The sequence below is a fragment of the Delphinapterus leucas genome, chromosome 7 (genome assembly GCF_059928025.1).
Source record: "Delphinapterus leucas isolate spDelLeu-1000000601 "Yukka" chromosome 7, BTC_Dleu_Yukka2, whole genome shotgun sequence".
NCBI classification, from domain to species: domain Eukaryota; kingdom Metazoa; phylum Chordata; class Mammalia; order Artiodactyla; family Monodontidae; genus Delphinapterus; species Delphinapterus leucas.
This window is the reverse complement of record NC_143135.1, coordinates 30,159,068-30,231,156: the sequence shown is the minus strand read 5'-3', so window position 1 is coordinate 30,231,156 and position 72,089 is coordinate 30,159,068. Positions and strand designations below refer to the sequence as shown.

Here is a 72,089-nt window from a genome sequence, read left to right as displayed (position 1 = left end):
GAGTGACTACAAGGCTGAATTAACTCTCGAGGTTCTATGGCTGTTTGTGAAAGGAAAAAAAAAAAAAAAAAAAAAGACAACCAAAACCCTTAAAAAGCCCACACTAGAACACACAGCTCAAGCACTGGTGACATCAGCAGAAGCTCTCTGTTGAATTAGAGCCCCGAGTTTGGCTGCAGAGCCATCTGTTAGCCTCCAGGGAGAATAATCTTCTATGAAATTATACTGCACCATTTCACTAATGAACCTTTCCAATTTTTAGGGCCTCGGCCTCACAGCTATCTCACCTCCTGCCATGGCTCCCTGAGCCCCTAAGATACACAGAGGGATCCTCCCTGCTAAAGTCTACCATGGAGCTGTCCTTTAGAAAGATGTCTCCGGTCCTAGATCGAGCTCTATGGAAACAGGATGAGATGGGAAGTTGCATGGAGAAGGTTTATTAGGACATGCTCTTGTAAGGAAATGAGGAGGGTAGGATGGGGCAGAGGGGAAAGCTGATCTACAAGGTGGTTCCAGCTCAAGCCTCAGTCATCCTATGGGGAGGTCTGCTGCCAGGAAGGCCCCTCAGATTATCCCAAATGGAATCAAGGAAGCCAGTCATTGTATCCTCACATCAGCTGTCATTGGACACAGGCTGCTCCCTATGAGAGAGCATCACCTTGGCTGATAAAGTACCCTGTGGCTGAGACAATTTCCAGTCAGAGACTCAGCCGGTATTCCCAGTAGCTGAAGGATGAGCACCTTGACCCTGATAGGGGGTCTGAATAAAGCACTCCAGTCTTTATTCCACCCCCATTCACCCAGACCCTTCAGTGACAGTGGCACCCATATCCTTGAAAGTCTTCAACTCCTGTCTTCCCTCTCAGCCTTGACCAAATTCATTTCCAGCATCATAGTATCCTAAGGACAAACCTCAGTTACCCAGAATATTAAGGTACTGATTCAATCGTTTATTCTTTGAACACTACCAACTGAGGACGAGTCCCCTCTTTCAGGGAATTGCGGGGAGTAAGGAGTGTTAGAGGAAAAAGGAACAGCATGTGTGGGGGCCTGTAGGCAAGAGGGAGCATTGAGGAGTTCAGAGAACTGAAAATGGATCAGAACCCAAGAAGGAATATGGTGGGAGCAGCGCAGAAGGAGATTGTGAAGGGCATCGTCTCCCACATGACCGAGCTTGGGATTTGTCTTGATGTCATTCCATCATCCTTCCATTGCTTTGGCAAAACACTTAGGTGTCGTTCTTGACTCATCTCTTGCACTCAGACCACACATTTAATCTGTCGTCAAAACCTATGAGTTCCAAAAAAAGGACAACAATATTTATTTATTTACTTACTTACTTACTTACTTGAGTATTTTTCCAACCCCTTCTCACCACTCCCATTACCCCCACTCTGGTCCAAGCCTCATCATTTCTTGCCTGGATTATTGAAATAGCTTTCTCATTGGTCTCTTTGCCCTTGCCCTTGCCCCTTGGTAGTCTATTCTCAAGAAGCAGCCAGACAGATCTTGCAAATATATCAATTCAGATTTTCTAATGCAGAGTAAAAGCTGAAGTTCTTAGTATGACCTACAAGGCCCGACCTACCCAATCTCCCCTGCCCCATTACGACTCTAATGTATTCCCCTCTCTCGCTCTGCTCCTGGGCTTGCTGGAGTTCAACAAGCCAGACATGCTCCCTCGAGACATTCCTTTTTCCTTCTTCCTTGGATGATGCTACCCAAACATGGAAAGAACTAGCTCCCTCACATCTTCCATGTCTTCACTTAAATTCACTCTCCTAGTAAATCTTTCCCCGGCCACCCTATCTACAGTTTTAATCTTCAACCTCAGTACTTCATAGCATCTTTTCTTATTTGATTTTTGTAATCAGCACTCTCTATTCATTGCCTCTTTCCCCTCCACCCCCCCCCCAACAAGACTGTGAGCTTCCTAAAAGCCGGACTTTTTGTGTAATTTGTTCACTATCACATTCCTAGCACCAACATCAGTCTCTGGCAGATGGTAGGTGCCTCAATAATCATTGGATAAATGGATAGGGAGGCTTTGAAGATTTTTCTGGATGGTTGAGTAGCCAGATAGCAGGTGTAGCTTATGAGGCAGTAAATCCTTTTATTTTAAAATGTGAACATGTTTAGTGGATAGCTTTCTAAAACATATTACACGATTATCTGCATTTTTGAATAAACATAATTAGTTCTGTGTGCTAAGTGGGGATGCTTTCAGAAGCTCTTGAGGTATTTGCCCCAGTGCTACATGGCCTCTGCTTATTGCGTCTTGTGCCTGTGTTTTATACAATAGTTCTCCTCCTGTTTCTTCACTTAAGAGTAGGCTTCAGCTGTCAATGTGCCTAAGACTTCTCCAACATACCAAACTAGACAAGAGCCAAAGACATTAGCCCAGCCTTACTAACAATAACCAGAGAGTCGAAAGGTTCCCCAGTCAAGAAGAAAGCATAGAGGACTGGGAGACAGAAGATCTATATAGATTCTAGCACAGTTACTAATAAGCTAAGTGATATGGGGAAGGGAGAGAGTGGATCATTATGGAACTGTCATTTTATTTGATTCACACAATAACTGGATGATGGTTGTATCATTACCAGCTTACTGACAAAAACAAAAACAAAAAAACCCCACAAAAATCCAGACTATGGGAAATTAATCTGTTCAAGATTAGATGGCTTGCCAATAATAGACGCAGGAATGATTCCAGGTCCCCCGATTCCAAATACTATGCTCTCTTTACCATACTGAGGTAGATCACTACTTATTTCTTCATAAGAGATGGCCTAAATCACAGCGATAGCAATCAAAAAGCATCTCATACACCACGAGTTGATTGCCTACAAGAATACTGGTTAAGAGAAGGGGTAAGTGTCAAGCAGACTCAGATTAATTTCTTGTTCCAACAAGCCATTTAAACGTTCTGAGCCTCAGTTTCCTTATTTGTAAAATGAGGATAATAATACTAATAGTAATAATAATAATACCCACAGCAAAGGGCTGTTGTGATCTCTTCTAGAATAATGCATGTAAAGCATTTTCCTTAGTACTTGGCCTATAATAAGCACTCAGTAAATGATTGCTTTATTATTATTATTGCCAAAGTAAATCCTTCCCCTTGACACCAGGTATAATCCAGTGAGCTTTTGGACCATTTGTACAGGTGATTTCAAAGGCTTAAGGGTAGAGAGTGAAACATAAGTCAGCTGTGCAACACTAGAGTTAACAGAAAGGTGATGTCATCCTGGCATGACTTTAAACATGTACAGAGTATCAGAATGTGGGAAGAAGCGAGCCATCTTACTCAGGAGGGATGAAGCCCTAGAGTCCACTGACCTGGGCATCTTGCTTTCACCGGAAAGCTTCCAGCCTGGGCTTCCATCAGGGTGGGTCGGAGCTGTCTCTTTTTCAGGCAGGACATTATGTGGATTGTATTACATGGCTGTAAACTGATCAGTGCCTATTCCTCTGCCATCAAGCATCTGAGTTCAAACAATTGGACTATTTTAATAAGATTAGCAGCTTGTCCCCCTCTTACATTTTTCTCTCTGCAGGATACCTCTCAGTGTCCTTCAGAGAAATCCTTAGGAAAGTAGTAGGATTTCAGGATGCTTCACATCTTCCATCCTGAGGCAGACGCAGCTAAAAAAACCCTCCACGTCTGCTGCCCAGAACCACCTATGCCCTCAAAAAATATGCCAGAGAAAGCCCAAGTCAAGGGAGTGGTAATGCGGACAAGAGGCTTATTAGAATGAGTCTGTATTCTTGAATAGTAAACCTCACAACAGGTGTGTATGCAACTCACCCATGGACTGAGAGACAAGCTCTGCCTCCAAAGGCGAGAGTGTAACAGATGGCCACATGCCCAACTACGTGAGGCAGCGTTTCATGCTTATGTAAGTGTTAAGGGGTTGCTATGAGGGTTGTGGAATCACACAGACCTGCCTCTCAAATCTCAGTTCCCTTACTTACTAATTCTGAGAACTTGGTGAAGTGAGTTAACATCTCAAATCTTATTAGTTTCCTCCTCTTTAAAATGGGATAATGATACCTACCTGTGGCAAATGGAACTAAGCCTACTTGCTTACTCACAAATATTGGATCCTCCAAGGATTATTATTATTATTAGGTTCTTTCTGGTAGAGAGTAGGAGCCTGTAATAGTCACAGGTAGATGAGGGCTGTGGGTTTCCTCCTCCAAAATCTCTCTAACAGGGGCTACTTTCCAATGAAAGCAAATCTCAGGCCGAATTCTGCCACAGATGAGTAGGCATGAAACAGTCATAGAACCCATTCTGTAGGTGTTACAAAGTTTCAGCTGTCTGTGATTTTCTTTAGGTGACTCTGACACTATTTAGAGGTAGAATTCTGCTTAAATTTCTAGTAGGAGCCAGGTAACATTATCTTCAGAATCCTAAACCCAGGGGTTCCTTTTTGAAGCACTTGGGCTACTGGGTGACTAGATTTTTATATTCTATTTTAGTAATGGAGAGTGTCTGTATCATACTTTTAGCCAGTGCAGCACCTGCAACACTCCTCGGTTCACCTATTTCAATGAAAAATGATTTCTAACATCTGTTATGCTAATTAATAAACTTTTGGTGTTGACTACAGATCATGATAGTTAAAGGACTAAAGTAGTTTAGTAGTAGCTGCCTCTGGAATGTGGGGTTCTAATAGGGTCTTTCAAAGGCTAACAAGCCATTCTTGAAGTGTGTTTTCCTGATTAGAGACCTTCGAATATTAATCACCGTAAAGTGGTTTTAATTAGGGTAATTAATTAGGATAATTAGCTACCCTAAGGTATAGACTGAAATTAATTACCCCCCCCCCACAGACACACATACACACTACTATCTACACTGATACATTTCAAAGTTAAAGACTACATAGACTATCTTATAGAATTAAACGGCGTATGTTAGGGACTTAGTGCCCACCACGCACTAAATGATAGCTATTAACGTTATATTAATTTATATTTCTAATAATAACATTACCAGAACCTGGACCAATTAAGGCCTTCCAACTTGGTGGTTGACTTAGTTGTAGAGCAAAGGCCAGTGGTGAGTGACTCTGAATTATGGAATGAATCACGCCCTCTTGGTAGTCGCCAGAAATGCATTGATGGTGGGGGGAAGGGAGAGCTTTACAAGGGATTGAAATTCTTGGGTGAGTGAGAGTGGGTATAGAGAACTTTAGATATTAATGTTCATGTGATATTACTAGATATCACTAGGCACTAAACTCCATAAGGACAGGGAATTCTTCCATTCCCTGCCCCGTCCCCATCCCCCCTCCCCCCGCTATATCTCAGTGCTTAGAACAGTGCCTGGTATATTGTAGTTGCTCGAGAGATAGGTGTTGAATGAATGAATAAATTAATTTTTAAAATCCAGTCTGGTTCTCTTGAGAGTGTTCAGGGCTTAGTGCTGTGCTAGGTATAAAGTAGATGCTTAATAGACGTTTACTAATTAAAATGAATGACAAAATGAATGAATGAGCAGTCGAATGAACAAATGGAAGAACTCCCTAAAGGATGCTGGCAAAGAAGATCAGAACAATGTTTCATGGAAATCCAGATATTCTGTATTTATAGCAACTTAAATGACCATATTTTAGATAAGATGGTGTGAGTATAGTGGTATTATAACCAAATGAATGCCCCTACTTGAAAAACACAGGTGAACAGGTCCATATTAACCTGAAGAAAGAGCGCTGGTGTAGTCGATGGAAGGCCCCCTTCCAAGCTCATCATCATTTTTGTTTAGGGATTGTCATTTTCCTTTCTTTATGGTATTTTTTGATGAACAGAAGTTCTTAATTTTAATGATCAAATTTATCAATCCCTTTTTGGTTTGCACATTTTGTATCTTGTTTAAGAAGTCCTTCCCAACTTCAAGTTTAAAAATACGTTCTTTTTATATTGTTTACTAAACGTTTTTAAATTTTGCTTTTCTCATGTTACCAACCCATCAGGAGGACATTTTGTGTATAGTGTATAATTTTATTTTCCTCTTATACCATCATTATTCTCTCACTCATTATCTAGACACAACTTTACGAAGTAGTCCAATAACTGCATTTTATTATTTTGAGCTAAATTTTCAACTAGAGTTTTTTGGGGGGGGGATTGCATAAGAACATTACAGGCATAACTTGTTTTATTGCGCTTTACTTCATTACATGCGCTTGGCAGATACTGCATGTTTTACAAAGTGAAGGTGTGTGGAAACTCCGTCAAGCAAGTCTATCGGCGCCATCTTTCCAACAGCATTTGCTCACTTTGTGTCTGTGTCAAATTTCTGTAATCCTTGCAACAACTCAAATGTTTTCATTATTATTATATTTGTTTGGTGATCTGTGATCAGTGATCTTTGATGTTACTATTGCAAAAAGATTATGACTCGTTGAAGGCTCAGATGATAGCGTTTTTTAGCAATAAAGTATTTTTAAATTACAGTAGGTACATTTTTAGACATAATGCTATTGCACATTTAACAGACTACTGTATAACGTAAACGTAACTTTTATATGCACTAGGAAACTAAAAAATTCGTGTGACTCTCTTTATTGTAATATTTGCTTTATTGTGGTGGTCTGGAACTGAACCCACAATATCTCCAAGGTATGTCTGTAATTTCATCCCCCAAACTAATGTAAGTGGGAGCCTGTGGTTAGGAATTTGGGGTGAAGTGTCCTCCCCTCCCCCAGCTCCATTTAGAGTCAAGTCTGAGACAGGCCAACAGTTTCTTCTTGTTTCAAGTTTACTTATTATCTAATGAGGATGTCAACCTTTGGGGTATAGGGTGCCTTCTTTATTTGAGAATTTCTGCTTTACTTTCTCATTCTGCTTTGTCCCCTTCTAACTTTTCACCTCATATGGGGCCAAATAAAACTAAGGCTTTGAGCTACCAGGAATAAGCAGTTTCTGTACTAGATCATTTCTTTTTACTGTCAATTCTAGACTCAAGGATTTTGAAAATTCCCTTTAATTTCCTGACAGCTCATCCATGCATTAAAATATATTTTAACAATTTAATTCAAAGTTTTAGGTGTTCTATGCCATGAAAGAGTTTCCAAGGACCTAGTCTCTCAGGAGTCTCTATGATTTTTTGTGTTTGAATCTTTGATCCAGGCGGAATTAATTAATTTTTTAAATATTTAAGAGTGTGGTAGGGATATGTTTTATTTTTTCTAAAGTCAACCAGTTAACCCAATTATTTATTTAATAATTCACAAGATGGCAGTTTTAGAATGCAAAGAGTCAACATGCTACAGGGAAAAGAGCACCAGTACAAACATGAATAAGACATAGCCCCTGTCTTGGAAGATCTTACAGCCCAATGAACAAACGACCACTATTATTACCATTTGCCAATCTGCATTGGATATGATCAGCTTCTTGTATCACCAAGGCAATATGTGCTAGAGATACCTCCATCTCTTTCTAGCTCAAAATATCTACAGACATACATACACTGCTGAGAGTATAATGGAGGATATATTAACAATGTTTTTCATGTTCATTGTTGTGTTATATACATAGTAGATGAGTTTCTGAAAAGTTGTATTTAAATTCTGTTTTGAATTTCCTTGACAAGTTTTCTATTTAAGGGAATTTTACTTTGAATTATTTTCAAAAATCATTTTGAAGAGTAAATGACGATTCCCTAATTTTTATATGATGCAAATAGAATTTTCATTTACTAGGTTTCTTAATGCAAGATATACTTGCATAATTCAGGTCTTTTCTAAAAGAGGAAGAAAAATATAAGGAGACTAGAATTTCAAAAGCAAATCTATGTGTATTTTAAAAAATGCTGTTGTTGGAATAGACTTAAAGATATTTCTTAAGGATCATTTACATGAATTCAATTTGCTTGCCTCTACACGCAAGGCAACATTTTGGGTGATTTTTTTTTTCAAAAGCTAATTTTTAAGCTTTGTAGGGAGGATGCCAAATGGTATTTTAAAAACACACATTTAAAAAAAGAAGAACGTGCAGTTTTGCCTGGAGTGCAGATGGAGCCTGTGTCAATTGAAGGCATTCTGCCTAAGGACACAGAGAAAATCACTTTTTCATAAAGACCATAAACCCCACTCTTATGTTTCTGTTCATCTTAATTTGTGGAAGGTGGGAAGGAATTAAATAGGGGCCTTAAGGGTTCAGCTGTCTTAACAATCTCATTGCTCAAGTTTTATATCAGTTATGCTGTAAAAATTATTTGACCTTCAAATTAGTAATGAAGGAATATGATAATTTGGGGGTATTTCTTTTCACTTCTCTTATTGACTTGTTTCTCTTGTGTACAGATAGGGCCTAATTCAATTTTATATTTATATATGATATATATCTTCTATATCGCCTCACCTTGGCCCCTACAGCACACAGTACATTAATAATATTAAAAATGATGATAGTAACTCTCATTGTCAAGTGTTACCTTGTGCCAGGCATCGTACTAAGGAATGCAGAGTCATCATTTCATTTAAACTGCAAAAGAGAAGTGAGGAACCAGGGAGTATTTGCGAGGTAAGGGGCAGAGGCAGGATCTGAGCAGGCGCATTGGCTTTAAATCCTTTCCCTTTACTACTCTGAGGATATTCTTTTTAAAAACGTGTATGTGAAACTGCTAGTGAGAAGGTGAGGTAAATCTTCATTTTATTGGACAGAAATATGTCTATTACATATTGTTATGTGCAAAACTCAGGGTATAATACAGTGCATGCATTAGGACCCCAGTTTTATAAAAATAAATTTGTGTATGTGCAAAAATGTCTGGAAAGATAGACCCCTATATGTTAATAACAGTTACCGGTACTTTTGGATATTCTTTACATTTTTGAATTTCATTTTTTAGTCACAGTTCTTTATTGCAAGCAACAAGTCTGGAAAAAATAAGCAGCAGCACATGGCTGTAAGTGGGATCTTTGGTTTTAATTCCATGTGCTACTGCATCACGACATACAGATTATAATCCATCCTTTTGATTATAAAGTCAATTCTCCTATTATCATATAGTTGTAAAATTAACTCTCCCTGGTGATAATTTCTCATCAACTTTCTGTTTTTAAAAATGAACTCATTTTTGTCTGCCTTTTGTATCATTTTCTTTACTGTGGTGTTATCAAGCTACAGAAATCTCTGCACAAACAGGCCCATTCCAAAAAAAGGGAATTTACTGGCTCACATGCCTGGAGTGTAGATGTTCTCAGTGTCTTCAGGTACTGGACCTGCATCTCTGTGATTCAATGGCCCCTGCTCTCCTCCCAGTGACAGGCCTGTTATTCTCACCCTGGTTCCTCACCCTTGTATAAAAAGCCTGCAGCTATTCCAAGCTTCACATCCTTATCCCACTCTCTTAAGAAGGAAAAAGACCATCACCTGTGATAGCTCCTAAGGAACCAGCTTCTTTCCCAGGGAAGCCCCAGCACACGTCTCTCTGTTTCTTACTGGCTCAAATAGGGTCACCTGTATATTCCTGAGACAGTTATTAAAACCAGGAGCTGGAGATAACTTGAAGCTGAGGTGTGGGCAGCTCTCCAAAGGAAAATGTAGATGCTTTGGTGGAAGAAGAGGAAAATAGAGGCTGGGGAGGCCACCAGCAATGCGCTATCCAATTCTTGTTGGCTTCCAGACGCTGGCCCTTCATAGCCACAGCCCCTCAACTTCTTGTTCCTCCAGTACACACGTTCAACCCTTCCTTACTTCATTGTTGCAACAGCTTTATTTCACTTACCTACTCAATAATTTTGCTCATTAAAGTTTTCATCTTCACATCAAGAATGTAACGTAACTTGCCTTTGGCTGCTACATCCAATTCAAACTCTGATATCCATTTACATTTTCTCTCCCTAACCATTCCCTAACACTTGATAAATCCTCCTAAATAAAGTTCCCCTTTGAACTCATCAATGGTTCCTGGCTGCATAACAGGTAAGGTTCATTGACTTCATCCTGTCATTTAAAAATTTCAACAATCTGGCCTCATCAACAATTTAACTTTTTCTTTTGCTCTTCCCCTTAACTATTTCCAGAAAATGATTTCCAGTATTCCTTCTTTCCTCTACACCTTTGAAAACACTGTTGCCTTCCATCTGGAAATCCTTCTTTTCATAGAGCTGGGTGATTAAGTAGCGTTCCATTCTATGTACTTCTGCATACTTATGTCTTTTACTGTGTATTATAACTCTTCACTAAAATGCAAACAATAACAATACTTACATAAATGCATATTTAGTTGATTAATCTATTCATTGATCATGGCAATAGAAGGTCTTGCATGAGTAGGTGCCCACCTATTTCTCAGCCTCACATTACCCTCCTATTTCTTGCTTGCTACACCCTTCCGCACAACAAATGCCTAATGCTGTTTCATTTTACAAAGTCTACACACATATCCTCCTCCCCAATATGTTCTTTCCCCACCTCTTGAGCTGGATAAATACTACTCATCTTTGGCTGTTTCCTTGAATGTCACATCTTTAGGAAATCCTTCTCTGACTCCCCAGAGTAGGTTTGGTCCCCCTGTTACATGGTTTTATAGGACCCCTTACGCTTCTTTAAGATACTTGTTTCAGTTGCAATTATTCATTTGATTATCTCTTTAATGCCTATTTCTCCTCACATACTCCCAGTGCCTAGGACAGTGACTAATACTTAGTGGATGCTTTATTCTTTGTTGAATAAATAATGGTAGGTACTTTTCCCCCATAGTAGTGCTTTTTTTTAAAAAAACTAAACATCACTGGCTAACAGGCACTGCTTAATCTAACATTCATTTTATCTATGGAAAAAACAATGCACCCAAATCATTTCATTAGATTTAGAAGTCTTCCAGGAAATAGACGTAAACTACCAACCATAGAGCCTTGAAAGTAACTTTACTTCCAGCCTCTGGATCCCTTTCTCCTGTCCTTGATAATCTCATTCACCTAACAGGTGAGTAATTCCTTTCATACCACATTTAAGAAGAAACTCTCATTTGCTACTTTGTGTCCTGTTCTGACTTTTTCTCAAGGACAACACATAAGATAATAGATTATAAATTTTACATGAGCACATCTTCATCATGGCGATGCTTTTCCAATCAGTAGGATATAGATATAGATAAACTGGGCCATTCTCTTAGCTTCACATGGGATCTAATAAAATGCTATTTTTTAATCAAATATCAAAAATCCAATTAACCACTTAAGTACACTCCAAAACTCTTTCAGTTTAGTCATTCTTTTTGAATATTTCAAACCCTACTTAGTCAAAGTCTTATACTATTTAAACTGAGTCTTCAGAGTTTCAGAATGAATTTTGGAGAAACTAATTTCAGGTATTTTCTTATTGATCCTACAATATCTTTCTATGAAGGCTATAGAGACATTTGCTCCTCTTCTAACTTGAAAAAAATGAGGGGGTGGGAATGATATCAGTGACCCCATTCTTTTCGCAACAATGGAAATATTCTAAACCTTCACCGTCCAAAATGGTAGCACTAGCCACGTGTGGCTATTGAGTACTCAAAATATGGCTAGCTCAACTAAGAAACTGAATTTTTAATTAAATTTAAATTTAAATAGTTACATGTGGCTAGTGGCTAGTGTATTTCACAGCAGAGCTTTATTTGCTGTGATGGATGAATGGGATTCTGGATTTGTAAAAGAGGAGTCAAGAAGTGACTGTTGCCCACTCTCACCACTTCTAGTCAACACAGTATTGGAAGTCCTAGCCACAGCAATCAGGCAAGAAAAAGAAATAAAATGTAACCAAATTGGAAGGGAAGAGGTAAAATTGTCATTATATGCAGATGACATGATACTATATACAGAAACCCCTAAAGACTTATACAAAAACTACTGGAACTGATAAACGAATTCAGCAAGGTAGCAGGATACAAGACTAACATAGAGCAATCTCTTGCATTTCTTTACACTAACAATGAAATATCAGAAAGGGAAAGTAAAAAAAGATTCCTTTTAAAATCACCTTAAAACAATAAAATACCTAGGAATAAACATGACCAAGGGGGTGAAAGTCTTATATGCTGAGAACTATAAAACATTAATAAAGGAAATTGAAAAGATTCAAAGAAATAGAAAGATATACCATGTTCTTGTGTTGGAAGAATTAAAATAATGTTAAAATGGCCACACTACCCAAAGCAATCTACAGATCTAATGCAATCCCTATCAAATTACCTATGACACTTTACGCAGAACTAGAACAAATAATCCTAAAATTTATAGACCCAGAATTGCCAGAGCAATCCTGAGGAAAAAGAACAAAGCTGGAGGCATAACTCTCCTCATACATAAGACAAAAGATTATAAGTTTTACATGAGCACATCTTCATATGTGCTACAGTAATCAAAACAGCACAGTATTGGCACAAAGCTAAAGTAATCAAAACAGCATGGTATTGGCACAGAAACAGACATATGGATCAATGGAACAGAATAAAAAGCTCAGAAATAAACTCACACACCTACGGTCAATTAATTTTTGACAAAAGAGGCAAGAATATACAATAGAGAAAGGATAGTCTCTTCAGCAAGTGGTGTTGGAAAAGTTAGACAGTCTCATGTAAATCACTAAAGTTAGAACTTACCCTCACACCATACCAAAAAAACTCAAAATGGCTTAAAGACTTAAATATAAGACATGACACTATAAAACTCCTAGAAGAAAATGTAAGCAAAACATTCTCTGCCATACATTGTACCAATGTTTTCTTAGGTTAGTCTCCCAAAGCAATAGAAATAAAAGCAAAAATAAACAAATGAAACCTCATCAAACTTATAAGCTTTTGCACAGCAAAAGAAACCATAAACAAAACAAAAAGACAACTTATGGACTGGGAGAAAATATTTGCAAATGATGAGACCAACAAGGGCTTAATTTCCAAGGTATACAAACAGCTCACGCAACAACCAAAAAACAAACAACCCAGGACTTCCCTGGTGGCACAGTGGTTAAGAATCCACCTGCCAATGCAGGGGACACGGGTTTGAGCCCTGGTCTGGGAAGATCTCACATGCCGCAGAGCAATTAAGCCTGTGCGCTACAAGTACTGAGCCTGCACTCTAGAGCCCAGGAACCAAAACAACTGAGCCCATGTGCCACAACTACTGAAGCCTGCATGCCTAGAGCCCATGCTCCGCAACAAGAGAAACCACCGCAATGAGAAGCCTGCACACCGCAACCAAGAGCGGCCCTGCTTGCCGCAACTAGAGAAAGCCCGTGTGCAGCAACAAAGACCCAATGCAGCCAAAAATTAAAACAAAACAGAACAAAACAAAAAAACAAACAACCCAATCAAAAAATGGGCAGAAGACTTAAATAGACATTTCTCCAAAGAAGACATACAGATGGCCAATAAGCACATGGAAAATTGCTCAACAGCTCTAATTATCAGAGAAATGCAAATCAAAACTACAATGAGGTATCACCTCACAGCAGTCAGAATGGCCTTCATTAAACAGTCTACAAATAACAAATGCTGGAGAGGGTGTGGAGAAAAGAGAACCCTCCTACACTGTTGGTGGGAATGTAAGTTGATGCAGCCACTATGGAAACAGTATGGAGGTTCCTCAGAAGACTAAAAATAGAACTACCATATGACCCAGCAATCCTACTCCTGGGCATACATCCAGACAAAACTCTAATTTGAAAAGACACATGCACCCCAACGTTCATAGCAGCACTATTTACAATAGCCAAGACATGGAAGCAACCTAAATGTCTATCAACAGGTGACTGGATAAAGAAGATGTGGTGTATAAACACACACACACACACACACACACACACACACACTAGAATACTACTCAGCCATAAAAAAGAATGAAATTATGCCATTTGCAGCAACACAGATGGACCTAGAGATTATCATACTAAGTGAAGTAAGTCAGAAAGAGAAAGACAAATACCATATGATATCACTTATATGTGGAACCTAAAATATGACACAAATGAACTTATCTATGAAATACAAACAGACTCACAGACTTAGAGAACAGACTTGTGGTTGCCAAGGAGGAGGGGGTTGGAGGAGGGTTGGATTGGGAGTTTGGGATTAGCAGATGCAAACTATTACATAGAGAATGGATAAACAACAAGGTCCTACTGTATAGCACAGGGAACTACATTCAACATCCTGTAATAAACCATAATGGAAAAGAATATGAAAAAGAATGCATATATATGTATAACTGAATCACTTTGCTGTACCCCAGAAACTAACACAACATTGTAAATCAACTCTACTTCAATAAAATAAATTTTTAAAAAAAGAAGTGACTGATAATTCTGGTCCTCTTTCCCTTTTATTTCTTATGTAGGTGAAGGAACTATTCTAAAGCAGAAACTTGTTTCTAATAGGATGCCCTGGCTACATGGGACATTCCATGCTGTAAAAATTACACACTTCATCTGAAACACTGAAAGATAGGCCTCCACAAAAACAATTCGTTAAGCATGTTTAAACAGATATGTTCAGTTTCTTCTCTCTTGTAAGGCTCAGATGCAGGATCATACCACCACATACCAATAATATGAGCATGTATTGTGGCTGAGTGTTTGCAGAAATATTGCACATCCACCTAACTCATCACCTGTTAAGTCACATCTTTTTTTAAGTTTCAAGAATGAAGTGATTCATAGTCATTTCATTCATGGGAATTGGTGCCAGTTCATTTCTGGGAGTTCAATCACCAGCTTCTGGAATTGAGACACAAGCATCTTATTATAAACATATTATATACAGAGACTACTGTCTTGTTTCCCCCTAGGCAAAGCATCAGTAATATCATATTTCATCTAATAAATCAATATCCAGAAGAATATTTGTTGACGTCATTTCTGTTATTCCCTGCAGATTTGATATGGAAAAAGAGTCTGGTCATGTTCAAAGCAGTAGATTAGCATGGGCAGGGTCTTTCTGTCTGTTGTATCCCCCAATCCTCCACAGCCCCGTTTGAGGTGTAGTTTCACCCTAGCATAAGGGAAATGCCCTTGGGAAAGGCAGAGGAAACTGGAAATTGATTCACTTAAATCACTGATTTCATCATGTCCATGTTTAAGTTGTGGCTGCTGTTTGCTATCCTCAAAGACAAGGCTGAAGCCTCAGCCGGCATTCAAAGCTCTCTGTAATCAAGCAGGCCAGACTTACAAGGTGAACCGCACTGTAAAGGCCCATCTCTCTCACATTTAAAAATATTACCTGTATGAATTTTGATCCAAATTAACATCCAGGGCAACCTTGAAGGCAAACAGAGAAAGAGAATATTTCATTAAAAAGCAACAGGCAGCATTCTGAAAGAGAAGAGAGGTTTCCTGTCTGCAGCCCCTACTGCTGTGATTGTTTGTTAGGAGCACAAAGCCTTTTCCATTCACGCTGCAGCTGTTTTCCAGGCTCCAGTTCCAATAACTCATCATGTACTTACTGATCACCTACTCTGGCCACAAAATTGGGCTCAGTGGTATAGGAGGATTCATTTTCAACCTTGTTAATTATTTAAGCTATGCATTTCTAAAAATAAATTTTTATGAAAAAAAATTTCAAACACACAGAAAAGCTGAGAGACTAATACAATCATCCTCCAAATATCCATCACCCAGAGTCAACAATTAGCAAACATTTGCTATGCTTGCAACATTTACCCTTTCCTGTTATAGCTATTGTTGCTAAATATTTTTAAGCAAACCCCACATTTCATGTCATTTTCTAACTCACTTGTACATATCTTCAAAAAATATTAGCATTTCCTTCCATAATCTCAGTGCCATGATCACACCCAAGAAAATTAAGAATATCTCCTTTGCATCTTCCAATAACCAGTCCACATTCAGATTTCCTCACTTATTCAAAAAAGTTTTTAAAAAAATTTGTTTGCTCAAATTAGGAAACAAACAACACCCAAACATTAAGTTAACTCAATCCAAACCAAGTTCTACTTCCTATCTCTCTACATATCTATTTATTATTATATTATATTATATTAAAAAATATATATTAATGACATATTCAAGAAATCAGGTCAGCTGGCCAACAGTCCCTACACTCCCAAATTCTAAATTTCTCTATCTACTTCTTCATGGTATCATTTATTTTGATTCTTTATCCCTCTATTTTCAATAAACCAAAAGGTAGATCTAAAGACCTAACTAGATTTATGTTCAATGTTTTCTGGCAAGCATGCTTCAGAAGTTGTTCCGTGTGCTACACATTCTACCACATCAGGCAGTGCACAAGTGTTGGTTATCCCACTCTCTGAGCATCTTCCCTCTCCCCGCAAAAATCAAGGTGACCTTGGGTAAATCATTTGACCCTGCAGAGCCTCGGTTTTCTCATAGATGATGGAGATAATCGTATTGCATAGTTTTAAAGTTTGTTGTAAGGATTAAATTATGAAATCTGTAAATATCACATGGTGTCTGGTACATGGAAACACTTAGATGTTAACTATTATTGTGAATAAGGCATGTAAAGTGTTTAGTGCAGTACCCTGGTCTGCGAGGTGCTTGATAACATTAGCTACTATTATTGTCATTATACATTGTTTTGGCTGAACAGATCAGAGAGATTTCCTTCGGTGGACCCTATTTGAAGGATGTAGTGAAAGGAGCATAGACACTGACACACTGAGGCTCTGAGAAATCTAAGTATCTTTTTAGGACTAGATTAGAAGATTCAAGATGGCAGGAATTTACTAATTCTTATAATCATAGTATGTAGCCCAGTGCATGGCCCTCAATAATGGGTGAGTTAGAGATCCTGCACAAGACTCAACCTCAGACCCTTATTCTGGTCCCTTATTGCACAATCCCCTCCCCATGCCCCCTGTAATACCCATAGTACAACAAAAACTTTCCCCTCATTGCCAGCTGTAGACATTTGCCCCTGCTACCCCCACTGCATAGATACCCTGAGCCCTTTGCTTTTACCATTGTCAAATGGACCAGTTCTTCCATGTCTATTTCACACTTGTCTCCTCTTGGAAGACCTCTCTGAGATGATTTCACCCTATATCATTCTTTTCCTTTTCTCTTCACGCATGTCACTTACTGTTTGCCCACACAACATGCTGCTTATATTTTACAAATATGTAGATTGTCTTGATTCCCTCCACTTCCATCTTATTTCCTGCAATTAAATTCTGAACTCTGATGGCCAGCATGATGTTTTCTTGCTTTCCAACTTCTTCTCTTCTCCAACACACATCCCCAACCCAAACACCTGGCCCAGGAATAGAAACATAGTGGAACTTTACATAAATACTCTCTACTAACTATGCACTTCCTCATACCTTTCCAATGCACTTAGAAACTCAAAGTCATCAATACACTGCCAGGATGAGGTTGGTTGCGGCTCTGTGCTCAAAAGCGCCCTATGCCTACCTCCCCATCACTTACCATACTGCATGACAATGGTCTGGTTATATACCCGTGTCCCCATCACACTGACACGGTGACAGAAACAGAGATTATGGATGTTCATCTCTGTTGCCCCAGGAACAAGTACCGGGCTTGGCACATAACAGCGCTCAATCAATCAATGATGAATTTAAGAAATAGTGGGTCACCCAATTTGACAAATTCACTTTTGCACAAAAAAGAATTTTAACTGATTTTTGGACTGATTTAGTCAACAAATTAAGATGTTTGAATCAGTTACATATGTAGGCCCAATCCTCATGAAAATATGAAACTTATTCTTAGGAAGCAGATAAAATTAGACCTAAAATTGAATTGGAAAAAAAATTGAAGGAAGGCATTGACTACTAATGGCTTCATTGTTCTACTCGGGAACATTATGGAGCTTTCAAGATTTTAAACCTAAAGAAAAACTCGAGCAGTAGAATTTCAGACAGGGAGAGAGCTATTTTGAACAGTGAGATCTCCTGGTACTGCTTAATTAACACTAAAGAGAAAGTTCTCCCTTCTGGAAGCTCCAGTTATTGCTCCTACCTCCCCACTCAGCAGCCAAAACAAGACAGCATCAGATCCTAATAAGGTCAGAGGAAGAGACCCCTCTGCTTGTGTGATGGTTTTCTTCCACTATTTGGGATAGAGATCATCATTCAGGCTGAGGCATGTCCAGGCCATGTGTCACACACCTTCCTTTGAATCTGGAGCCCAGGTACATAAGTCAGACACCCCCATGTTGGCATTCAAGAGAAGTGTTCAGTGTTTTAAACACTGACATATTCCGAATTAGTGGCCCAGCCAAACGTAAGGTAAAAAGTTTGTTATCCAATTATCATCAACCTCTGAGCCATAAAAGATGTCCTTTCTTGTGTTTTATTCCACCTGACCATTGTCTGGTTTGACAAAAAACCAAAAAACGGCTCTTCAAGAGCTGGTCAAATTGGCATTGATTAATTTAACCTAATTTAGTTAAAAGTTAATTCTTCCCTGCTGCGAGCCACAGCTGATTTGTTTAGAGAATTATTACCATCCATTGTTCATTGAGTTTTATCTTTCTGAATTTCCATTGATGTGGCGTGATGTGTTACTAAGAGAAATATTATGATTTTAATTGCATTTTGGCATCTTAAAAGAATATTTCATACTGCTGAACATCTGCAGTCAACAGATGTTAAAACACAACTCCCTCGATGACTAAAATTTGGCAAAATGTGTAATAGTTGGAACAGCTTAAAATTCTAAATATACTTCTAGGAACATGATACAGGCAGATGAAGTACTACTGGAATGTGTTTTATATTAAATATTAAAGTATTATATGCTATGTACCGTCCCTCTGGGAAATGACAGGTCTTAGGGAAAGAACAAGAAGAGCCAGGAGACATTTCAATGCTGCCATACCAGAGACATTCTATAATGGGGCTGCATCTCTCCCCAGAGTCAGCTGCAGTGGGGATGGGTTTAAAGTGCTGCTATGAACTGTGGTTTACTCTGGAGGCTAGCAGAAGCAGACAAGTTTGTCCCTTTGCTTTTGGTACCCCTCTTCTCTGATTCAGAGCAGGTTGGGGAGGGAGGATGGCGCAATTAATGTTTGACCTACTATTGCCCAATTCCCCAGCTGGCCCTGTGTGCTCTCCATCATGGCTAGCATGGCTTCAAGAAATCCAGAGATAATCATGAATTTCATTGAAATCACAACTTTCAACAATCTACTCCCATTGACCCCTTATGTCAGTTGCTAACTCAAGGGCTTAGCTGAGACTGTGTCCATTTTTCTCGTTGCAATAAGCTTCAGTGAAAACCCCATTTCCACAGCAAGTATCCAGAAGGCTGTAGCAGAAAGAATAAGAAGCCCACATTTTCTCTCTCTGGATGGTTAAGTTCACAGTCACAGGAAATGTATTTGAGATTCTGGTTACTATATGAGGGCTTTCAAGAGACTCATCTCTGCCTGATTCATAACGTCATTCTGTTCCCTGCCTTCCAATAGCTTAAAGCCCTACTGAAGAGATATGATTCAAACATGGAAAATAATAGAATCGTAGAAGTATTGTAATGTTAATTTCACGTGTCACCTTGGCTAGGCTATAGTGTCCAGTTGTTTGATCAAACATCAGTCCAGTCTGTATGTTGCTGTAAGGGTAATTTTTTTAGATGTGGATTTTTGACTCAAGACTGAAACTGAAGTTTTATCTGAATTTGCGACCTATCCTACAGATTTTGGACTTGCCAGTCTCCACAATTGTGTGAGCCAACTCCTTATAATAAGTCTCTCTCACTCTCCCCCCAGAAAAACAGATATAGATTACATTATATGTTATCATATATTATATACATAATATGTTACATAATATTATATATATATATATATATTACATACATACAGATACAGACCACAGACCATGTAATACTGTAATATTTACTACTGAAAAGTATCCACTGTGGACCCATGCAGTTGAAACCTAAGCTGTCCAAAGGTCAAATATATATATATATATATATATATATGTCAATAATACACACACACACACACACACACACACACACACACACACATAAAATCTCCTATTGGTTCTGTTTCTCTGGAGACTCCTGACTCATCAAGGTATGTATAGGTAATATCTGTGTTCAGAGAAGTTGACTATAGCCAGGAAGAGGTAGAATAAGCTTCAATGAGAAATAAATTAGATTATAAGTGTGATGGAAATGGTTCATTAAGAAGGGAAATCAGTGGTGGTGCCGTTTGTGGCAACATGGTGGGCCTGGAGATGATCGTGCTGGGTGGGGTAGGTCAGACAGAGAAAAACAAATATCATATGATGTCGCTCACATGTGGAATCGAATTTTAAAAAATGATAAAAAGGAACTTATTACAGACTTACAGATATCGAAACTGTACAGATATCGAGACTAACAGACTTACAGATATCGAAAACAACCTTATGGTAACCAAAGGGGAAACGAGGCAGGAGGGAGGGAAAGTCAGGAGTTTGGGGTGAACATATATATACACTACTATATATAAGATAGATAACCAACAAGGACCTAGTGTATAGCACAGAGAACTCTATTCAATATTCTGTGATAACCTATATGAGAAAAAAATCTAAAAAAGGATGAACATATGTATATGTTTAACTGAATCACTCTGCTGTACACCAGCAACTAATACAACATTGTAAATCAATTATACTCAAAATTTTTAAAAGGGTGTGGGGGGAAACCAGCCTGTACAAAGACCTAGAGATTGGACCTGTGCCCTTGAGAGGATCAATGGAGAGCTGTAGCCTGATAATTGAGAGGCTGTGCCCTGGAGAGCAGTGGGTACTAAGACTGGATGGGTTGGTGGGCCCCAAGGGCTGATGTGTGAAAGGTGCCTCTTCCTCTCCTTCCATGCAGGGGCTTAGATGGAATGACTGCATTTTTCAAAATGAGGTGGTCTTTTCTGTAGCACCCTGACAGCAGCGTCCACTTCAGACTGTCTACAGCCGATCCCGGTCATCAGCACATCCTCTTTCCTTCCTATCCACCCCTAGAGGCATTTTCTCTTCCTAAGTGGAAAGCCCTCTAGAGAAACTGTAAAAGAATCTCATCGAGGAAATCTGGAGAATGAGTGTGAAGGTAAATTCACAACTAGAAGAACACTGAGGGGAATACTTGAGTCAGGAGATGGAGGAAGAGGTAGTAGAGAGAGAGTTCCTTTCTGAGAGAGCAGAGGAATTTGGAGCCCTGGAGAACCAGAAATTCAGGATCCAGGAGAGTGAGCATTCCTGTTGGTGCAAATGTCACAGACCATTTGAGCAAATGGCTCTTTCCAGTGATGTTAAACGAATAAACAGGACCCGTGTCTCAAGGTCAGAAATGAAGCTTATACCATTGACTCTGTCCCCCTGGAGAGGCTGCCACCAGCCTGAGAGGGTGGGATGACTTAATGAACACTAACAATGGGTTTATTAGAAAAATACTGGGCATTGTGGGGAGCAGAAGGGAAAAATCAAAACGATCCGTAATCCTATCACTTGGAAATGACATGACGTAAGAAGTGAAGTCCTCTCTGAATCTCCAGCCCCGTTTCTTGTAGTGAACATGAATCTTATTTTACAAACTCAGATGCGCAAGAAAAAGCACTTTATTTCTTTTACATAAATTAAATCCAGTTCTGAGCCTACAGTCACTCTCCTCATCCTATCAGGTTATTAGGAATTTGATGTCAGCCATTACTGTCACCCTCATGGGGTGGGCAAGGGTCCCAGGGTTTGACGTAGCACCAAGTCCTGGGGAAGTCTCTTTAGCCGTTGGATTTTGTCTATGATATTTACAGCCAAGGCATCCATGGTCTCAGACCACATGATCTCTTCCAGTGCTGGCTCCTCTGCTGCCTCTTTCAAAGCCAGGAAAATCTTTGGTGAGGCTTTAGAATTCCCAGCCCTCTAGGCCAGGCCATCTGAGGTCTTCCTCCTTCAGGGAGTACCTCAGGACTCACAGATTTCCATCCCATTTCCATTTCAAAGGCCTTCCCTTCTTTCTGCCGCTCCTCCGGGATGCCAAAGGTAATATCCTCAATGGGTTTATATTTTATAAAATTCCAGACCAAGATCAGAAGTGTCTTGCAGACAATTTTGTCTTCTGGCCCTGGGACAAAAATCTCCCTCGTGGCAAGAGGCCACAAAAAGGCCTGACCATCTGCTTACAGTGAAGGAAAGGAAGAAACACAGGGTGGGACAAACACAAGTGAATATTCCAAAAACTAAACCACCACACACTGTTGACAGTTTGGTATCTTTCCAGAATTTTCTTGTGCTTATGAAGCAAAATATCTATCTACACATAAGGTTTTTTTTTTTTTTTAAACAAAAAGGGGATCAGACTATACATAGGCAGCCACAACTTCCTTTTTTCATTTAGTATAGCATGGATATCTTCAACGACACTGGGGATTGCTCCACTGACAGATATTCAGGTTGCTTCTATTATTTCATTCTTATAAATAATGCTGTATTATGCACATATATGCATGTCTCTGTTTTATTATTTTTCTGCCATTGCTTCCTAGGAATGAACAGACTGGACTGACCAAATGGTCAATCTATGGTCAAACTATGGGCTCTAGTTTGCTCTGGTGAGTTATTGGCCACAAGCTGGTTTTAGAGAAGGAGCCCCAGAAATGAATTTCTCAAGTTCATAATTTTTTTAAGTTTGATAAAGGTGGTGCAGTTGGTGCAAAAATTATTCCAAATAGCTCCTTAGTTTGCCTCCGTGACTAGGATCTCAACATTTGTGTTTGGGCAACAAGAACCTGGGCTTTACCACAAATCTGCTAAGTGACACAGGCAAGTCACTTCCCACTCTAGGTCTTAGATCTATTGTTTGCAAAATGGGAATGAGACAAACAGATGATCTCGTAGGGACTTCCTGCAGTGATATCATATGTATCTTATGTTCTCTGAGTCTATAAACACACGGTCCTAGGGCAGTAACGGACCATCTGTGGGTATACGGCTGTATGGACCCGACTATGCCTCTTCAGTCTCTTACTTGATATTTTAGCAATATTGAATTTATATTAGCTTATGTTTCCCCAGAAGTAGACCTGGCACAAGGATTCAAGTTTAAGGAGTTTATACTTGGGAAGTTCAGGAAATACCTCTAAAGGGGTAGGGAAATTATGCAGTGAAGGAAAGTGGCCGATATAGGGTGTACTAACAGACCAGCTGTCACTGTGGGTGTCTGGAGCTTAATCCCGAAAGAAAGTGCTGGGAAATGGTGTCAGACACATGCCTTAGAGTGCTCTTACCTGAAGGGTAAGGGAGCTGGGGTGTTTACACACCGACTCACACCAACACACCCTAACATGCTAATTCATTAGCAGCACGCCTAGCCCACCATGCACAGCAGCGCTGCCTCCCTTGGGTGAGAGAAAAGCCATCAAGAGTGCAAGAAGAGTTCTCTGGAACACTACCTCGGGATATGGCCACAGCACCCACAGTGTCTGCTGCATAACTCTTCTGTGCCTTTGCTCGTGTTCTCCTTTCTTTTTCTGATTAACTTACAACCCTGAGGCTTCCTAGGTTTGCATCCTGCCTCTGCTACTTACTACCTGTGTGACTTTGGGCAAGTTACTTAAGCTGTCTGTGCTTTACTTTCCTCATTTGTGTGACAGGCAGAGTGATAATCCTTATCTCATAAAATGGTTTTTAGGATTAAATGGTAATGGATGGAAAACACTTAGAGCAGTGCCTACCACATAATGTTTCTTCAGTAAGTGCCAGTTATCATTTTTATTACCCTTCAAAATGCTCCTCAAGTGAAAGTTCCTTGAAGAAATTAGCTCTGAGACCCCAGACGGGGTTAAGGGCTCAGGCCCCTTCTTAACACATTATGGTGGCATTTTCCATATACGAGTGTGTCTTATCCTATGGACAGAGAGCTCTAGGAGGACACCACAGTAGCTTCCCCAGGCCTGCATCCCCTGCAGCTAGAGAAGGGCTTAGCCTGCCTTTCTGTAAACAGATAATAAACAGAGATTCTGATTTTACTTATTCACAGATAAACTCTTTGCTTTAAGAATCACTCTGGGTAAAATGAAAATTTCACTAAATTGTAGTAGTATGCTTCCTTTATCCTAACACACACCCTCCCACCAGTGCCCCCTTGAAAACACACACACACACACACACACACACAAACAGACACTGACATGCAAAACACTTTTCAATGTTTCTGAAATCAGGTTGAGTAAGTCTTAACACTGAAATGTTTTATCACGCCGTCTACCTTTCTTTCAGAAAATCAGCTGTTACTGAATAAATGGTGGGCTCTCCCATTAAAATTGACGATATTTGTTTTAGGCTTCAAAGCGAAAGCTAACTTTGAAACTTCAGTTCTTCTTCCAGAAGAAAGCAGTTTCTGGAGTGCCTCGCCCAGGCTGTGGCTCTCACACCCCCATCCTTCCCCCAGCACAGCCCCAGGAGCTGATCCGCTGAGCTCACTGAGTTTCAGTCTCACCCTGGATGAGGATGGGCAGGGCAGACTGGGAGGGGGAGGTCCTAAGAGTGGAACCAGCCTTGTTGGAGCCATGCCAAACAGCAGGGTGAGGGTCAAGATGGAGAAGCCAAATCAGATGTCAGGACGAAGAAGCAAGCAACACAGCAGACGGGGGACAAAGTTCAGGAATGGAGAGTAGTAAGGAAGGGGAGAATAAGAACCCAGTGTCGAGGGGCAGACCCATCCAGGAAGTCATCCTGTGTGAGGTAACAGCTGCATGGTGTGGGAGTCACTTAGCCTGGGATGGACACCCCAGGACCAAGACCCAGGGTACAGGGGGCACTGGCAGTAGAGGGCCTGGCCCCAGGCGCCCAGTGGGTGAAACTGTTTGGGGTGGGGGAGAGGAAGGCATCAATGAACCAAGGGCCTTGGGAAGGTTTAGTCAGGCGCTGAACGTTGCCTCATTCCATTTTGGTTGAAGAGAAAAATGGCTAGAAAAATTTAGCAAATTGGCTTCTAATATCACCAAACCAGAAAAAGAACTTTGTCGAAAAAAACATCAAAAGAAAACCCAAGTGGAGTGAGAGATAAATTAAGAATTTGGGATTAACAGATACACACTACCGTATATAAAATAGATAACCAACAAGGTCCTACTGTATAGCACAGGGAACTATGGTCAATATCTTATAATAATCCATAAGGGAAAATAATCTAAAAAAGAATATATATATATATATATATGTATGTATGTATAACTGGATCATTTTAGCTGTATACCTGAAACACCGTAAATCAACTATACTTCAAAAAAAGTTTAAAAAGCAAACTCAAATTTCAATCCTGGCTAAAAGAATCTGGGCAAGCAATTCGGACAAGTAATTTCTGTGCACTTAAGTTTTCATCTTGAAATGCAAATAATATCCCTGGGCTGTTGTGAGGAATCACTGAAGTAATAAGATAATGATAGAGATGATTTATTGAATTCTTAATACGTACCAGACCCAGTACCAGTTCATATACTTTGCCTTATTTCCTATCATAATCCTACAAGATAGATACACCATCATTCTTGTTTTACAGATGCAAATTGAGTCTCAGCATTGCTAAGTAACTTGTGCCATGTCCCATAGCTAGACATTATATATAACCACCATGCATGGAGTACAGTAGATGTTTAGCACATGTGAGTTCTTACCTCTCATTCTGCCTGCAATGCTAGCCATAGATGATTTTAAAATCATCTAATTATTAAAGATAAATTCCTTGGAAGAGTGTTCCCCCTCTGCTGGGCTAGGATTTGTTTAACGATCACCATGTTCTTTGTGAATTTGATAACTTCTTAATCTACAGCAGTCACGACCTTATTGTAATGTGTTGAATTCCTCTGCCACCAGTGTCTCTCAAGGGACCTCCATCTGCATTTGTCTGTGGCTGACTCTCAGTGACATTTCCTCCTCCACCTGATTGCCAAGATGATTTGTTTCTCATCTGAGCTTGAGCAGCCTGAGAGAGAATGTCAAAATCCATCAATCCCCGGACAAGCTTGTACATCCAATCCCTCAGGTCTGTGTAAAGGATCATTTCAACTACCCAATTCTTGTGGGAGTGGTGAGGCCACCCAGAAGAGAGCCTGGAGGTTGGAACACTTCCTGGAGAGTGCAATCTTGTGCATGGGGGAACATGAGCTCCATGGCATCCGAGTCCTCGTGCTGGAAGATGGGAGCTGAGGAGGTGTCATTCCCCTGGGACTTCTGAAAGCTGCATGTGGGACACAGGAGCCCTTGATCCAATGTGCGTAACCAAGAGCCCCTCTAGGGAGCCCCAGGAACAATCCCTGTGTCAAGTCTTCCTTCCTCCCTCAGTTTGGCCTTCTGTTTGGGGGAAGCCAATGATGCCTGGGGGCTTTGAACTGGTTTCTGAGGTGAGACTCAGTCTGGGATATCAGATTCCTTCTCCTCCCAAGACAAGCCAGCAGCCACGGGCTGAGTGCAGCCTGTTGTGGATTTCCCTTATAATGTATTTGTTGAAAAAAATTGAATTAGTTGCGACATTTAAAATGAGAGACTGCATATGAAACTCCACATTTCTGGCATATCTTGAAAAATCACATCTGATGATCCCAGGCTGGCATTTCCACAGTGAGAGTAGGCTGGATCTAAGCAAGCCTATTCAGATGGGACAGGCGCTCTCCTACATGCCCTGGTCAGGTCCCCACGTGGCCCTACACACCCTTAGGTTATTTGCCTGGTCCCCTGGGCATTTGGGTTTTGAAAGAGGAAAGGAAAGTAACAGTGGGGTTACAAGAGAGTCAGTTTATAACAGGAAAAGTAAAAGGCGCTTTTTAACTATTGCCTTCATACATTGTTATCCCAGTTTTGCAGAAACAGAAACTGGAGATCGGAGAAGTTATTTAACATGGTCAATGTTGCGTGGTTGGTAAGCGGTAGAACTGTAATTTGAGGTTGTGTGACCACAAAATCCCACTCTGTCTTTCTACTGCAATGAACTCATTGGGAATCTTCTTCCCACTATGAATAAGATACCTGCACATTCCTGAATCCCCAGGGCACCTGTCAGGCTTCTCAGCGTTAATATTATACCAATGACCGTCCTTGATACCAGGAAAATCCAAGTGGAGTCTTGCTTGCCTCCTGACCCGGCCGGCATCCTCTCCGCCCTCTGGATCCCTAATGAGGATGTGTGTAGTGATATTCAAATAGGAGAGGAGAAGCTGCTTTGTAAATCACTGAGGTTACCATGTGCATTAAGGTTAAAAGGTTAAGGTTAAGAAGCTGGATGACTCTCAATCCCACGACTCAGCAGCCATCTGCACTTCACATCACTGGCCTGAATTTTCAGCCTCATTAAATTCTTTCAGGTCATCTGGTCCCAAACTTTGTGGTTGCCTGAGTGCATATTTATGTCCCAGGAGTGACTGTCATTTCAAACCTAGGCTTTACTGAAGCCCACCTCCCTACCAGCCTTAATTGCTCTTGCAGTACTTCTGGTATTATTTTTTAAAGTCTTCCCTCTCTTAATTATTTCCAAGAGCCCACAGGGGCTGCTGTGTGTGTATCAGACATTTGTCCTTTGGGTTTCTACATGGCATCCGCCTCGTTCTGTCAAAGCTCCTGGGGAGCTACTTTTGCTGGACACCACGGTCTTCCACCTGACACCACGGCCAAGAGGTGTCAAGGTCATATAGGGTTCTGTGCAGTGGTGGTAGAAAAAAATGCCTCTTCTCAAGTTTGGTGTTTTGGTGAGGCTACCAAACTGCCAGTAGCCTCAATTCTTAAAGAGTCTGAGCTTGGTTGGCTTTTATCACAGCATCCCTCTGTCTCCCTATATACCCTTACATTGTCTACAGGATCCAAAGGGGATACCCTGGGGAACTAGGCTGGGAGGCATGACACTGAGCTGGGGTCTGCCCCTCTCCTTTGCTGACTAAGACTGTATTGCTGCACCAAGACTGTCTGCCTAATGCTGTCTTCCCTTAGACTAAGGTTTATTTTCTTATGCAAACCCTTACTATTATCTTGTCCACACTAGGCATGCCTGGATGTCAGTGATGAATGTGGCTCAGAGTTCAGTTGGAACCCCTGAAATCTTAGGTGGCAGTATTTTATATTATCTCATGTCCTTAGAGCCCAAATCATCTGAAATAGGCTTATCACACAGCCTCAATCCAGACAGAGGTTGGCTTAAGTGTTCCTCTGGGTGCTTGGGTATGCAGTTTCACTGTCCTCTTTCCTAAAGAAGAAATCCTCACGACTCAAAGGAGATTTGGGGTTTGGACTCCCGCACTGTGTGAGCTGAGTAACAGGGCTACAGGGCTCCTGTTGCTGCTGTAGTAGGTGGGACTCCTTGATCGAGCTGAGGTGACACAGAGGATGTGGACATGGAACCCAAGGACAGGGTCAGAGCTGGGCCTTAGGAGGGGACTGGGGCAGGAGACCCTCTCACTACTGCCTTCCTCTGCAGACTGGTTTCACCCTCTCTCTATCCACAGACAGCCATCATCCTCCGCTCACAGGAAGGCGTACGGCCATCCCAGAGCTCTCCCGCTTACGTGTAATAGCTCTAGAAATAAGCAAAACTTGTCATGTCTTTCCCAATCCCACTTTCAAATTTCCAGAGAGGAGAAGCTGACTCTTTCCACTTAGATCCGTGTTCACCTCTGATCTAGCCAGCTCTGTCCAATCCACGTGTTTGTGTCTATGTGTCAAAGGCAGTCCACCGAGAAGGTCAGTGTGAGCTGCACAGCTATAAACACGTCCATTCTACTTGATCATATTTTTTCCATCTCTTACATTCACTTGTATCTTCCTGGAATGGCATGATGGAGGGGAGGGATGGTACTTAAGAGAAGCAGTGAGGTCTAGCAATAATCTTGGTAGCTAGTAGTTACAGAACATTTCCTATACACCAGATACCATATTGAGTGTGTCACAGGAATTATCTCACCTAATACATAAAACAAGATCTTATTGGTAGTTACTATCAGCCTCATTGTGTAATGAAGATACCAGGCTTAGGGAGTGAGCTGGACCAAGATCTCTGTGGAGAGCTGGGCTCATACCAAAACTTATGCTTCTAGTCATTTTATTTACTGCCAGGCACACCTGGGTTCAAATCTTGACAATTGCCACTAGCTATGTGATTTTGGACTAATTTCTCTGAGTCTTAGTTTCCTCATCTGTAAATGGACATAAAAATACCTTTCCAATTTGAAATATTTAAGCAACTAAAGACCGTCATTCTTTTCCTCCATGTACCTGGGCTTCCCTGCCTCATCCAAGCACACCTGTTCTCTCTTATTCAACCTGATGGTAACCAAAACCTCCAGAGCTTTCCAGCCACCTCCCCGTTCTCCAGGAAACCTCAGATAAAAAACAGTGACAAGACTGTTTACTATAGCCAAGACATGGAAACAATGTAAATGTCCATTGACAGATGAATGGATAAAGAAGATGTGGTATATATATATATATAATATATATATGTATATATATATACAATGGAATATTACTCAGCCATCAAAAAGAATGAGATAATGTCATTTTCAAGCAACATGGATGGATCTAGAGATTATCATACTAAGCGAAGTAAGTCAGAAAGAGAAAGACAAATACCATATGATATCACTTATATGTGGAATCCAAAATACGACACAAATCAGCATATCTACAAAACAAAAACAGACTCACAGATATAGGGAACAGACTTGTGGTTGCCAAGGAGGAGAGGAAGTAGGGGAGGTAAGGACTGCGAGTATGGGATTAGCAGAGGCAAACTATTATACATAGGATGGACAAAAAATAAAGTCCTACTGTCTAGCCCAGGGAACTATATTCAATATCCTGTGACAAGCCATAATGGAAAAAAATATGAAAAAAATATACATATATATATATAAAACTGAGTCACTTTGCTGTACAGAAGAAATTAACACAACACTGTAAATAACTATACTTCAATAAAAGTAAAAAAAGAAAGTGACAAGAAAGCAGTATTTGGAGTCAGAAGGTATGGATTTGAATCTTGTGTCAGCATTATACTAATTTCTTGACTTAAGGCAGGTCTTTTTACAGTGTTGAATCACAGTTTCCCCATCTGTTAAACTAGGAGAATAGAATTCTACACAGATATGGAAGTGGTGGTAGTGATGGTGTGTGTGTCTGTTCTAAGAATTAAATGAAGAAATGCATGTGAAATGTTCTGGAAACTCTAAGCACCACACGCTTGGAAGAGATGATTATTAAGGCAGAAAAATCCTAGAATGACCTTTTGGCCTGTTGCCTGGTTGCTGGGATGTTTTAGACAGGCCATTGTTTGCCCAATACTTTCATGCTCTTAATTTGTAGCTGGATGTGTTTGCACGTCTTACCTCTTAGGTAGCACAAGGCTTGAGTTTAGGGTGTGTCTTTCAAGTTTCTTTACAGAACTTAGAAATGATGGATGCCTAATAAGTGCTAGCTGTACAGACGGAATTCAGGCTTTCTATGCTTCTGTCTTTCATGTTTTTGTTGCAGTGTTTTTCAATAGTCTGGAGACTTAACAATGAGGGTGAAAGCCTTTGAAAAATCTCAAAAAGCCCTGTTCAAACGCAAAGGTATTAAATTTGCAGGAGGTGCTATTATTACTAATACCATGCAAATTTACGGATAGTAATGGAGATAATAATTCTACAAGCAAAAAATGCTTTTATTTCTGTTTTGTTCTTTGCATTTGGCAAAAACATCCTATATAGGTCAAATTTATACATTTCTATATCCCCTTAAAGCACATATTGAGATATCAAAAGAAGACAGAAATGTATAACAACACAGAATAGAACTTAAAACCATTATGTTCAGCCCCAACAATTTACAGATGAGAAGACTACATCTAAGAGACATGAAATGACTTACCTAAGGTCACACAGTGAAAGGTAACCTTGGTATGTCATTATTCTTCCTTGGATGTCCTTGGAAGACCTCCTTTGGATGTCTTCAGTATATTGACATTTCCTTGGAAAGAAAACAATTTTTAAAGTGAAATCTTTTCTTCCAAGGGCCAATGCCATGTATCTTAGATTCACCAATGGAGATGGTAGAAATGAGGCAGTGGAGGGAACCTAGAAAAGCCTGTAGGCTCACCACTTGTTTCTCCGTTCACCACAAATACACCATTCAAATAGCCAATCACATTCTAGCCAACAGGCATCTAACCAGGTAACTTTCTTCAAATTAAATATTGAGTCACTTCATTCAAATAATGATTTCTTGAGTATCTACTTCATGCCAACAGTGTGCTAGGCTCTTTAAGGAAATAAATTTTACTCACAGACAAAAATTGGGAACATTTCTAGAACAGAGGTAATACAGCACAGTGGCTGAGAGCATGGGCCATGGAGCTGAATGAGCTACTTACTAGCTATGTGTCCTGGAGCAGGATCCTTAAGCTCTTTGTGTCTCAGGTTCCTCATGTGTAAAGTGGGGCTTAGCTGCTATGAGGTTCCTGAGTTTAATACATAGTAAGTGCTTACAGTGCCTGACATACAGCTAGTGCTATATTAAGTGTTATTTCACATATACTATCTCATTGAGTCTCCTGGCAATTCTATGAAGTAGGTACCATCCACCTTTTACAGAGTAGTAAACTGAAGCTTAGAGGTCAAGTAACCCTCCAAGGTCAAGTAACCCAGAAACTAGGGGCAAAGCCAGGATTCAAACCCAAGTCTTGTCTAACAGCTGGGCCTAATCTCATACCCACTGTGCTGTGTGCTGCCCTGAGAAGCAAAACTTGCTCTCAAGAAAGCTGTGTTCAGCTCATACAACTCAACAACAACAAAAAAAACAAACAACCCAATTGAAAAATGGGCAAAAAGAAAGAAAAATGGGCAGAGCGTCTAAATAGATATTTCTCCAAAAAAGACATACAGATGGCCAACAGGCACATGAGAAGATGTTCAACATTGCTAATTATTAGAGAAATGCAAATCAAAACTACAATGAGGTACTACCATCATCAAAAAGTCTACAAATAACAGATGCTGAAGAGGGTGTGGAGAAAAGGGAACCCTCCTACACTGTTGGTGGAAATGTAAATTGGTGCAGCCACTATGGAAAACAGTATGGAGGTTCCTCAGAAAACTAAAAATAGAGTTGCCATATGATCCAGCAATCCCTCTCCTGGGCATATATCCAGACAAAACTCTAATTCAAAAAGATACATGCACCCCTATGTTCATAGCAGCACCATTTGCAATAGCCAAGACGTGGAAGCAACCTAAATGTTCATCAACAGATGAATGGATAAAGAAGATGGGGTACATATATATATTATATATGGAATATTACTCAGCCACAAAAGAGAATGAAATAATGCCGTTTGTAGCAACATGGATGCAACTGGAGATTATCATACTAAGTGAAGTAAGTCAGACAGAGAAAGACAAATACCATATGATATCACTTATATGTGGAATTTAAAATATGACACAAATGAACTTATCTACAAAACAGAAACAGACTCACGATCATAGTGAACAGACCTGTGGTTTCCAAGGGGGAGGAGAGGTGGGGATGGGATGGAGTGGGAGTTTGGGATTAGCAGATGCAAACTATTATATATAGAATGGATAAACAACAAGGTCTTACGGTATAGCCCAGGGAACTTTATTCAATATCCTGTAATAAACCATAATGGAAAAGAATATGGAAAAGGATGTATATATATGTATGACTGTATCACTTTGCTGTACAGTAGGAATTAACATAACATTATAAATCAATTATATTTCAATAAAATAAATTTTTTAAAGAAGAAAGAAAGCTGTGTTCTAGGAGTATAATGGCATGACTGAAAACGCTAAGGGTCCATTGAGGGCTAGAATTAAAGTGGGATGGAGATTTCAGGACAGGGCCTATGGGAGATGGTTTCTAGCTTGGGAAATCGGGAGCAGCGTCAAGGAGGACGTGGCATTGAAGTTGAGTCTTGAAGGATTTATTTATCCAGAGACAGGAGTGAGAAAGGACAAGCAAAGGGCCAGGGGTGGGAAGGGCAATGTATTGATGGGAACCAGGCAGCGGGTGTTTCAGGAAAAGTGGATCCTGAGGGCTGTGCAGGAGAGCAGGGAGGCATGGGACCTGAAACCCCAGGTGAGGCCAGATCACCAGGGGCCTCAAGTGTGAAGCTAAAAAGTGTGCTTCTAAAACTGGAGGTCCCTAAAATGGCTCTTGAAAGGACCAAATGAAAAAAAGAACAAAAACAAAAAAATAAGACTCAAGACTTTGAGACACAGTTATTATTTATCAGTAAGAATTGGCAAAATATGGGCTTATTTATCTAGTTAGCTCTCTTCTGAAAAAATCACATCAGTTTACAGAAAAAAAAAAGCCTCTTTTAACCACAAAGGGAGCTGATTTTGCAAACAAATACTTGTTCATGTGAAGAGCTTTCTGTCTGAAACGTGGTACAATTTCCATATTTAAATGAAGATGCTATCGCGGGTATTTTTCTCTTGACTGGATAAAATATACCTAGAACTTAAATTTTATTTGTGAATTCTTTCCCTTCCTCCTTTCCTCCTTTTCTCCCTCCCTTCCTTCTGCTTGCACTGGAGCCTGGCTCACTCCTTTGTCCTGGACAACTGGTATCTTCTCCATCTTTAATTTTGATCTCTCCTTCATGTTTTGAATGTTGTCTTATGTTTAAATTTCACATTCTTTGTGACATGAACTCTCAGCCACTAGCACACCCAACATCCCTGGCATGACCAAGCTGAAAGGGACAGTCAAGAGGATGTAGTCTAACATCAGATTACAGCTGAGAAGACTAAGGCCCAGAGACGGAGCATGTCTTTCTCAAGAACATGGTGCCAGTTCAAGGCAGAGCTGGGCCCTGAGCTTGTCCTCTGTTTCCCATCCAGCGCTCATTTCAGTGCATCATGTGAGCACATGTGTAAGCAGGGCTCAGGGGGAGAAGTTAGTTTCCTAGAAGTGGTTATTTCAGAGTTTCAACAGACTTCTCATGTACCTTTTCAAGACTTAGAAGCCATGGAGTATTTAGAGCTGGAGGGAACTTTAAGATCATCAAATCCAGCATCCTCCTTTTGCAGAGGAGATGACCAAGGCTGAGAGAAGTGAAGGGGGGACTTGCCCAGATCAGGCAGCTGGAGAGGGGGCAGAGCAAGGTCAGGGATTCCAATCTGCTGACTCTCAGGCCCATGTTTTCTCTCTGTACATGCTCATCCTTATTTTTCAGAGTCTCCACTTCAAGAACCCATCTCTGGACACTCACATACACTGGAAGGAATTCTGCGGCACAAGGCCTGGAAGAGCTTCAAGTGGAATGTATCCAAACCAGGAGGAAGTCGTTCCTTTGGTTTTCCTCTGATGGTCAGTTCAGGCTGGTGTGTGGTGGGGATGGAGGTGTGGAAAGCTGGCCAGTTCTGCTTTAGCAAGTTCTTCATCCTTTCCTACCCGAAAATGTATCACAGTTATGGACGTCTTTGTGAAACCAGAACCCAAACAAGAGAAAGCGGAATTGGGAACTGGTGAATTAATGCCCAACCCAGTCAAAGCCAAGATTTCATATTTGCATAGCACATCTGCAGCCACCTGGTCCTCACACTCAGGAAGGGAACACGCGGCGAAGGCTCAATGGCTAGACTGAGTTGTGGGTATGGTATGCGCATATGTGTCCACACGTGTGTGAAAGCACTGTGTAAACTATAAAACACATTGTATGAAAAAATGAAAAGAAATCCATAACTCTCCCTCATACCCCATTCTCGCTCCTTTGTTATGGATTAGACCCAAAGAAGAATGTCAGTCCAAATCTCTAGCAACCACCCATCGTTTTCAACCTTGCCTGCCCAGTAAAAATCACCTGAGAGCTTTGAAAACAATATAGATGCCTGAGCTCCACCCCCAAAGATTCTGATTCACTTGATCTGGGATGGTGTCTAGACTTCATGGGGTTTTTTTGTTTTTTTTTTAAAGATGTTGGGGGTAGGAGTTTATTAATTAATTAATTAATTTTTGCTGTGTTGGGTCTTCATTTCTGTGCGAGGGCTTTCTCTAGTTGTGGCAAGCGGGGGCCACTCTTCATCGCAGTGCGCGGGCCTCTCACTATCGCAGCCTCTCTTGTTGTGGAGCACAGGCTCCAGACGCGCAGGCTCAGTAGTTGTGGCTCACGGGCCTAGTTGCTCCGCGGCATGTGGGATCTTCCCAGACCAGGGCTCGAACCCGTGTCCCCTGCATTAGCAGGCAGATTCTCAACCACTGCGCCACCAGGGAAGCCCAAGACTTCATGGTTTTTTACAAAACTCCCCAGATGTCTAACCTGCAACTAGGATGGAGAATCACTCAGTTGAACTATCCAATAGCTTTCCCTGACTGCTGGGACCCACTCCTTTTTTTGCTGTTAATCTTTTTGTAGTCACTTGGGGCTAAATGCACTTAAAATGTGGTGTTATACTGTGTCATTCAATTTCATAGACACTTGTTGAGTGCTTGATGGCTATACGGACTGCAGTGGGTGCATAGATGAATGAAAATGCCCATGGCCCTAGAAAAGCATAGGGTAAAACAAGGGGCTCAGTCACCTAGACACATAACTACTGCCTGGGGAGGTAGCAATTACTTTTTTCTGGGAAAATCCTGAAGGCCTCATAAAATTGAACCTTGAAGATTCTATAACATGTGGGAACAATTTTTATTTTCTTAGTAGATGACTCCTTTGTAGGAAGAGGCCTGATTAATGGAAAGGTTGCTTTGATAAGTCCACCGTCATGTTCAAAAGTGCCTTGGGCCAGTGCCTGGGTTTGGAAGATGGAAGCTTCCCTGTGTAACAGAGAGTGGGAGCTGGGGAGCAGGGCTGAATGCCGTGTAGGGGAGAGGTCAAAGGAACACTTGGCAACTTTTTCACCAAAAACGGAGGCTCAGGGAGCCAATTTTAATAAGATTCTTTTAAGATGAAATGATAGGTATTATTATGGAACGTAAACCCCACCTTTCATATTTACTAAGAAACATTCAGTAAAATACACATTGTTCACCAATGATTTGGTAAGAATGAATTCTGTATGGAAAACACAAAGAAGTGCTGAATCCGACTTTGAGATGGGCTGAGTAAAATCTGAGGATGCATATGGGTAGAGCAACATCTTATGGGTAGGGCTGCTGGATTTAGCAAACGAAATTCCAAGACACATCGAGTTCAATTAGAATTTAAATAAACACAAATAATATTTTAAGTGTGTCCCATGCAGTATTTCTACATACTTATATTAAACATTATTCATTGTTTATTTGAAATTCAAATTTAACTGGGAATCCTGTATTTTATCTGTGGGTTATGCTTGGGTGGGGTTTTTACAATCAGGGAATCAGGAAGTGAACAAAGGAATGGTGGAGAGAGAGTGCAAAGTGTACTTGGAGAATAGGGAGGGGTAGGTTGGGAGTGGTCTGAGAAATACAGTAGGAAAATAATCTCCAACCACATCCTAGAAGGCTATGAATGCCAGTCTGATTGATTTATGTTCTGTCAACAATGGAAATCCCTTCAATATGTCAAAGGAAGGAAAATCATATTGTCTGTTCATCCATCCATCCATCCATCCATCATTCTACATCAATGTATCTGTATTAATAGCACGTTGGAAAGCACATGTCCTCTGAATTTATATAAGGTTCTGCTATGTGCTCACTGAGAGATGTTTGGCAAATCACCCAGCCTCTCTCAGCCTCCGTTCCTTGAGAAATGGGCATAATTAGGTCTTTATCCTGTACTTCTCATCAGGATTATCACACTGTCATACAATTGCTGAGCAGACAAGGCCATCTTGAATGACTTCTTGAGAACTTTTTTAAAGGTTCCAATACTGTGTGTACCAACTGATACCCTTGTTACCCTAAAACATTCCACTCAGTTGTCTGTTTCATCCTTTTGCAAAAGCACTGGACTTTATCCCTGTGTCCTTACCAGTGAGTAAGGACAGCATCCCTGCCTCCTGCCAAGTCAGTTGATGGGCGTTGCCATTTGTATACTGTGTTACAAAGCATTTTCACATGATTTCCATCGAATCTTCAGGGAGATCCTTCTGCTATCACGAGAGGATAGATTGTGGTGGGGGTAACAGATTGGAGGTAGAGAACCCACCAGAAGACTATCATGAGAGGCCAGGCAAGAAGTAACGAAGACCTGAACTAGGGTAGTGGAAAGGGTGAGGTGAAAATGGAAGGAACGGATGAGAAAAAAGGGCACACAAGTGAAAACAAAGGGATGTTCCGACACAGGTGTTTGGTCTCTCTGACATTGCTTCCATTTCCTCTAGGGACATGTCCCGGATAAGGGTGAAATCGGATATTCTTTGGCAGTTTCAGATGACACCACCCCTAACTTTCCACTGGATGAGAGAAGGCTCAAAATAGCTTCTGGTCCCACAGGCTAGTGATTCCAGGGACTCAGATTCCTGTTCTGAAAAACACGGGGAAGAAGCCAGGCGCTTGCCCACTTTTACCCTCTCACCAGCTGACCCTGCTGCCTGCTGACACAGAGCATTCGCCGGTTCCAATGAGCCCCGTGGCCTGGCTAAGCTGGGCATCTCCTGCCCTGCTGCTCAAAGAAGCCCTCCAGGAAGGGGCCAAGAGACATAGAGATGTTTTTTCCTACTAAGTGTCAATCAAACTGACGGCTTGGCAGTTTGAGGTAGGGGTGGGGGGAGACAGAAAAATTAGAAGGGGCAAAAGACAAAGCCAAATGCTAACCTAATGGTCACTCTGAAAACAGAGAAGACATTCCAAACAATCAAATCTTCTTTTTGCTTGAACTTTATAAATTCCTTTGGAGTCCAGCAGAATAAGACAAGCTTTAGTGAAATGACGTGTGCAGGTTTGTCTCTGGCTCAGAGCAGCCTGCTCAGAGGTGGGACAGGTGATGACCTGCCTGCCTTCTGGCGAGTGGAGCTTTTTTCTCTGCACTGCTGCCACTTGACCCTCACCTGCAGGCTCAGCCCTCCTGTAGAGTTTGTGCTTCTCCTGTTCTTGATCACAGTGAATCTGAAGGAGTTTGAGGACCCTAGTTCGGGATTCAGTGTTTAACTGAGCTATCTGGTCATCCCATCCTGACTCTGAATGTTGATTTTCATATCTAGAATTGTTCTTTGTTCCATGGTAAGTCTTCTACTCTATTTGATTTCCCCTAGGTCTAGGGTCTAGTTCGTTAATCCCCAGACATTAAACTACAATGCCCAAGTCCTAGCCACTGGGTTAGGACCAGAATTCTCTGATATTTCTGACCATGCTTACCCAGAGGAAGAGGAGTCTAGGGCAGTGGTTCTACCCTGGCTGGTCAACAGAACCACTGGGGAATTTTAATACAGATGCCTGGGTCCCACTCCCAGAGATTCTGATTTAACTCATCTGGGGTGGGGCCTGGGCATATGTATTTTTAAAACATTCCCTAAGTGATTCAGATGTATAGATCATGATCAAGAGCCACTGGTCTGGTGATTAAGATTGGGGGCCTTGGCATTTGCAACAATGTGGATGGACCATGTGGGTATTATGCTAAGTGAAATAAGTCAGACAGAGAAAGACAAATACTGTATGATCTCATTTATATGTAGAATCTAAAAAAGCTGAACCTTAAGTCATACCAATGTTTTCTTATGTCAGTCTCCCAAGGTAATAGAAACAAAAACAAAAATAAACACATGGGACCTAATCAAACTTACAAGCTTTGGCACAGCAAAAGAAACCATAAACAAAACAAAAAGACAACCTATAGAATGGGAGAAAATATTTGCAAATGATGCAACCAACAAGGGCTTAATTTCCAAAATATACAAACAGCTCGTACAACTCAACAATAAAAAAACAAACAACCCAACTGAAAAATGGGCAGAAGACCTAAAGAGACATTTCTCCAAAGAAGTCATACAGATGGCCAATAAGCACATGGAAAAATTGCTCAACAGCTCTAATTATCAGAGAAATGCAAATCAAAACTACAACGAGGTACCACCTCACACCAGTCAGAATGTCCTTCATTAAACAGCCTACAAATAACAAATGCTGGAGAGGGTGAGGAGAAAAGAGAACCCTCCTATGCTGTTGGTGGGAATGTAAGTTGATGCAGCCACTATGGAAACAGTATGGAGGTTCCTCAGAAAACTAAAACTAGAACTACCATATGATCCAGCAATCCCACTCTTGGGCATACATCCAGGCGAAATTATAATTCAAAAAGATACATGCACCCCTATGTTCACAGCAGCACCATTTACAATAGCCAAGACATGGAAGCAACCTAAATGTCCATTGACAGATGAATGGATAAAGAAGGTGTGGCACATATATACAATGGTATATTACTTAGCCATAAAAAAGAATGAAATAATGCCATTTGCAGCAACATGGATGCAAGTAGAGATTATCATACTAAGTGAAGTAAGTCAGAAAGAGAAAGACAAATACCATATGATATCTCTTATATGTGGAATCCAAAATATGACACAAATGAACCTATCTTGGAAACAGAAACAGACTCTGTTTCGGACATAGAGAACAGACTTGTGGTTGCCAAGTGGGGAGGGGCCTGGGGGAGGGATGGAGTGGGAGGTTGGGATTAGCAGATGTAAGCCTTTATATATAGAATGGATAAACAACAAGGTCCTACTGTATAGCACAGGAAACTATATTCAATATCCTATGATAAACCATAATAGAAAAGAATATTAAAAAGTATATATATATCTATATATATCTCTTTCTATATATATAACTGAATCACTTTGCTGTACAGCAGAAATTAGCACAACATTTTAAATCAACTATACTTCAATAAAACAATAAAAATTTAAAAAGTGAACTTATAGAAATAGAGACTAGAATGATGGCTATCAGGGGCTGGGGGTGGGGCAAATGGGGAGATTTTGGTCAAAGGATACAAACTTCAGCTATAAGACGAATACGTTCTGGGGACTCTAACGTACAGCATGGTGCTTATAGTTAACAATACTGTATTGTACACTTGAAAGTTACTAAGAGAATAGATCTTTAATGGTCTCACCACAAAAAAGAACAGTAATTATGTGATGTGATGCAGGTGTTAGTTAGCATTATGGTGGTGATCATTTTGCAATATATAAGTGTATCAAAGCAACACATGGTACTTAAACTTACACAACGTTATATGTCAATTATATCTTAATAAAGCTGCGGTGGGGGGGGAGAAAAATGCCAGGGTTATAGTGAGCATGCCAAGAGATTATTAGCAGAGGCAACAGCAAACTTATGAAGAATTGTAGGTAACGTACTAACAATGAAAGGAAATGAAACAATGCTGATTTGAAAACAATTGGGGGTCTTGAGATTCTATAGATGTGGCTTCAAATCTGACTTTATCATTTATTAACTGTGTGACCTTGGGGCAAGTTATTTAGGCTGTCTGTTGTCAGTTTCCTTGTCTCTAAAGTTATATGTATCACAGAGTTGACGTGTATTTTAAATAGCATGCAAAGGATCTAGCACGGCATGTGGTACATGGCATCTGGTACAAAATAGGTACAATAGCATGGCATCTGGTACTAATATTATTGCCTATGTCAAACTCTTCCCCATGTTCAATCAGTTCCTAGGGTAATCATTCCTTACTGGGCTTCTCACAGTGGATCATCTGTCTGAAGCCATGGAATTCACTCTCATGTTCACATGTCTGTAGAACATGCTTTGCCCTTTCACACCCAAATTCTGCTCCAACCTGATGGGCATATCCAGTCCTCAGCACCTTGACTTTGCTGCCAGATCGATCCCATCACCTATAGGATCTGATCTTGAGAAACTGGGGGAATCAGGACAGCAAACTGTGTTCATCTCCTGGGTCAGAGCACAGCCTTAAAGACGGTTCTGAGACTGCAGCTAAGCTCAGCTAGGACTTGTTAGCAATGTCTGCCCTACATGGAAGAGTAGGGGAGAGATGGCTCATGTGCTGCTCTGCTCCTGATGCCAACCCAGCAGGGCCAGGATCACTGCACTTTCTCTCCTCCACCAAGCCCAAACACAAAACAGCTTTGTACGTTTTTGACCTAGGGAGGATTGGGCATTCCTGAGCTTAGCAAGTGGTTCCAGAACACTCTGCCTGTCTACCCAATCCTGGCTGCTCACAGGAAGCCCTTCCGAGCTGCTATGAGGTAGACTGGGTGACAGCTGCCTCATTTCCAGGTATTGGAGACAGCTGACACAAAGCTCTAGAAACCCTGCCCTCAGATTGCCCAGCACAGAGTTGCGTCCACTTTTGGAAGGGCCCGCACACAATTTGACCCCCTTGGCACGTTAACCCTTAAAAGAGCAAGCCAGTGTTCTCTCGAAAGCTAAAAACTATAAGCACCACTAGCGCTCCACCTGCTTGATGGAGGTCCAACTCTTCTTAGATACGTAGCTCCCTCCATTTTTTTTGTTTCTATATTTTCCCAATGCTCTTACACTGTTTCTATTTTGCAGGGGTTAACAGAGTGGCCCCAGATCCAGGTTGCCTGGACTCCAGGTCCTGCTCTGCTACTCACCAGTGATCTTTGGCAACTTAATTGAACTCTCTGTGTCCTAGTGTCCTCATCTCTAAAATGGGAGTCCTAATCCTACCACCTAGTCTATGGACTCTTGAGAGAATTAAGTGAGCACGTCTGCACGAGGTGCCTCGGACACTGCCTGCTCACAGTGAGCACTGGTCATTCTTATTGTGTGAAGGGCTGGATGGCTCAGCGGTGAGGTGGGATCTTCCTGATGGGCCACAGCTATTTTTAGAAGTATGGCTGTGGCGCCTTGTTTTTCTTTCTGACTCTGTGAGTTCATCCATTTCACCCTGGCTTCAGTCTTTTCCATTCAGCTGGGATGGACACTTAAAGGATAATGGGCTTCATTTGGATTGTACAATCCAGAAAGATGCCTTTGATTGTAGTGTATCTCCTTCTCCATTTGCCTAAGTGTGTGTATTGGCCACAGTTTAACTGCCAAGGAATATATTGCTATGGGATACACAAGAGTTGACTCCCTGAGTCTTCCAGAAAAGACAAGTGGCCTTGGATGCTTAATGAAACACATGAAATAGGATCCTCTCTAGGAGTCAGAGAATATAAGAGAACAGTCTCTGATATCTGCTCTAGGTGAGCCCAGCTCATCCGCAGTCAACAGAGTAAGCGTTTGACACTTCCATGGGACCATCCTTTTTCTAAGTGCTTTATGTGCATTGACCCATTTGCTTTTCACAAAATCCTATGAGGTAAGCGGTAGTATTTTTACCTGCCCTTTACAAGTGAGGAAATTGGAGCACAGAGAAGTTAAGTAACTTGCCCACAGACACACAGCTCTAGTGTCAGAGCTGAAATTCAGACCCCCAACCCTCAGGCTCCAAAATCTATGGTCCTGTACTCTGAGGGGTGAGAAGTCGGATCCCAGAATAAATAGAGTCCTGAGGTTGCCAGGAAGGGAAGATCAGCATGAACGAGGAGCAGACATAGATGGCACTAGAAAGAAAATATAGGTTTTCAGAGATTCAGGCCCAAAGGATTCTGGCCCAGGAATAAGCCAAAGTTGGGTAGCTGGAATGAGGAATTCCAGACTCTGCCTAACCCGCGAGGCTTGTCTCCTAAGCTAGCCAAAGTTCTACTCAGAATGACCTTCCCTGAAGGTTTGCTGTGAAGAAGTCTATTGGGTGTGGTGTTGCCATGATTCATCACGTGACACCATTGTCTTCAAGGCCATTGTCTCCAGAAAGAGGCTATACCTAGAGTGCCGGGGGTAGCAGAGGAGCAGGCTGAGAGCTCCATGACCCTGGTGAAGCTATAAACCCAAAGGAACTGAGAGGCAAGTCCCTTCTGCTTTGGAGGGTTCTATAAACGGTGACTTTACAGGATGCAAATCCTGCAGTTTGATCCAGGGTTTCCTGACCTCACCTCAGCAAAACATACCAGATCTCTGTTTGTCGGGCACCATTTCTGTCATGGAGTGACATAAAACACAGGCAAATATTGTCTGGCTTTGAAAGCAAGTATAGAGCCAGGCAGAAAATGTTTGCACCTTGCAGAATATTTGGGCTCCTCTTCCAAGGCATTTTCTGCCTGATTGTCAAACAGTTGGTAACATTTTCATTTTATATATGAAGTGAAAAGCTTCCTTGGGGCATTTCCCCCCTTCCTCAACTCCCATTTTGACACAAGTACCTCCTGATTTCAATCTTGTGATAAGTGCCAAGCAGTAAGCGTGGAGGGATCCAGGGGATGGGCCGTGAACTTTCATAATGTTCCCCAACCTTTAAGAGCTTCAGAAACCTCTTTTAACCTCTTTTACCACAAATGATGAAGTAGGAAGAATGGAATGATAGACTCTTAGGGCTGGAATTTACCTCCAAGACCATCCAGTTCAGTCTTTTCCTACAATAGATGAGGGCTTGGAGGTCCAGAGACCAGAAATGGCTTTGGCCATCCTAGTTAAAGACTGAACCACCAGGACTCCTGGTTCCTAAGGTAGGCTTGTCAGAATTCAGGTTTCCATGTTGTCCAATAGATGGGTAACGTATTTGGACACCCTCCACCCCAGCTCCTAAACAGAGAATCTTCAAATGCAGTTTGCAGTGTCTACCATGTGCAGGAATACGCACACACAGATACACACACACTCACACAGATGGGGTGGAGGTGCAAATAGATTATTCTCCCGTCCTCCTTTCCAGAAATAGTTCCTACGATCAGGAAAAGGTTTGCCACCGAGGCTGGAGAAGCCCTTTGCATTTGCAATCTGGTCTTTCTGGAGGGGTGAACCTAGGACTCCTCAGCTGGACGTTAATAGCTGATTAATTCAGGAAGCTTATTTAATGTGTGACTAATAGAGCTCTGTTTCACGAAGAGGGGGCCATGCTGGCAGATGCAGAGACCAGCTCCCCAGATGGAATAATCTTTTTCTTATTAATTTGCTGCATGTTGCTTCTCATTTCTTGCGGTCATTCCAAATGTGTTACAAACAACTACATGCTCTGGGTCCTCTATCCACTACTGCTATAGCTTTGGAAAAAAAAAGAAAAAAAATATTGACTATCAACTGCAGTGAGCTTTCCCAGCACACATCTTCATGCTTGCTTTTTAAATCATTGCAGTCTCCCATCACTGAGCATTGCTCCACCTGGGAGCACCCACTGCTCTTGTGTTTTTTAGGAAATGAAAATCTGGATGGTTTGAATGATGTTTCCAGGGTCCTGGAAAGAGGTGGTGGCATGGCTGGGATTGGAACTCACAGATCCAATTTCTTGGGCTGTGCTGTCTTCCTGCTGTCTAGAAGAATATGTGGCAGACTGTCTACTCCCCCTAGTCCAGGGATTCATGAGTATCACCCGGAGGGCTTGTTAAAAACACTGATTGCGGGCCCCTCCCCCAGAGCATCTGATTCAGTAGGTCTAGGGTGGGGCCTGAGAATGTACATTTCTAACAAGTTCCTGGAGATGCCGTTGCTGCTGACTGGAGAGCATCCCTCGAGGACCACTGCTTAGTCCAATCAGATGCATGGGCAGGTGGTACCATCTCCAAGTAAACGCTATTGGTACCTTTTGGAGAAGGTCTCTGATGTTTGGAGCGTTTCTATTTTGTTTTGTGTCTTTTTCCTCTTCCCCCCCTTGATACGCGCCAAATTCGAGTTTGGAAACCATTATGATTATTTTTTCATGTTAAGGCTCAATGGAGAATGTAGACTAAATTAATTTGAATGTGTACCTCAGTACTCGATATGGATTTTTCCAAAATGTGAGCACTTAAGCTAGACGAAAATATTTCCCCTGGGTTCAGCCATTCTACACAGAGCAGCTCCTGGTTTCTAAGGAACCATTTGAACAGCATACAGTACCAAAGTGCAGTGCTGCAGAAGCATCCTTGTGACGACTCCTAAATGCAGAACATACACCCCAAGCTCAGTCTTTCAACCAACACTTTTTCTTGTCACTTACAGGCTTATGATTATTAATACCGTCATTAATTACAGTGTTCTGTGTGGGGTATTTTAGGGCAGAAGGGCTTATTTTTGCAAAGGAAAAGTACTTCTGTTTTGCCACATATAAAAAATCAGCAGCTCGCACTTAAATATACAAAGAATGCACAGGTCCTATTTGTTTATTTTGCATGTGTGTTGGGGGTGGGATAAGATTTAATGAATTGGAAGACTAGCTTTTACGAGTCCATGCTACTGACATCACCAAGCATACAGGGTTGTTGCTTTTCAGAAAAGCAAATGTCAGGTCGGGGAGCTCCTGATCTAGTATTTTGTGCCTAGCAACTAATTCAAGGGATTGAGGTAAAGGCCTATGGAAATCCTGTAGAGAGTGCGACATAAATGGCTCTTTTTCTTAATGAGGAATATCATGGGTAAGGCCACAATATTCTTCTACTATTTAAATATATTCTTCAGGCAATTTACTGCTTCTACTCACATATCAAAACGCAAGGAGGTTGCCTTTTTTTTCCCTACAAAGAATTAAAGGGTGGCTAGAATTAAAGGAATAGGGGATAGAGTTGTGGGCCGGGTATTTATTAGCTGGAATGTACACAAAGCCTGGCTGGTTTGGAGTGGCTGCACCTACTCTAGCCACTGAATTTGGCTCTTAGGTGGGGAGTTCACAGCACCAACCACCAGTTAGCTTATTGTAACCAACAACAGTCAGATTCCCAATTAATTTCTCCCCCCAAACCAACCATCCAACCTTTTTTTTTTTGCTGTACGCAGGCCTCTCACTGTTGTGGCCTTTCCCATTGCGGAGCACAGGCTCCGGACACGCAGGCTCAGCGGCCATGGCTCACGGGCCCAGCCACTCCGTGGCACGTGGGATCTTCCCGGACCGGGGCACGAACCCACGTCCCCTGCATCGGCAGGCGGACCCTCAACCACTGCGCCACGAGGGAAGCCCCCACCCAACCTTTAAAACAAGTTAAAACAACCCGCAGCTAAAAAAAGAATAAAAAAAGAAGCCCAGATTCCATCACTAATTTTGCTGTTCAACATTTTAAGGCTGGATCAAATCTGTGGGTCACTCTTTCCAAGCTAAATAATTTATCTACCTACATTACGTAGATAAATTGTTCCTTATCCCAATTGTCAGCATCCTTTACTTAACAATGGCTTACCATCGTGATGGCTTACCAATGGCCACTTCCACTTTAACTGTCTTATAGAACAGGCGTAACGTGAGAACATGGAGGAGACATGTATGTTTTAATTAGGCCTAAGCCCTAACGCTGCTAGGGTGCTGGCTGAGCTGCGGCCAGGCATGAAGGCTTCTGTTGCAGTTCATAAGGTGTCTGACATTTTATCCAGAGTCTAGTAACCTCTTAAATGAATCAGGGAAAATGTAACACTGATCCATTCTACGAATTAGTTCAGATTCTCACTCAGAACTGTGACAGTATTCACAGAATCAGTATAGCTAATAAAAAGACTTCAGAGCCACTGCTAATGACCACAGAGGCTTATGAATAAGGTGAAAAACAATAGCAATGATCTGGCTTATTTCCAAGCATCTTCATAATGAAAGAGGTTTAACCGCTTACCCAATGACTAGAGTACAAATTGACTAGTCCTGTTAAGTTCAAGCTGGTTAATTCAGGAGATGTCTCCATCTTTTGTTTGCTTGTTTCTCTGACCTCATCTTCTGATGAAAACTTCCTGTCATGTTTACCAAACTCCTTTAACTTTAAGGAGTTTGAATGACACATTGAATTCTCACTTCTTTTTACTCAAGGTTCAAAAACCTTTTAGTCTTCCTCGACTGTGAAAATTGGTTAAGCCTGAAGTTTCCTAAAGTTCTAATTCATTGCTGGGCTCGCTGGCTCACTGGCAGCCCATTGCTGTCTTCACTGACCGTCGGGACTTCTCCTAGGATTTGGAGTACTTTGCGAACTCACTGGGCAGATTAGGACGGAGGAATTCCTCTCATCCGATCTGCCCTTCCTTCCATACCCACAAATCTATGTTTGTTATGACTTTCTTGATCCTTATTTATAAGACAATACAAGAGGAAACCATGTGTGTGTATGTTTGAAATAGAAATGATACATTGCACAGATATAGTTCACCACGTTCTGGGATGGGTTGTCAGTGTTCAAATGGGGAGTCTGAAGAGTAGGAACAGATGCTTTTTTTCCTTAATGGCCCTTTCTCTCATTTAAAATCCTTCCATTTATTTCCCTAAGATTTAGCGATAACTTCAAACACTTTAACTAAATTACCCAGCAGCTTGGCAGCCATGAAAGAGGCAAATCTTTTTAGAAATCCTAGCAATCTGTTAGCTCGTGGGTACTGTGATATAAAATCTGCGTGTTCCACGTACAAAAATTAAATCAGTGCAACGGATACGAGCACATAATGCAAATGGCACCATTTCCAAATGGAGGGTACATGACCTGCCTCTAAATATTGAATTTCTATGTTTTTTTCAGTCATTGACTTTCTAAATTTGGGCCAATTTATCCTCATTATCCCTAAGTAAACCTACTTTGATTTTTTTTTTAACAGTTATTTTATAATCAAATAGAGCCAGCCAGCCCTAATTCACGGATCCTGATGTTGCTAGGATACATGGCTTGGTATTTGATGAAAGTATATCACTTCAAAGGGGAAAACTTTCAAGTGTCCTAGAAAATGACACTCCCGTTTTCCACTGTGGAAGACAGGCCCAATCCTAGAGCTTCTTGAAAGCTCACAGACTGCAGGATTGGTCTCCCATGCTCTGAAATAAGCATCCTCTCTGGAGGGCTGTGCAATTGCTAAAACTAGTCAGGTTGGTCTTAAAGCAAGGAACACACGTATTTATAACAAAACACGTTGTCATGTTTGTTTTACAGTGAAGAGAATAAAACCCAGAACCCCCAGATTTTATGTACTTTGAAAATATATTTAAAAACATTAAAAATTCTATATTTAAAACATATATTATATGTTAATTAGCACACTTAAATAGAACTTGTATTTACAATAGGCTTCTGATGCGATTTTTAATGCCAATTTTTTCAAGAACATAATTATATAAATATACTAAAATACAATAAATATTTTTTGTTTGTTTTACATGGTGAATAATATCTTTACCATAGAGAGAACAAGGCCACAGACATTTACATTGTCAATGGGAATCACCATAAAAAAGCAACAGACCTGCTGCCATGCATGAAACACTTCTGCCACAAAGAGACCACAGCAAGACTTTAAAAAAACAAAACCAAACAAAATGGAACAAAAATGAACAGCAACAGAGAAAGATTTTAACAAAATCGACCTTAAGTCAACGTAAACCACCAAGCATGTGACTGTGATGTAGCTTATTGAATAAGAGACGGCCACCGACCGCATCATTGCTGAATGCCTCCTACTCGGCCACTTAAGAGATCCGGCCTTTACAGTACACTTTGAGACTGTGATGGGGACTTTTTTGTTTTGTTTTAGAATTTTGTCCCTTGAAAGGAGGCTGTGAAAATTGATCAGACAGCAGATATTCCGAGTATTCATTACATGTTAAAGATAATTACAAAGATAGTAGTTTCAAACAGCACAAAACAAACCTATACTACGTAAGTTATTCCTTCTTTTAAAGACAGGTATTCAGGATGGTACCGTAAAAGATAGCCTCGTTCTAAATGAAAGACTGAACAAGTAGACATTATTTGCTGATGGTATCTTCATTCCCTGGGTCATGATGGACAGCCTCTTTTGCTTATCCCTCACCCTACTAAGATGCAGCAAATTTCTTGAGGCTTTCTGATACTCAAGGACCCGGTCCAGGACATTTTCAGGTTTACACGATGGGCTAGATGGGCACTAATTTCCACTGGAATCCATTTTACCTAGGACCACTATTTCAGGCTCCCAACTCGACTTCTCCTAACCCAAGATTGCAGAGGTAAGGCAGGGACCCTCTCCATGAACAGACAGGATGGTCAGGAGGTGGCTGCAGCCTTTACCGGGGAGCAAAACTTTGTCAGCTCTGTCCTGGCCTCTTCCACCGAGCATAGCGCCTTCAAGCCTTTAGTGTCCTGGATGGTCAGACACCATCCCAAAGTCTTGTCTCTGGACAAGATTTTCTATTGGTAGCCATGGTCATCCAACCTGAGTTTTGGGGCCTTTTCCTGTTCCCTTCCCCTTTACCAAAAGTTCTCAAAAGACAAAACCCTGGTTTCCTCAAGTCTAATTTCAAAGCAGTAAGTGCTCATGTAACAAACGTCTCCCATCTCATCGAATCCATTCCATGATCACAATGCCATCGTGTAGTTCCAAAAATGTTCCAGGCTAATCCAGCTTTATGCAAAATTACTCAGAGGTGGAGGGTGTAAATCGGCTTGAGCGCGGTCCTCCAGCGAGAACCTCTTAGCACGGTTAGATAATGTAGGCACTTAAAGCGCGAGGTCCAAGCAACTTGACGCGTGTCATTCCAGAGCCACCCCTGAAGGGTCCTTCAGAGGCCTCCCTTCTGGAATGTCTCAAGTACCCTTCTCCACCCCACCTAGACCTCAGCATGGCCACTCAGAAATTCCTTCTGCACCACCTGGAAATGATAGGTCAGCTCCACACAGCCTCCAGAAGGCTGTTCAGTCTCATTTCACTGGCAGTGTGGACTCCTGCTCTGATCTAGGTGTTTCTGGGTCTGTACAGAACTCTACCTTTTGCTTGCAAGACAGTTATATGCCTTTCCATGATTTTTTTTTAAGCCTTACAATGATTGACCCAAATGTTTACCCCTCATCTAAAAGAATTTTTATTTTTGAATTATTTTTTGTTTTTCTCTCATCTAAAAAAGAAAGAAAGAAAGAAATCACTGTTCTCCATGCTTATATGAGTGCCACGATGTGACAAAACATGTCTACTCATTTGCAGCAGTTGTAAAATATTTCAGAGCGCGCAACTGATTTTTCTCCCTTCGAGAAAACAAAACAAGGAGGGGACCAGAGGGGGTGGGGGGGAAAGAATGTGCTCAGAGTAAATGGAGATCTTTCCAACCAAAGAATCTTCCCCCGACCAAGGCCCAGAGGGTGAGCAGGCGCCTAAGAGGTGCGTCACGGGAAGTGGAGTGAGCACGTCATTCGTTTGCCTTAATTTTTATTCACTTTCCAGTCATCTGATTGATACTGCCGACATCTCTGCAACATACAAATGAATCTTTTATCAACCAGACTCTAGATGGAAGGAATTCTTTCCCCATTCCTACACCCTGTGGGAACTAAAAAAACAAAACAAAACAAAACAAAAAAAAAAACACAAAACAAACAAAAATATACCCCTCCCATCCCCCATCCCCTAAGCCAGTAAAGCGATGACAACAGCACCTTGACATTGTTTTAATTCCAACGCTATCAGAAGTTAAAAGCAGTAAAACAGATAGAGTACTAACAAGAACGAAGATACTTACTGTCTAAAATGTAAACGGAATGTTTTGGTTCAAATTTTTGTTAGGCTTTTTTTTTTCTTTCTTTCTTTTTTTGTTTGTTTTCTGAAAGAGGACAGTTTGTTATCAATTCACAATTAAAGCAGCATGCAATTTATTAGTAGTATTTTTTAAACTTTTTTTTTTTTAACTTTTTCAATTCTTGGCAACGGCAACAAACCACAACATTATCGAGGAATGTAATGCAGACTTTTTTAAAGTTGTGCGCAAAAAACGACTGTTTCCCTTCTGGTCATGGAAATGTCCAATAAATAGATCGCAGAACCACTGTACTGTATAAACTTCATTTATACATGCAGTTCATAAAATTATTTTTTTCTTAACTGAATAATTTACCCTGTTATGTATATATACAAATAGATCATTTTTGTCTCAATATAATCTATACAACATAAAGCCACTATCTTCCCCTCTTAATGGTCAATGTACATACACAGGAAGTGTCTATCCGTATGAACCGCCAGCCAATGCGCTTTTTGCTATCCATGGTGAGGGCCCGAACGTACGACTGGGTAGTTCGGCACTGGGAGTTCCAATGCCTCTTGTCTATGCCCCTGCAGCCCTCCTTTGTGTAACCCATGGGATTGCACTTGGTCTCGTAGAAGTACTGCTTCAGTTGGCCTTTCGAGACGGGGACTTTTTCGAGGACCGTGACTGTCCCGCCTGACATGTCCACTGCAGTCTTTTTATCCGCCGCCGTCACCCACTCGCTGATGCTGTCGCACACGCTCAGCTCCCCGCGGCGGGCAGGGTCCGAGTGGCGCCGGACCCTCATGGACATGTTCGCAGCATCCAGGTAATTTTTGTATTCCTCGAGCAGGAAGAGGAGAGGAGGCTCCAAAGGCACTTGACTGCTGAGCATCACCCGGGACGTGTACATGTCCGCGTCCTTATTGTTTTCCTCACTGGGCCGAACTTTCTGGTCCTCGTCCAAGAGCTCTTCGATCACGTGTTCAACGGTGTCAGCCAACGACGACGTCAGGCCTCTTGAACCCGCCTTGGGCCCATTCACGCTCTCCAGAGTCCCATGGGTCCGCATACCTGGGTAGGCCAAGCTGCCTTGTCCTCGGACGTTGGCTTCTTTCATGGGGGCAGCCTTCATGCAACTGAAGTATGAAATAACCATAGTAAGGAAAAGGATGGTCATCACTCTTCTCACCTGGTGGAACTGTAGGGAGAAAGCAGAAACAGGACACAAGACTGTTTAGGGCTTTCTTTTGCTGGGATACAAAGCAGCCATCTGATTGTAATTCCAGGCCATTCTGCAGGGTCAAGGTTTCTGCTGTATTGGTGATAAACTCCAGCTGCACCAGACACAGGTTAATGTCAGTAGTGTGCTCGATGGGCCTTAATATAAACCAGAGCTGTGCAGCCTCGGCCCCAAGGTTTAGCATGTAAACCCGAGATTAGGTGGCTCCTGAGCAAGTGAAAAGAAACTGTGGCTTCGAGTTTGCCTCTTTCCTCCCACTTGAGCAGCTTTGTAAGTTTAATTTTTAATGATCTCTGCTCGGGCTGTCACAGGAAACACAACAGCAGAAATGTTACCAAGCAACAACGGCGAGGGTAATAGTAATCTTTTTTTTCCCTCAAGCCAGCAACGTGGCCCTATGGCAGGAACGTGTGACAGGACCAGTAGTGGCTTCTGGGGTCTGAGGGGGCCCTTCTAGCTAGGGGCGATCCAGGCATGAACAACAAAACAAGTCAGGGAGCTACAAGGAGGCTCCCCGTTGACTCTTTCCTCCCATGGAGATAATCCATTAGAAGACAGGAGGGAGTTCGTTGGTGGTCTAGCGGTTAGGATTCAGCACTTTCACCGCTCTGGCCCGGGTGTGATCTCTGGTCAGGGAACTGAGATCCGGCAAGCCATGCGGTGCGGCCAAAAACTAACCAACAAACAATGAAAAACAAAGGAGAAATATCATTTCGTCAGATCACCCAGTTCTACCGATAAGAAAACCAAAGGCCGTGGAGGACTTGCCTCCCGTCACGAAGAAAGTTTCTATTAGAACTCGGGGCTCCCAAGTCCAGCTTCAATGTTTTTCTACTACACCTTGGGTGGTCGTAACGAAAATAAGCTTTGCTCGTTCCCAAACAGAAATCATTCTCTACACGTTGATTTTAATGACGCATCTCTGCCTGGGGCTGATATCATGAAAGCAACGTGTCTGCTTAAGAGAGAACTGGGGTTTCCCTGGTGGCGCAGTGGTTGAGAGTCCGCCTGCCGATGCAGGGGACACGGGTTCGTGCCCCGGTCCGGGAAGATCCCACGTGCTGCGGAGCGGCTGGGCCCGTGGGCCATGGCCGCTAAGCCCGCGCATCCGGAGCCTGTGCTCCGCAACGGGAGAGGCCACAACAGTGAGAGGCCCGCGTACCGGAAAAAAGAGAGAACTGAAGAAGGTGGCATCAAAAAGCTCGAAGGCAATTTCAAGTGCCTGCCACATGCGCATCGACGTGTATCTCCACTAACTCCCTCAGCCCCTCACCCCTCGGCTTTTCTGGCTCTTGTGCAGACTCATCTAAGAGAGTCCAGCCTCTCTTTTTATTGGAATGTGACCTGTGTGCACGTGTGTGCGCGAGCTCTGAGTCGATCGTACCTTTAAAAAGCCGGGTGGCATTGTGCACATTTTGGTACAGGCAGCTGAGCTGGCACTTCTTTCTGGGCTTTTGAAGGTTTCTGGGAAGTCCCTTAACAGCACACTACAAAATTAATCTTTTCCTGTTTGCCAGAGAGTAGCTATACTCTAAATTTGGCTCTCCATCTACAAGCATGCTCTGGTTAGCCAATTAGAATGAGTGAAGAGCGAGGTGAAAACATACCTACAGACACAAGGTTCCCGTCGGATGGTGAAGGACTTGAGGATCACTTACCTGAGGCATCGCGTCCCTGAGTAGCAATGAGAAGCATTCCCCCGCCCGAGCCCAACACTCTAACTTTATTCCTACTTCTGAGTTCTGGAGCAAGGGCTTACAAAAAGACACGCACGTGCCACAGCTCTTACGCTGTGCCAGTCGGCAGGAAAGGGGACTGCTTTTCTGCCCATGAGGTGTCACTTGCCAGGAAGGTAACCTACCTCCTCCAGTCAGTAGGTCATACTGCAGAGAGAGCTGAAACTCTGGGAGCGAGAACCCAATGTTTCCATCCTCCACTTTTATCAGAGATCACATTTTCTACTACTACAAGACTTCATTACCGTCCCCAAACACCAACCAACTTCCTTGCAGATTCACTCTTGCTTCTGCATGAGTAGCAAGCATGCTCAGAACTGCTTGGAGTACACAGTCTCAGATTAGGAGGACACACTGGTTTGAATAAAACACAGATATCCAGTCTGCTAATACCTGAACTTCTGTGAAGGTTCTGGATTCCACACCGTCAAAGAAATGGATCTTCCAAGGAGATTTCTATTCCTGGCAGCTGTATTTATACCACTGAATGAAAATCCTTTCTCCTAGTGTTTCCGGTCCAAATTAAAACAACCCAAGGGGCACCTCAAATGCAGGCCGATGAAAAAAGGCAAATTTAGAATATTTTACTCCTCCCCTCTATCACACTGGTAGACATTTGCTGTGATTAGCTATCTTTTAATACCATACTTCATGAAATCTAAGATACTATCCTTCTAAAGTACACCATTTTAGGTACCACTAGGATACAAAAAACACAGCCAGTTAAACTATTGCTTTCTTTATCACTTAGAATGGAAGAGAGTCCTTTTAGACTTATTTAGACATATTTTATCATAGATAACTTCTGTGCATATGTAAAAAAGAAAATTAAGCAAAATAAATTGGTTAAGGCAATGACAACTATGTTGCAACTGCTACAGAGCCAACGACAATAAAATGACATCAACTGTAAGACACAACCCAATTTCAGAGATGTTAAAAAAATGAATAAGAAAATGTGCATCTTAGAATTAATGAAAAGGTTTAGTATTTACTAAGTGCCCACACTCACTGCTTAAAATGGCCCAAGGTGCTGAGGCACCTTAAACTACAGAGTTGGAAAATTATTTTATTATCATTATCATAGTAATGAGTCTTTTAGTGATCCTTTTTTCTATACTTGGACTTAAAGAAGTTGACCCTGTAAAGTTACTGCTTTTCACTTGTCGCATTTATCTTTCTATGAATAACTTTTCGGTTATAAAAGTAGTTAGCACTTTAAGTATCATTTTCTCATCAGTTCCACAAGCAAATTTTTCAAAGGAACAAATGGCATCTGAGTAAATGTTACTTGGCTTTCATCCTGAAGCCCAAACATGGGCATGCCTCAAAGCAGAACATCTGCAGACATTCAGTAATTAAACTACCTGGTGATAAAGCCCAACCCCAAGCCACGGCCCCACCCAACTGAGTGACCTTCTACAGTGCTAACTGCCTACTGGCTTATAAGGCCAATACTTTTTGTTGGAACAATGTCACTTCCTAACTTTTCTGTTTCTGACAATGGTTTCTTTTTCTTTTTACATCTTTATTGGAGTATAATTGCTTTACAATGGTGTGTTAGTTTCTGCTTTATAACAAAGTGCATCAGTTATACATATACATATGTTCCCATCTCTCTTCCCTCTTGCGTCTCCCTCCCTCCCACCCTCCCTATCCCACCCCTCCGGGCGGTCACAAAGCACCGAACTGATCTCCCTGTGCTATGCGGCTGCTTCCCACTAGCTATCCACTTTACGTTTGGTAGTGTATATATGTCCATGCTACTCTCTCGCTTTGTCACAGCTTACCCTTGACAATGGTTTCTTGATACTTTGGACCACCCAGGCTGCAGGATAGAAATCTTGGAATCAATTCTGCCAATGTATTTCTTGTAGAGCTTTTAAATCCAGTCAGTGAAGAAGTCCTGCTCATTTTTCCTTTAAAATACTTCTCCTGTCCATCCTGTTTCTCCATTCCACTGCCACTGTCTCGGCTCAGCCCTTGCCATCTCATTTTGACTATAATGCCCCCAGCGCTGCCCACCTCCCCCCGCCCCCCCGCCCCCCCGCCCAATGTACATGACATCCTTTCTGCTCCATTTAACTCTGATGACCTGACTAACCTCTCATCTTATGCTCCTATACAAAGACTTGCGATGACTTTTTTATTCCTCTTTTACCCGATATTCAACACCCTCCAAAATCTGGCGTCACCTTACTTAGCTAACTTTCTCATGTCAACTCAGTGCTTCATCACCTCTCCTCTGAGCAGGCCAGAGTCCTTGGAGCCCCAAATATATCAGTGCCCGTAAGTGACTTGTTCCTTACCTCTGGAAAATTCTCTTTTCTCTATCTGACTAAATCTTGCTTATCCTTCATGACCCAGTTCAACCATCAAATCACACATGCCACCTTCTTTAAACTACTCCAGCGCACACTGCCCTCCTTCGCCTCTAAAATTCCACATAACATCTCATTTAGTACTTCATTCCCTACTCACTGGTTAATTGGTAACAGTGCTTGCTAATTATGGTCAGTCTTCAGTTGGATGATAAGCTCTCTGGATCATGGGTGACTCCCCCATAACGCTTAACACAGAATAATGTAGTAGCAGACTCAGTCAAAACTTACTGATGGGTTTATTAAACGATGAGAAAACAGTGCTGATATCATTTTCACAGGAAGCCTTTCCACATGGCAAGCACCAGTGAACTCACTGAAATTATTAGGTCAAGTACAGGCTGTACTAAACCCAAATTACAAGCTCTAAAGTATTTGATAGATGGTAATTATCAGCCATGAGGAATCTCTTGAGTTTCTCTAATAGGGTATAACTTACCTTGAGTAATAATTTTTTAAAAGCAAATAACACTACAACACACTAACTGCCCCTACTACTTCCTTTGTTGCTCTGTTTCTAATAGAAGACTTGGGAAGGGGGCAGTAATAATAATTATAGCAAAATTTGGAACTTTCAGTCTTTTAATGTTCTTTGTCCTATTTACCTCTTCAATGAGTAATTTTATACACTGTGTTAGGAAATCATGAAAGGTTAAGAACCTCCATGACAATTTTCTTATATGACAGTTTCTTCAGGTGAGTGTTACACAAGAGATAAAGAGGCTATGCAAAATTGCTAAGTAGCTTGTTAGTCTATATATCTATTTATACATTACAAAATTCACTGCTGTTAATTCTGTTCCAAGCCTTACAACAATCAACTCAACCACATGTATAAAATGCTAGGAAGGTTGTTTTTAGCCCCATTCTCAAAAAATTAAATATAGTGCACAGAGCTAAAAAGAAAATCAACGAAATAGAAATAAGGTTTACTTTTAAGCATGACTCACAAGTCTTAAACATTCAACCAAATGAATATCCATGACAGCAGGCTGTAGTAATAACTTATATTTGTCTAAAAGACTGCAGAACATTCACAAGCATCATCTAATTTGATTGCCACAAGGAGATAGGACAAGTATTATTATCCACATTGTACAGATGAGACAATTACTGTTCAGATATCATAAAGCTAAAAGGTTCCCCATCTCACTGTCCACATTTTTACCATCAGGCCATGTTCTAAATATATATTTTTTTAATTTAAAATAGTTAACCACAGGGAGGAGAGAAGTGATGCTATGAACGGTGGTCAAAGAAGAAGCTTATAAAGTATGGACACAGTTTTCTGCAGTTGTGTGTATCTTAGAGCCCAAGTTTCTAAAGGCAGCACCATTAAGATGATATTCTGACCTTCAAGACCCTTCAACTTTATGGCTTGATTGCTTCAGCAGATGGAATTTCAGACAATTCAGTCCTCCTCTAAAAGAAAGCTTTGCAAAAATTCAGGTATGTTAGAGCCAAGTTTCCATGGCCAGAGCTAACAAGGGGAACCAAACAATAATATGGATAATTTGGGCATACAGGCGGAAAAATACAAGGCTTTGTTTTTTCCCAGTCCCTTTGGGTTTGTCTATGAGCATGTAGTCAAAGGAAACACAGTTTAAAGATATAGTTGCTCGTGTTAGACAGTCCTATAAGCAACAGGGATAATGCTAATGTTGGCAAAATTATCAATTAATATTTAATTCCTAACATACCTGATGCAAAAATCTATTAAGAGCCCAATTTAATGAAATCTTGCAAGTCTAGGCTTAGTTTTGGTTGTTCATTCATCAGACATGGATCTGTTTTCAAGCCTTCCAGTCTAGGAGGGAGGTAGGACATATATGTAAAGTAACTAAAATATAAAGGTAGAAATGACCCAGAAAAGTATAGGTACAATTCTATAAAGAGAAAGAGGCTACTTCCACTTAGAGAAAGAAGAATGCTTTGTGAAGACCACAGCAAAGGATAGAAAGGATTTTAATGTATCCAGAAAAGACCCCAGTGGATGGACGGCAGCTTGGTTAAAGGCACGGAGTACATTTCTGGACAGAAGAGTTCTAGGGTAGTGAGGAATAAGCGTGAATGATTGTTAAGTTTTGAAAGGCTCTGAGGGTGATGCTGAAGAGTCTGGACCCTGCTGTACAAGCACGGAAGAATCAACGAGAGTTTCTGAGTGGGAGGAATGCTTCAAGAAGCCCAGTTTATCACAATGTGTAGGAGAACCTGAAAGAATGATACACTGGAAGAGACAAGTCAATTAACTGATTTTATTCTTAGCGGCTGTTGAGATTTGAAAGTAAATACTAAGGAGTTACGTCAGTGTGGAGTTGGGGTTAAGGGGCCTGGACATAATTTTTAACTTATTCTATGTATGTATGTATGTATTTTTAGGCTTAATTAAGTTGCCAAAAGCAAAGGGTTTAGAGAGAAGTGTGCAGAGCTGGGTGGTAACCATGAGCCATGTCTGTCTGGGCCAAAGGAACAGAGCAGAGGGAGGTGGAGGGAAGGCGGGCATATAAACTCTCATTCCAATTATGATTACACTGAACGTGGATCCTACTGCTCAGCTCAGCACTTTTCATTCAAAGATCTCCAAACGCTTTGCAAATATTAAGTAATTAAGACTCATAGGACCCTAGAGGTGCAGGTAACTATAATTATCCCCATGTCATACAGGAGGAAAGAGGACCAAAGTTTTTAATCAACTGAGGTCAGAACCTCAGATTCCAAAGGAAAACTAGGCCTTCACCTACAGGGACTAGTTTCTTCCATCCCTTTGCATTACTTCTGTATTGTTTTCCCATTAGGTATATATTGTTCAGCCAAGAAGACTTAAAAGAGAAACACCTCACATCCCTCAAAGAAAATAATGGGTAGTTGGAATCCACAAACACAACGGAGGGAAGAAAAGCTCATGATCATTACAGATGCTCGCCTACTCACCTGAATGCCCACTCAACTGAAACTAATAAATGTTTTAGTAAATGATATCTGACAATGCATATGTTCCAAAGCTTCGAAGGAGGTTCCTTTCAAGATGTAGTTTTTAACCATAACGTAGTTTATGTCCCAGAGGACCTGATTACACTTCTTATAAAACAGTCCTTCATGCTGCTCTCTGATCCCTGAGCACGCTCATGGTGTTGAGTGACACTTGGAGACCTTACTTAGCCTAAGAACGCCAGAGAAATTGCTGGTTCTTAGTTCAAACCTGGAGTGACACATACATGCAAGTACCATGAAAAAAAAGGTGTATTTCCCTGAATCATAAATTTGATAGACAAAATTACATACATCTTTGATAGAAAGCCCTATAGCTCTGGCCCTCTATTCACTCCTTCTATTCCCCCCCCACATTTCTGAAAAAGGATTTTTTCTATTGGTTGGAGACCTACCTTATCCAGGAGTAAAACCAGACCGTAATCTCCATTAGGAGAGGGATTGGGCATTCTCTGAATTACCACAATTTGTACAGTGCCTTGCACAAACTAGGTTCCCACACACGCTAAATGACTCAGTTCCCCTCTGTACTGGTAATATTTGCCTAGTATTTAGGGGGGTGCAATGAAAGTAAGAGCAGTAAGTCTTAAAGTGAGCTATAATGATGGAATGAATTTTGGAATAAGAGATAGGAAATGCCTGGCACAAGGACCAGGCCTGGGCAAAGAACACACTCCACCTGGCAGTCCAACCCCAGGCACAGCTGCCACCATGCAAAGGTCTACAAGTGCTTCCATCATTACTGCTCTGGGAAACCTGCTGTTCTACGGGAACCAAGGCAGCGTCCCAGAAAGCCAGAGGCACCCAGAGCTGGCAGTCTTATCCATTTATCCATGCTCTGCCCCCTTCCTCCACCTCCTCTACACAGAGAAATACTGCCCCAACAGTGTACGTCTCTAGTCCCTCCTAAAGAGGTCTCAAGCATACACAGGTCACTTGCCCATCAAATAAGGAGACTGTCTAGAAATGCTTTTTAAAGTATTGTTTTAAACTGCCAGTTGTCAGATTACAAGAACGAAATGGCAGTTAACATTCAATTTAAAAACCTAACCTCTTTAATTAGGATTCTGTTTTGTTTAGAATTTCAGGTGGAATTTGTCGTAATGAACTAAAGTTCATATTTAACAATGTTCTGACTATTAAATTGCCAAAAAGCAAGGTATTATTTATTAAATTTCCACACAGGGTAGACAGTAACATTAATTAAGAAGACACTGTCTACCTGGTTCTGTGAAGTTTCAGTGACCCACTGCGTAAGGAAGGGCCTGAAAAACTTATCAAGTATCCATCACATTTAATGTTAGGTGTTGATCTCTACAAGTCCTGTGAAATCATGGGGAAAAATTTCCCGTAAAGGGAAAATGACTCTGGAAATAGTAAATAAGGAGATATAAACATCATTGTAACACAGGCATTTAAGTTACATTTAAACATATGGACTTTGAATTTATAGAAAAACTTTAAGTACAAAATTCATTTCATGCAACCTAAATCTCCAACTTGAGATAATTTTTTGAGTGTTACATCTATAAATTAAGTGTATTAATGCAATTCCAATTTGTTACTAAGAATACTACAACAGAAGGAGAAACTTGTGGAGCCTGAAACAAGTTTTAGGAAATGCAGGTATGGGATAAATGTCCATGGATGGAAATTAAATGAAGCCTTGCTTCTCAAAGTGGGATCCATGGGCCAGTAGCATTAGCAAAACCTGGGAGCTAATAAGAAAAGCAGAATCTCAGCTTCCCCTCCTCCAAACCATCACAGCATCCACTCAATCAGAATCTGCATTTCAACAAGACTCATAAACTTCAAGGTGATTCATATACTTATTAAAGTTCAGAAGCACCGGACTAAGTGATAAAACCAAATGGCGGTTAACATTCAATTAAAAAGCGGTGTCCACTTAAGACACGGAAACGGCAGGGTTAACATCAACTTAAGTAACCTCCTTGGTTCAACTTGTTTTATTGGGACATTTATTATGCGGCAAAATAGTTCTGCTTTTGAAATGTTAAGTAAAATCTGGGTTCCCTTTATGTCAACTGGCTTTTCCACTGTTGTGTTCATACCATAAAGTGCAGGATACCTATAAATGTGACAGGCTGAATGAGAATTTATAGAGTACTACTGATCTAAATCTGGACTTCCACTCAATCACTAAATTTTATCTCAATGCTACAAGGCAAGTAGAAGCATAACTGGCCTCCCTGATCATTAGAACCCTAACATCACTCACTCGACCAGAATGATACTGGAAGTGACGTGATCAGTTAGAGCAACTGGTAGATTTCCAGGCACATTAATATTACTTTCAGCCGGATGTCTCTGATCCTCCCGAGTTCTTTCTGTTGTGAAAGGGTGAAACAGAGGCAGAAAGAACTGACTCACCCACTTAATGGAGATTTCTTATTTCTATGCTTGTCCTAAAACTAACAGATCGAGCTACCTCCTACCAAGTACTATGAAATTAAAACAGAAAACAAAAAACTCACAAAATAAAACAGCAATGGGGAAATTCCCTGGTGGTCCAGCGGTTAGGATTCCACGCTTTCACTGCTGAGGACCCGGATTCGATCCCTGGTCTCGGGGAACTAAGATCCTGCAAGCCCCCCGGCACGGCCAAAAGAAACAAAACCAAAACTAAAACCAAAATAAAACAAACAAAAAACAACAACAGAAGCAAACAACCAAAGCCTAAAGTATATTAGGGTACGTACCAAGCATCAAAGTCCCCTCTCCAACCCAAATCTGTCTCTATTTCAATAAGGTACCCAGCAGCAACCCGATTTCTCAGTTGAGTTCTAACATCTGGGATCATTTGCTTCAAGACTGAAGCACCCAAAATGGTTTTAAAAAAATGTTAGATTTCCAAAGAAAAGTAAAAACTTTGAGTTGAACAACATTATCAGGGAGTCGATGGGGTAGGGTAATTTCATAAACAGAACTGCTAGAGACTGGTCCACTCTTTAGGCTTTTTACAAAGGACTAAAAAAGATGGCTAGTTTCCAAACCCCAAGAAGTCACCAAGTTCACCAGTACAAATGCAAGTGACTCACACTGGGAACCCTGATATCGTGGCTGTTACATCGTTGGCAAATGGGTGGGTGAGACGAGGCTGAGATGCCACAAAACCCTATTTTCCCAGGCAGTATCCACCTTGAGCCCCACCCAGTACAGATGTCAACAAAGCTAAGGGACTGCCTCTCCAAATCACAAACAAGGTGCACCTACTGACCGGGGCTGTTGTGAAAGCACAGTAGAACATGGTCTTCCAAGTTCCTGGATCCAGGAAGGAGCATGCTCTGTCTAAAAAAAATGCAAGGGTGACACAACTGCATTCTTTGTCCCTAAGGGGAGAACATGCACTAATTCAAACCAGAGGATAAAGAAAATCCACCTTTAAGAAGTCGGCCACAATGTGGAGACTGGGAATATGCCAGAACAATTACAATCGGAAAAAAAAAAAAGGCAAAGGAAGAAAGTTAAGACCCGTCTGTCCTATTTCATTCTCTTTTTTCAGAACCGGCAATGTCAAATCGACAGGTTGCTTTCAGAGTGCTGCTGGACACTCTTGAGTTCCTGCCAGGAGGTGCCATGGGGATTCTGACAGCTGTGAGCCAACACCCACCAGACACCGTCCCCATACAAACACACTCTTAATGGACCCCAAAGCTGTGGTAGAGGTATACCTTTCTCAGTGTTTCCACAGATGGTGCTCCTGAAAATTTCCATAGCCAATGTATGCCTGTGGTTAGTTAGTTATCTGAGCAATTTCCATAAAGAAAGAATATCTGTACATAATTAGACCCATCTTAGGTCCAAACTGGAAGACTTCAATGTCATTAAGTCAGAAGGGGGTACAAAGAGAATGGGATGGGTAATTCTCACCTGATGAAGAGACCTCTCTCTAGATTAGACCCTATCCTCAGAAGTAACACACAACTTTAATTTTTAAAAAAGCAACAGAGGTGAAAACGGGTGGGCGAAGAACCTGAACGGAGGATAAGTTGCCTCTAGAATCAAAAGAATAACATTCCTTTAAAAGCTACTACCAAGAAATACTAGGGGAAAGATAAAATTAGCAAGAGAAGGCTAGCAGCTCTGTTGCTCACCTTTATGAGACCATTTTCAGGAATCGGTTTGTTAAATTCCACTGAAGCACAAATGCACACACCACAGCCCTTCTTCTGGGATGCACAGTCATACCATACAGAAGCGGGTGGGTAGAGGCCAAACATGTGTGGACACGCAACCCTTTCTGTAGCAACGCAGAGTTCTGCGCGTTCTCTAGGATTAACCTTCTCCACACGTGGAGAAAACTGGGGGTTCCACACATCGAGTTGTCCTTCAGGTTATTTTTGCATCCAACTCTATAATTTCTTTTAATTGCTTATTGTAAAACACAGGAAAGTGCTCATTATTTGTAGCTTAATGCAGGAGCAAAACTAATTGCGTTCCCCCGCCCACTGCCCTACCCCAGCCCTCAACTCTTCTGTGTGTCACCGTTCATCTGAACAGCACAAGGAAGCCGGTGTCTGGGCCCTGTACATAATGAGCCAGGTGGACCCTATTCCAGAAACTGGCTGTGCTCCAGAGCTACTATAAAATACAAGGAAAAAAAACATCTCAGATGACAAAAGATCCATATGGCTGGTCAGAAAATATCTACATCATAGAATGTACCTATACGGAAACATTCAATTCTGTGGTTTCGTGAGTATCAGGACTGTGAGAACGTTTGTTTGTCTCCAACCCTTTTCACTCAACATTGATTCCTACAGAAGTCATGCAAACTCTAACATCAAAACATTTAATCTAAACAAGGGGATGAGGGCTGTGTTTCTACATAGTACCATAAATAAATACAGTATTGGTAGTGGTGTATATGGGGGGGTGAGTTTTAGAAGACGCTCTAGGGAGCTGGTTAAATAAGTAATATCAAACTTCTCTTCATATTAAAAAGTGATTTAAAATAACAGCTAACATTTACTAGCTATGAGGTAAATAATCTAATTATTGACAGTTTACAGCTGAGAAAACTGAGGCTCAGAGATTTTGTAAATTGCCTAAGACCATATGCCTGGCATGTGGTGGAAATGGAAATTTGAACCTGGGCTAGCTTGCATGCTTCTTTCCATATGGGGTCAGATGTGAATGTGGTGTCATATTTTGAGGGAGGTCTATTCCACCAACTTCTTATTTATTTAAGCAAAGCCGCATGTGATCATTCCTGATAAGTAGTTTGTTTACACGCTAATTCCACAGAGGTTGAACATAATCTTAATGTTTCTTCTTCACTACCCTCTTCCCAATATTGAATTATTCCCTCAAGGTACCAACCATACATGCATACTTAATAGGGCAGAGTGTCAAAACTTTGCAGGAAGGTAATTTGTTTGAAATGGCAGGACATTTTCCCCTGAGAAGATTTCTTCGGGCACTGGAACAAAACCACATGCTTTTCAGACCAGGAACTATAACTGCCAAATATATGTGTCAACTCCACTTGAGTAAGAATGCAGTAAGTCCCCTACATATGAACCTTCAAGTTGCGAACTTTCAAAGGTGCAAACGTGCATTCACATGTCCAATCACATAAGTTAGTTGATATGTCTGGCGTACATTGTCACGTGCATGCACCCTCTACAAGTGGGTGTACTTTACAGGACTGTTGCTGTGCAACACGAGGCACTTACTAATGAAGACCTGATGGAATTGGAGGCCCAGAGAAAGGACGAAGAGAGACAAGAAGAAGAAGAAGTAACTGAAGAACCAAAGAGATTCATGCCTCAGGAAATGGCAAGGGGATTTTCTTTATCTGAGGAGGCACTGTTAGCTTTTGAGGCACAGGACCCGAACGTAGAACAGTACACGAAGGTTGCAGCAGCCCGTTCAGAATGCAATCCGGTGCTACCGTGTCATCTATCATGAGAAAAAAAGAGCTACTACCCAGACATCACTGGATCGTTTTTTCAAGAGGGTAGATAGAATTGAATCCAGCGAGGAACCAGAACCTGTGCCATCAACGTCAGGCATGAGTGAAATTGCAGCTTGCCCTCCGTCTCCTATTGCTGAGGATCCCTCAGCTCTACCATCTCCCACCTCTTCTCCCTCCTCCAGTCAGTAACTCTCTTCTTGCCTGTTCACTCGATGCCAGCCCCTGGATGCCAGCTGTTGTACTGGACTGCTGTACTTTTCAAGGTACTGTGCTGGAAGATTAAAAATGTTTTATTTTTTGTGTTTGTTTTCTATGTATTATTTGTGTAAAAAGTATTAAAACCTATTACAGTACAGTACTACATAGCCGGTTGTGTTCGTTGGGTACCTAGGCTAACTTTGTTAGACTTACGAACAAATTGGACTTATGAACGCACTCTCAGAACAGAACTCTTCAGTACGCAGGGGACTTACTGTAATTTCAATCAAGACCCAAGTGCCCATGTGTCTTAAAAAAAAAACAACAACCCCAAAAACACTTCTGACATAAAAACCTTTCTTTTCAGTATCTCAACCTAATCCCCTCAAAGTCTGGAGCCTGGTAGCCTAGGTTACCCCACTTCTGACCCATGAGGTTTGTCCTGTTACTCAAGAAAAGAGCTGAGAGGCTGAGATGGGAGTGAAAAGTATGGCAAGACAGTGTCAAATATATTCCTGGGGAGCAGTTCAGACACCTAGTTAGGACCACAAAGACAGGAGAACAGGTGGCCCAGCATGGACAGAGCAGCGGACTGTGCAAATAGAAGCCACTGAGTCAAAAAAGCCAAAGGAACAAGGGTGATGGAGCTCAGATCTCACGCATGTTCTCTGCCACCAAGCTGATACCCAGAGGCCCTCCGCGTGGACGGCTAAGGCAAAATGGACCCCACAGCTACACGGAGCTGATGTGGAACATATCCCTGGGAGGACATCCTGAACGTGTGTGGTGGGTTAGATGATAGCATAAAAGAACACCACGCTTCTGGCCTCAGTCAGCCCTCGGCAGAGAGCAGCCTTCAAGCAGCTGCGAGGAGCCTGACAACAAAACTGGAAATGCCTGTTGTGAAGCCTTGACAGGTATTAACAAAAGAAAATGTGTGCCTGCATTTGTCAGTGGTGTGTCAGCTGGCTTCTGGCAGTCCACCCTTATGCCCAGGAATTATTTTGTGTTTCTTGTGTAGGGCAGATACAGTCATCAATTAACTCCCCAAGTGCAACTAGTCCACATAGGAGAGAGGAGTGGCTTTCCCCCTTTTTTTTTTTTTTTTTTTTTGCAGTACGCGGGCCTCTCACTGTTGTGGCCTCTCCTGTTGCGGAGCACAGGCTCTGGACGCGCAGGCTCAGCAGCCATGGCTCACGGGCCTAACCGCTCTGCGGCATGTGGGATCTTCCCGGACCGGGGCACGAACCCGTGTCCCCTGCATCGGCAGGCGGACTCTCAACCACTGCGCCACCAGGGAAGCCCTGGCTTTCCTCTTTTAAGTGGCCCCTTCAAAAATTCTATGAAAGAGAAGAATGTTCGTTTGGATTGAATGACCATTCGGCCAGGCTCATTTAGCACGCTTCTCTGTGAAGTGGAATTAAAGTGAGTTTTTTCTGAACGGAGCACACTGTCCTCAGAGAAGAATAAGACGGAGAATCAATCTTACCAGTGGAAATGGCAGAGTCGTGCGAGGATGATGTGTAATATATGGTCTTCAACATGTGGAGGTGTTATCTAGGCTATAAATCTTATGTTCTCACAGGATGCCCTATTTGTAACATGCAGGAAAGTACCCGACAACTTTAATGGGGAAGTCTAGCAATATTGCAACATTGTATCCCATAGTTTTACTTTACCTTATAAAGCACTAATTATTCAATTACAAATCTTGGGGTAAGTGCAAAATTATTTCTCAAAAGAGCACCCCCTTGGGTATGAAAGCTCCAAATGTAGCAAGACTTCCTCTGTGATTCGGGATCTCTCTCTTGAACTCAGTCCCTAGAAATAAGGTTAGCAGCTGGGAAACAAGCATTGAAAGCCTGGTACGCAGGGCGCTGCAGTGGAACAATTTCCTTTTCTATTCCAGTAAACACTGTTGTGCTCTTTAGACCCAGTATTGCTAGCTGGGTGAATAATGAATGCATGCTCAACTTTCCACTGCAGGAAATTCTGCAAGTGGCAATGTGGGTCCATTCCATGTGTGTCACTAGAGCTGGCGTAAGCCCACGCCATGGTGAGGCATTATTTCCATTGGAACTGATGCCTGCACCAGCTCTCGGAACTGGGCAGTATTCCCACTGCAAACCAGGGGACACGGAAGAGACTGAGACCTCACTTAGAAGGTCGCCTCCCGTTTCTCATCTTTCAGACTGACATGCACTCTGTTGGTGAGGCTGTAGTGAAACAGGCATTCTCATGTACTGATGGTGGGTGTACAAACAGTTCAAGACCTTTTTGCAGGACAATAAGGCAATACCTATCAAAATTTTAAATGAATTTTCCTGCTAATCCAGCAATTCCACTTCTGAGAATAAATGTACAGCAATAGGTAGGTGCATACGTACAAAATGATGCATACACAAGGTTATTAATTGCAACAAGGCATAGAATAGCAAAAATACTAGAAGGAGTCCCATTTCTAGCTAAAGGAAAGTATATAAACTATAGTGCATACTTACAATGAATTTGTGCAACTGTAAACAAGTTAGCTCCCATACACTGAAATGGAAAGCTCTCTGAAATATATTGGTAAGTGATAAAAGCAAGATACAAATCAGCAGATGTATACATATACATACTATCTTTTAAAACTGGGGGAATATAATAATAGTCACATTTACTGTATTTTCATAAAACACACTGCATTCACATGAGACGAATACAAACGACCACCCACAGATGGTATGTGTCGGGTGGGGATACAGGTGGGCATGGCACAGGTGGGGCAGGAATTCTCAATGTAGCCTCTTTTTTTCAATATATATCTTTGTCGGAGTATAATTGCTTTACAGTGGTGTTAGTTTCTGCTGTACAACAAAGTGAATCAGCTCTATGTGTACATGTATCCCCATATCTCCTCCCTCTTAAGGCTCCCTCCCACCCTCCCTATCCCACCCCTCTAGGTGGTCACAAAGCATAAAGCTGATCTCCCTGTGCTATACCGCTGCTTCCCACTAGCTATCTGTTTTACATTTGCTGGTGTATATACGTCAATGCTACTCTCTCACTTCGTCCCAGCTTTCCCTCCCCCCTCTGTGTCCTCAAGTCTGTTCTCTATGTCTGCATCTTTATTCCTGCCCTGTCACTAGGTTCATCAGTACCATTTTTTTTTAGATTCCATATATGTGCATTAGCATATGGTATTAGTTTTTCTTTCTGACTTAACTTCACTCTGTATGACACACCCTAGGTCTATCCACCTCATTACAAATAACTCAATTTTGTTCCTTTTTATGGCTGAGTAATATTCCATTTTATATACGTGCCACACCTTCTTTACCTATTCATCTGTCGATGGACACTTAGGTTGCTTCCATGTCCTGGTTATTGTAAATAGTGCTACAATGAACACTGTGGTACATGTCTCTTTTTGAATTATGGTTTTCTCAGGGTATATGCCCTGTAGTGGGATTTCTGGGTCATATAGCAGTTCTATTTTTCATTTTTTAAGGAACCTCCATACTGTTCTCCATAGTGCCTGTATCAATTTACATTCCCACCAACAGTGCAGGAGGGTCCCCGTTTCTCCACACCCTCTCCAGCATTTACTGTTTGTAGATTTTTTGATCATGGCCATTCTGACCGGTGTGAGGTGATACCTAATTGTGGTTTTGATTTGCATTTCTCTAATGATTAGTGGTGTTGAGCTCAACATAGACTTTCTAATACTATTTTGATTTTTGAATCATGTAAATAAATTATCAAAAACTTAAATTAAAAATAACCAATTAAAAAAATGTTTAACCTAGTGGCTTTGCTTTTGGCACCAAAGAATCTCCCACACTGCTCTGATGCAACAGACACTCAAGAGATTTAACCAGTTCTAGGTCCTGGTGGTGACTAAAACCAAAAGTCTTTGGGGGAACCATCTCAATTTCTGGGACATTTCTCTGGAAACCAATCTAATGTGGGACACTTGGATATAAAGGACTGTCTCTGGGGCTGGGGACTGAAGACCTGAGTTCTGGTCCGCCTTTCCCACGTGCTATTAAGTTGACCTTATAAAATGGCTGAGAACTGGCCATTTTTTTACCAACAAATTGGGCAAATTCATGGGTGAACCTTCATGGGTGAGCCAATTCAAGGACTCTGCTGCCTCAGCTCTGTGACAGAAGGAGGATTAGAGTTCTCACCCTGCCTGTCACAGCATCATGCCAAGGGTCATCAACACGTAGAAAAGGGCTCTATAAACTCTAAAGGGCAACCCTATAAACAACCTTTGTAAAGCACAACACCAAGCCTGAGGGGTGACCATGGCCAAACACAGAAGGAGAACGAGACCCATTCCCAAAAGTCTCTGAGACACTTAGATGGTGGGGAGGAAAGAAAACTCCCAAAAGATGGAATCTAAATGTAAACAGAACACAAGAGCAGGCTGACAAAGAAAGACTTTGAAGATTAAGACATGTGGTTAAATGACTCCATATGTGGTCATCTGCAATTGAATATACTGCAAATTCTAGAAGCCTTAACAGGGAAATTAGGGAAACATATATGGAGCAAACTTAAAGGGTACAGACCTGAATACAGATGCAAGATCAATGTCAAATGAATGATCCAAAAGGATGGCCCTTATCCTTGCGAGCAGTGTAGTTGTTGGAGCCATGTGCCTGTCATACATAGGCAGGCCTCCAACCTTCCTCCAAAATAAAATGCAAACTTCAAACACTTTTGAAAATGCTCCCTAGGAGACCACCTTTTACCCCAAATTTAGAAATGGTAAGAAAAACACTCTCTAAAAAGGCAAAAAAGATAAAAACCTTCTCAAAAAACAAAAAAAAAAAAAAAAAAAAAGAAAGAAAACCTTCTCTTCTCCATATTTATGGTCATCTGGAAAGCAGATCTCCCTTTAAACGGATGGTCAAAGCTGGACCACAATGTTAAACTCATCATGAAAACCCAAAGGTTGCTTCTCTCACCTTCTTGAAGTGAAACATTCCATTCCAATAGGTAGGAAATAACCACAGGAGGAAGTTCACTGTTGGTGCCCTAACTTGGTACTGCTATCTAGACACCTGGTCTGGAAACCAGAAGTCTCTTTGGAACTCAGAAGAAAGCAAAGAACTCCTTTCTTTTTTCTTTTTCTTTTTTTTTTTTTGTGGTACGCGGGCCTCTCACCGTCGTGGCTTCTCCCGTTGCGGAGCACAGGCTCCGGACGCGCAGGCCCAGCAGCCATGGCTCACGGGCCCAGCCGCTCCGCGGCATGTGGCATCTTCCCGGACAGGGGCACGAACCCGTGTCCCCTGCATCGGCAGGCAGACTCTCAACCACTGTGCCACCAGGGAAGCCCAAGAACTCCTTTCTACTTTGGTTAAGGAAGGTCCTTGTGCAAGGTGCCTGGTTCCAATTAGGTCTAAGTGGTCTAAACCGTACAATCTATTGAGACCACCACTTAATGACTTTGATGGACCTTGCTAAGAATTTCCCAGGCCACTTTGGGTCAAATGCAATGTCCTCTCACTTTCAGCTTCATGTTTCAGTTGACCATGCTTCCTTACAGAAATTTCCCTAGGAGGCTTACTATCCTATATTATTTCCAGTCAGAGTCTCCTTTTGCACAAGAGGCTTAAACTAACTCTGATTAAGAATCAGAATATGCTCTGTTTTAGTTAAGGATTCATTTATTCATTCAGCACAGGTTATTAAGAACTTACCAAGTTTAGATGTGCTTTGCTTTAAGAAAATCATTTTCAAGGAAGCTTCAGGTAAAGCAGGAATAATTAACCTGGTAACTCTTAATAGATCCTTCAAGTGGCTGAATCCTGAGTTTAAATCCTCACTGATTTTCAAATACAAGAAAATCAATTATGGAGGTGGGCACACTGCCAGCTAACTGTCAATAGCTTTCAAGGGAGGTGTTTCAATGTCGCTCCAAATGGTCAATATCACATGGCTAATCATTTAGTTAGAGATTCACAAGATCAAAAACAATTCTTAAAAAAATGTTTACAGGCACACAGGGACAATGAGTTAACACCTCCAAGGTGTATGTCAGTGTCAAGGGTACAAGCTCATGTTTCATAAGCAGAGCTCTGGTCACTTGATTGAAGTTGAAGGTCATAACCGGCTATGTTTCTGTCATTTCCTCATGTGAAGAAAAGTAAGTTGTAGCCCATGTTTATTCCACGAGGAAAAAAAAAACCCCACAAATGTTTTTAAAGCTACATTTTGGCCTCTTCTCCCACCAGAGCTACAAAGGTTGCCCATCTTTCCATGGCTGGGTTATGCGTGGAAGGCCTTGTTTGGATATCAACTTGTCAAACTTATTGCTTAGAATGACTATGACTCAGTGTTCTCCTAAAATTGACTTTTTAACTTTTTGTTCACTTAATAGACATACTCTGAGCACAGGTACTGGGGACACCAAAATGAATGAGAGAATCCCTGCCTTTGGAAATTCACTGTTAAAGGGGGCGGGGGATGCAGAACAGTTTAGACACGTGAGCCAACGATTACAGCTCAATGTAGAACACGCTGTAAGCACCCTAAGCAGGATACTCTAGAATGTTTTTCTCGACTAAGACATCACATCCACAGCTCCTAGCAGAGAACCTGATACAGAGAAGACACCCAATAATGTTTTAATAGTTGTGCAATTATTGCTTATATGATTAACTATTAAATTGTAAGATAGAGACCATGGATGACCCAGGAATCCAGATAGAACAGGTTTCTCTTGGGCAGAAGTCTTCCTAGAGGAAGTCAAATTCAAGCTGGGTCTTAAAGAATGAGTAGGACTCAGATGGATGAAAGGAAGAGCAAGTCAATGAGCAAACAAATTAGCCTCCAAAGATTACAACAAAAGAGTTCTGGTCTTGTCACCGTTGGTACCAAGTGAAGCAGATTTAGGCATGGAGCATGCTGATACAGTTTTTAACTGTCTTGACAATAAGTCATAAAAGGTACTCTTTTAGGGCTGGGTAGTGCCAGTAATAACAACAGTGGCTGAAATTCATTAAGCATTTACTATGCCAAGAACTGTCCTGAGGACTTTACATGTATTAACACACTTGATCCCTACCATGACCCTGTTAGGAGGTTGAGGCACAGAGATTGGAAGTAGTGTGTACAAGGGCCTAGACCTCGTAAGTAAGTGGTGGCCTTGGAATCCAGTTCGACGCTTGGGCCCAGGAATGTTGTCCCAGGCCTTCTGCTCTCACATGGAAGTCTGCAGTTACGCACTACCTTTCAAGTCAGAAGAGTATCTTCAACAGGCCTCCGAC

At 41.5% G+C, this 72,089-nt stretch overlaps 1 protein-coding gene across 1 annotated transcript; it reads right to left on the bottom strand.

The window, feature by feature from the left end:
* Window positions 1-50,770: 50,770 nt before the first annotated feature.
* On the bottom strand, window positions 50,771-51,850 carry BDNF (brain derived neurotrophic factor). The gene has a single exon (XM_089915025.1). It carries the CDS (start codon window positions 51,515-51,517, stop codon window positions 50,771-50,773), a length of 747 nt encoding a protein of 248 aa, XP_089771151.1. The 5' UTR covers window positions 51,518-51,850.
* Window positions 51,851-72,089: the final 20,239 nt, after the last annotated feature.

Bases quoted from the DNA above. Each gene is read 5' to 3' on its own strand.
- BDNF (XM_089915025.1), bottom strand. From the start codon at position 51,517: ATGACCATCCTTTTCCTTACTATGGTTATTTCATACTTCAGTTGCATG.